General features: G+C 43.6%; 1 protein-coding gene across 1 annotated transcript; it reads left to right on the forward strand.

The window, feature by feature from the left end:
• The first annotated feature begins 9,501 nt into the window (after window positions 1-9,501).
• On the forward strand, window positions 9,502-32,193 carry Lpl (lipoprotein lipase). Its single transcript, XM_021628040.2, has 10 exons — window positions 9,502-9,764; window positions 16,157-16,317; window positions 19,771-19,950; window positions 21,503-21,614; window positions 22,721-22,954; window positions 23,644-23,886; window positions 25,201-25,321; window positions 26,637-26,819; window positions 28,011-28,112; window positions 30,194-32,193. Coding segments are annotated over exons 1-10 (1,413 nt in total). The 5' UTR covers window positions 9,502-9,688; the 3' UTR covers window positions 30,195-32,193.
• Window positions 32,194-72,089: the final 39,896 nt, after the last annotated feature.

Genomic DNA, 72,089 nt, shown 5'->3' on the forward strand with positions numbered 1-72,089 from the left:
GTCCCTTAACTTATAAACGAGTCGATAAAAATGTAGCTTTTTTCTTATAATAATGGGATGTCATAAGAATAGACTACCATAGGTGTTGTAGGTGTTATTAATATTTACTATTGGTTTATCTCCTAGTAAAGCTTGCTGTTAATCTTAAACAGCTGTATAACCAAATCACCACACAGAGACTGGGTTTGAAAGGGTTAGACTAACTTTGTAACCTGTATGTCTTCTAAAGCGTATAGTTTTGAGTTTTAGGTTCAGGTTAAGCTAAAGCCTCTTAGTACCTTTCCAGAGAATGAAAAAATTGTGACCCTATCTGTGAGGAAAGATAGAAAAAAAAATGCGAGCAAGCAATGACCTTCACTCAGCAAAAAGAAGGACCAGACCCTTGTCTTTGAGATAGTGTTTCTTAGCAATGAACCCAGACTTCTTCTGAGTAGCTTTTGACCTCCAGCCATGAGCCCGCAGCCCTAAGCTTCAAGGATGAGCTAACCACCCCCACCTTTAATCGCAGCTACATCCACACTTGGCAGGACTGGCCAAGCTTGAGCACCTAAGACTAACCAATTATCTTACTTTATAGCTTCCTCATCCAATCCTAAGTTGCCAAAACTGCAACTTCAAATTTCCCGCAATTTTTCTTTTAAAAACCTAAAGGCCTTTGTCTCTCAGTGCCACTCTTTGCTGACCAGCAGGGGTGACCATATTGTGCAATGGTTAATAAACCTCTTGCTTTTGCAACGAGTCTTGGTCTGGGGGAGTTTCTGGGAAGGGCGCGATCTTGAACTCCTGAGCTGTGAGACCCCAGGTCTTACAGGTTTTTAGTTAACCTAGAATACAATGCTGGGCAATATTTACTCCCTCCTAAACCTCCAAGCCCTCAGTTTCCTAACATGTAGATTTCCCACATTTTACTTGCTTTTTGTGAAATCTTAGGTCTAGTTCATGCTCCACATCCTCCAAGATCTCTCCTCCAGCTCTGCTCTCCTCGCTCTCTTCTCACACCTTCTCCTCCCCCTCATCTCCTGCCTTCTGGCTCCTCCCCTCCTCCCTGCTCAACATTGTGTCTAATTGCTTTATTTTGTCCTCTTTACACAAGAGTTGAGACAGGATGCTTAGAATGAGTATCACAGTACAATATCTGGATTGAAACCAGAGAGTTGGGGGGGGGGGATCAGTATTTGAATGAACAAGGGTAAGGTATATACATTAAAAAAAAAAAAAACCATTATACCAACACATAGGAATGAAGGACTGATGTAGGTGTCAGTGTGGGTGAATCTTGGAAATATTTGGCTAAGTAAAAAAAGTCAGTTAAAAAACCCTCATATATATGATCCCATGTTCATGAGATGTCTAGCACAGGCAAACCTATAGGCAGAATTGGCAGAGGCTTCTGGTTGGAAGAAGAGTGGTTGGCTAATAGCTATTGGGTATGGAGTTTCTTTTGAGGTGACTAAATTATCCATTGTAAGGCTGAGGACAATTGTATGTTGTCTTAGTTACGGTTAATATTGCTGTGGTGAAACACCATGATCAAAAGACAGTCGGGGAGGAAATGGTTTATTCGGCTTCCACACTGCTGTTCATCACCAAAGGAAGTCAAGACAGGAACTCAAAAGAAGCCAGGAACCTGGAGGCAAGAGCGGACTTAGAAGCAATGGAGGGGGGCTGCTTCCTGGCTAGCTTCCCACAGTGTGCTCACCCTGCCAGGGATGGACCCACCCACAGTGGACTGGGCCCTCCCACTTCAGCCATCAGCTGACCTACAGGCCTGCTTATTGCTCAATCTTATTGAGGTGCTTTCTCAGCTGAAGCTCCTCCTGACCAGGGTTTCTAGCTCATGTTGAGTTGATATAAAACTAGCCAGCACACACACATCCCTCTGAATATACTAAAAGCCATTTAATCATCAATTTATTATTATTATTATTATTTATTTTGAAACAGTGTTGCTAAGTTTCCCAGGCTGATCATGAAACCCTGAGTGTCCCCCAGTACTCCACTCCACAGTTGTATAGTTTAATGTCTGTTTCCATGTGTATGTGAGGGGGAAGCTGTATGTGGGTGCTCTCTATGTGCCTGCTTCCTGGAGGCCCAAGGTTGACACTGGGAATCTCCTTTGATCAGTCTCGATCTGTTCATTGGTTGAACCCAGACTTCATAAATACAGGGACTCTAGTTAGCCACGTTGCTCCAAGGAGCCCTGTCTCCACCTCCCAGCCCTGGAATTAGAGGCAGCCATCAGGCTCACCTGAATGTATATGTATGTTTCCTGGTCCACACACCTGCAGGATAAGCACTCTATCTGCTAAGCCATTTCCACAGCCACATAATTATATACTTTAGCCAGCTGACCTGTGTGTGAGAACAATCTTAATGTATAAAGCCGCTGTGTCTCATCAGTTATTTCCTACACATAAGCTTTCAGAACAATGTCTAGCCCACAATAACTGCTGCACAATGGTTGGCTTGCTGTTATTGATGTCAGAAACTTGAGAGCATTTCTCACTTGCTACATTAGAAAACATTAAATACTTCAGTGGCACACGGTAATGGCGAGGATAGCTGCTCTCAGATTCTCCTACTCTGTAGGTGGGATGTGAATTTGTGTTGTCTAATGGCTTTCCTTATCAAATGATAAATATTCATATTTTGATTCAATAATTTAAGAGAGTTTCTTACTGCTCCTTCTGTCAGGGTTTAAATTACAAAAGACCCGAAGAACCATTAATATGTGTCTGGTTAAATAAATGATGGTACAGTCATACGAGGCAACCTTTTGAGAGCATAAAAAGAAAAAACAGGGATCTCGTGCAATGAGTTTCTTTCTAAGATATATTATTAAATAAGAAAAATTGCCAGGCTTACAGTGTGCCGACGTTAGTGTAGAGAGTAATTTATGTGTGTGATGCTAGATGCTTATGCACACACATTTACATACATACATATTTATGCTTGTGCTTACATGGACTTTGTGGAAGGAAACAAAAGGAAATTAGTAGGAAATTAGCATGCTTTGTATTGCTTGGAATTTTGTTTTTAATTTTAAAAAATACTACCTTTTCTTTAGTTGAAGCAAATTATCATGCGGACTAGGCTGGTCTCAAACTCACCACCTGACCTTGAACTCCTGATCTTCCTGTATCTGCCTCCTGAGTGCTGGCATGATAGGCGTATGTCATCATACTCAGTTTCTGTGGTGCTGGAGATGAAAGCCATGACTTCCTACTTGCTGGGTAAGTGCTCTACCAACTGAGCTATCTCCACAGCGCCAATAAGCTGTTACTTTTAAAATTAAAAAAAAATAAAGTAGAAGAAAGAAAAAAAGAGAATTGGGGTTAGCAAAACTTCAAACCAAATGAGTTGGCCCTGGTCACTCTACTCAGTGGCACAGACTCAAACATTGACGAGAAGTTTCTAATGTTCCGAATGCCCTTACGTGGTACGAGAAGGGCCTTGCCAGACATCTTTCTCTTATTACTAAGAACTAACAAAAGGAACGGGAAGGCCTAATTAACAATATTAGAGCTTAACGTCCAGGAGCTGTGGGCTGTGGCGGACTGTGATGGTGGTGACCTGCATGGTGACTTGACATGAGGACACTGCAGAACCCGGAAGATCTTAAGGCTTTTGAGAGAGGACCTCCAGAGCACTCTCACGCTTGAAGCATGCCACTAGGCACTGGAAGATGCTTTTTACAGTGGGATCTGAATAGTTATTTGTGCCTGAAACTAGTTAATAGATCCCGAGACACAGAAGGTCCCTTCCGTCACATGGCTGCGGATTTATCCATTATTCACTCTGGGGATATAGTTGGCAAGTTTACTGTTTGCTGAAATACACAAGAGAATGCTGCACCATCATTTATAGCCTCTTGATGTTGACCATCATTAGCAGAATTCGATGGCAATCTGCGTTCATTGTTGCGGGACCTAACACAGTCTTTCTCCAAAGGCAAAGCTGTCAAGGATTCCCTTCGTCGTTGGATATACGAAGATGCTGTAACAGCTGCGGGAAGTGTGCGGCAGCTGCAGTTACCCAAATTGTCTTCATGATGATGTCGAGTTATCTGTGCCTTGACTTCATCCAGGTCTGCAGACGTGTTTTTGCAAATAACAAATGAATGTCTATATTCAGCAAAGACGAAAATGATTGGGGGAATTGATTACCCTACACTAGTATTTCAGAAAGATCTTGTCATCCCCACAGCTGTTTAAAACGCCCAGTGACGTGTGGCTTTCATTCCTAACTCCTCCTTCAGTTGTGTAGTAAGAACCCTAGATTCTGCGCGTCCTGTGGGAAACGTCACCAACACGCTGTAAGAAGTTATGGATGTGGAGAGGAACACGTTTTGTTAAACCAAATACGGAATTATTATGGCCATACATTTCAGTGTATGACTTCCTCAACACTAAATATTATATACAAATTAAGGTTGTGCACGTGTGTGTGCGCGCGCACACACTCATGTATGTGTGCAGACGCACTTGCACTTGCCCGGGCCTGTGGAGCAAAGAGTACCTGCAGGTCAAACTTTTACCTTCCTCTTTTGCTCTCCACCTCACTATTTTTTGAGACAGCGTCTTTCGTTGAGTCTAGGATTCAGTTTTGTCTAGAATGGCTGGCCAGCACACCCCCAGGTCGCCGTGTCTCTCACCGCTCTCTGCAGTGATGGCGTTACAGCTGTGCGCCGCCTCACCTGGCTTTTTACGCGGCCACTAGAGATCCAGACTCAGGCCCTCGGGCCCGCGCGGCATCTCACACACTAAGCCACCGCCCCCCAGCCATATTTTAAGAATTTTAAGAGCGACCTCAGGTCTTCTCAACGCACAAGTTTGATAAGCTATCACCCACCTGGAAAGTTGACACTCACTGCTTTTAGACAGCTGGAGTTCGCCCTGCAGTAGCCACGCCCCGCAGTAGGCTCCAGTCCCGTCAGCAGAGCGGGATGCCTCAGCAGAGCGGGATGCAGCCAGGAAGCGTTCTCAGTCCTCACCGTTACAGGGTGCTGCTGGAGCAGGACCATAGCCGCATGCCTGTAGGAGGCCCTGGAACTAAACTCTGGGATGGCCGTGTTTTACGGTACTGGGGCTGGCTTCTCCCTGTCTAACTACAAGAGCTGGGTCAGAGGCATAGGTCACTTCAGACAGTTGCGTTTGTGATATGGTAATGATAAAATCTCAATCATAGGGCAAAACCTCTTAAAAAAAAAAAAAAAAAACAAGGTTGCCATTTAAATGTGTTCCCCTTGCCCTTCATATGCATAAGATTTTACACTCTGAGCTGTGGCAATGAAAATCCTGTTCCTAAAGAGTCTTTAGTGGGCATTCTGCATCTGTGCCTTGCCTTATTTTCTGTAAAACTTTCAAGTAAATGTCATAGATATTAGAATCCCAGCCATAAATAACAAGCCCATGAAATTTGTAGGAAAACAGACAGAACTTGGAATCACAAAATAAGCCAGGCTCAGAAAGACAAACGCCATGTTTTATTTCATATGTGAAACCTAGCTTTAAATATACTCGTGTGCGAGTCTCTCTCTGTCTCTGTCATTTTCTCTCTCCCTCCCTCCCTCCCTCTCTCTCTCTCTCTTGTGTATGTATCATTAGTGTAGAAAGGAGATCATCAGAGGGGAGGAGGAGACTTTTAGGAAGAGGGAATGGAGGAAACGAGAGGGTAATAGACTATATGAGACATGAAAGCAGAAGGGGACACCATTTGAGGGGAGAAGAGACAGAAGAGACCAATATGAGGCAGAAAAGATGGAGGAGAACAACGGGATGGAGAAAATTTAGAGCGAATTCTAATGTCACATTGTACTAAAACTCTATAATGAAATCCTTTAATTTGTATGCTAAAGTAAACATCTAGAATAATCACATTAAAGAAGAGCTCGTTTTTGAGATGTGGTGGTATAAGCATGAAGCCAGCAGGGGGCGCCACAAGCAACTCCTTTGCTGTGTGAGGACAACCTTGGGTTTTGTGGTGGAGTCTATTATCTCTGAGCATTCATTACTTCGTGTATTCATGTTAAAACCTGGCCTTCTGTATAGACTTAAATTTCTATTTTTGTTTCATTCTTAGAAAAGGGAAGGAATCTGCTTATAAATGAACATGGCCTAGAGACAGTGTCTCTGGTGGGACATCCTTTTCAGTTCTTTTTTTTTTTGAGATGGGGTTTCTGTGCGTAGCCTTGGCTGTCCTGGACTCGTTTTGTAGACTGGCCTCGAACGCACAGTGATCTGCCTGCCTTTGCCTCCTGAGGGCTGGGATCAGAGCGTGCGCCGCCACTCCGGCTTTCTTCTGAGCTGTCTCAGAGGAAAGGCTGCAGCCTCTCCGAGCATCTGGAGTGTTCTGCCCTCCTTTCCCTCCACACAACCTTGTTAACAGTACCATTGCAACACTACGGATTGGGGTGGGGGGAGCTTCTCTTTTTAAAACTTGGCTTTTACTCTCCTTTATTCAGACAAAGCTGTGTACTGATATCCTTCCTCACATATGAGTTTGTTTCTATATATTTGCTATTATTGTTGGCTGTTCGTGCTTTAGGAAGTGGGCATTGTGTGATTATGCCCAACTCAAGAGAAAAAATCCTTCGCTGTGTCCAGATCATCTTACACCACAACTTCACAGTCTGAAGCAATCCCACGCTTTACCTCACGCAGCAAGCCCCAAGCAAACACTGTGGGGTGGGGGTGGGGGCGCTGCTGGGCTTGTGGGAAACTGGCTAAATACACTCTTTATTTGTACCTCTGACATTTTTTTAGCCACAACACTAGCTTTGCCAGAGAGACGCTCTTCTGTCTGAGCTACATTATCTGGGATTCTTCAACACAGCGCCCTGCAGGGACTAGTCAAGAGGGGATCTGCAGGCCAAAACCTCAGCCTATTGGCTGCCCAGGAAAGAGCTCCATTCTCATTCTCACTAAAGATTCCGAGCTGCTGCTTGTCTCTTTCTCACCACTTTATGGCTCACCATCGCTGCTCAGATCAATTTGAACCCCCAACCCTGCTGTCTGCAATTTTACCCTGGGTGATGGCAGGAAAGCCCTTATGAAAATTTGAGAAAACATCTTGATTTTTTTTCTTATTTAGATTTATTTAAAATGGACCTAAAACTTTTTATTTTGTTAACATGTATGAGTGTATGTTTTGCCTTCACGTATGTAAGTGTACTTTCTGGGTTCCTTGGAGGCTAGAAGCGGTCATCAGATGCCTGGCCTCTGGTTTCAGATGGTTGTGGGCCCCTACGTGGGTTTGGGGAAGAGCAACCAGTGCTTTTAACCACTAAGTCATCTCTTCAGCCTTAAAATATTTTCACATTTATGAGTTTGCATTTTTACATCTTATTTATGTTAGCCACGTTGTTCTCACATTCGATGCATTTTCTAGCTATTATCCTAGCACTGATGCTCTTTCAACCCCATCTAGACAGTCCATCATATTTCAGTTTTGGCAAGGAAAACACAGAATAAAATCTGACAAAAAAAAAAAAAAAGTCTGCTTCCCTTTCTGGCTTGCAATTAAAGTATTAAAATTGAGCACAGCAAATACATTACCTTTCTCTCCTTGGACAACCAAATTAGAGGAGGTACACCCTGTGGTTTCAGGATGTTGCTGTTTAATCTCTGGGGAGTTTCAAATTCTCCTGTCTGTAGTATGGGAATATTATTCAGCTCTGTAATGGCTAGAATCATTAAATACCCGAGGAGATAAAAATTGCCCAACGTGCAAATAGCAAGCAGTCAATCAAAACCAGGACAGGAAGACAGATGGACAGACAGCATTTCCCTACACCTAATACTTCAATATTTTGTAAGCTACACAGATTTAGGGTTTTTACTTAGAATAATTTTAACTATAGTAGATGCCAAGTGTCCTACCCTAAGAGTATTCTTTTTGTTAACATTTAAAAATGCCCAGCTTCTTTTAACTTGGCACCTTTCTTGCTCCATTACAAAGGAAAAGTCAAGTTTTGAAAAAGCCAAGCCTCAGGCTATGCACAGCCAAATAACCTTGTGGAGGTTTGGGCACCAGACTTGTCAAGAGCACCCAGAAGCCTGACCTGGAGCTCATGTGAGCGTCTGCCTGGAGAACTGGGGCACCTGACCAAGGCCGGCAGAACCAATCACGAGAGAGTGTGGCTGCCACACCCACCTGCCCACCACTTGTGCCCTGGAGAACAGCCAGTTTGTCTCCTCTTTCTACCAGGCTGAATTCCGTGTTAGCTCTTCCTGGAAATCTCTGCACCTTACTGCTCATGCAAAGCCTGTGTTAAACTGTGTAGTTTTTTTTATCTCTTTAACCTACAAGCGTGTGTGTGTGTGTGTGTGTGTGTGTGTGTGTTGTGTTGTGTTATGGAGAAAGGACCATATTAAAAATATTGAGACCAGTAAAGAGAGCCAGTTGGGGATTCTGATTTTTCTTTTTTGAGTTTAATTTTATTGTCTTCTCTAGCCAATCAGCACTTTTTTCGTTTAAAAAAAGATACTTGCAAACCGGCACACTAAAGGATGTGATTTCCTCTTTCTTCTTATTCTACAAACATGTGCTAATCCATTTTGAAAAAACTCAGTTTTCACCCGTGCAAGTGTAATTCAATATTAATGAACCTACAGCGTTGTACAATGATAATCAAGATAATGGAATTCAAAATATTTTATCACCCCTCCTCCAGCAACCCCCCTCCCCCCCACGCGCTCCATCTCCCCTCACCCTGGGCCATCACTAATCTATTTTCTGTCATCGTAGGCTTGGAGTGGTGCAAGACTGTCTTTTGGAATGGCTTCTTCCACTGAGAATCCAGATTCTCTTACAGTATCTGACCATGACCTTCTGCCTCTGGAGATAGACGTTATTCTTGAGTTTCTTGCAAAATTAGAGGATCGAGCACAATTTACATAAGACAAAAACTGGAAACTAGTTGAAGCAAGTGGGCCTTTTCCTCTACACAGAAGGAAATCTATATTGCCAACGATAAAGAGCAGACTTGCAGGCACCAGACGCTCAACAATATGCACCCTAAGGTCCCTTTGGCGCGTGGGGCGGGGTGGGGTGGGGCGCCCAGTAGGTGGAAAGAAACTCACAAATTTAACAAAGATTTTTTTTAAAAAGGGAGGGATCAGAGTGCTGGGCAGATGTCATTTAAGAGCAAAACTTCCCCTCGGGAAACTGACACTTAACATAAATAAAAATCATTATTAAGTATTCATAAAACCGGATAGTTAACGTAAATTAGTGTAAAACCCTCCTCCCTGCCTCTGTACGGGTCCCTCGGGAGCGGGTTCCTCAGGGTAGGCAACCGGAGCCTGACTGACAAGCCAGCTTTCCCTCTTGCCCTTTCCCCTTCTTCTCGCTGGCACCGTTGAGCCTCGTCACAGTTTGCTCAAATATTTGGAAGTGAATTTAGAGTCCTCCCCCCAACTTATGATTTTAGAACCAATAGGTGATGAGGCTTATTTGCATATTTCCAGTCACTTAAGCAGCTGTGCAGCGGGAACAGTGTCACACTCGTTCCTCCTCCTCCGCCCGGGAATTCTGCCCCCTCTAGCTGTCCTGCCCTCCCCTTTAGAGGTTGACTTGCCTGGCGGCGCTCTACCCGGCTGCAGCCCTCCGGCGCCTCCAGCTCGCCCGCCTCCCGCCCGCCCTCCCGCGCCGCGCAGTTCAGCAGAGCAGCAGGACGCCCCGGGAGATGGAGAGCAAAGCCTTGCTCCTGGTGGCCCTGGGAGTGTGGCTCCAGAGTCTGACCGGCGCGGCCGCGGCGGACGGTACGTTTTCGCGCCAACTCCCCTCCACCTGCAGAACGGCCCGGCCGCTGCCTCTCCATCCGAGCATGGGAGGGAGAAAGTTGGAAGGGACGCGCGCTGCGACTCCCGAGCGCAGCGGGGAAGGGCGTCCCGGGAAGGCGGCCGGGGCAGAATCCAGGAGGAGCCAGGAGGGACCTAGCCTCTGACCACGCTGCGGGGACTGCGTCCGGTTCCCGCTCCTCTCTCTCCTTCCCTCCCTCCCTCCCTCTCTCCCGGGTTCTCTCCCACCGCCGGCCATCGCAGGGAAGGGCTGGGGGTGTGATGCGTGGGACTGGAGAGACTCGGAGATCGGACGAAGCATTGGTGACCTGCCGTAACCTCTCCTTAGGGACCTGTGGTGCCGAGTGTAAGGCTCGTGGGCCAAGGTGACCCTAACTTGGCTGCGATCAGGGGTCAGACCCCCCTGGAGGCAGGAAGGGTTAAGCGAAGGCGGCCCCATCAGGGGTAGGGGTGGGAGGACGGCTCGTCTGCCTTCCGACCGCACGGGGCACAGTCGCTCCCAGCGCAGGGCCGCGAACTCCCGTGGGAGCGCCGGGTGGTGCCGGGGACTGCGTGGCGCGAAGTCCTGGGAGCCAGGGTCACGCAAGCGTTCCTGCGCAGGGACGCGCTTCGGGGCTCGGCACGGCTCAGCACCGGAGAAAACCCGGAAAGGGTGGCCCAGCCCCCAGCCGCCTGCAGCCTCCGGCCTGGGGTGGCCAGGTCAGACCGTGTGCTTGCCGTGCTCCCAGGGGAGGCTCGCCCGAGAGCACGTGGGGTTTGCTAGCGCCACAGGGAGGTCGCGGCCGCCACTGTGGTCACAAAGGCAGTCACCTCCAGGGCGCTGCCTCTGTCTCTGCCTGGAGGAGGCGACTAGGGTCAGTTGCGAATTTCTTTATGGCCTTGAAGTCTAGACCTGCCCACAGTTGAGAAGCCTGGCAACTTGAACCTTGCTTGAGCTAACAGAGCGGAGACTCAAAAAGTGACCAACCCAGCCATAAAAAGAGGCTGCAGTTTCCCTGTGCTGCTGCTGGTGGAATCGCCATGAGGGTGGTGTCCCCTAGAGGAGCTCTAAGGTGGCACGTCCGCAGCCTGATCCCAGTCTTGTGGAGTCCTTGACTGCGGTTAAAAGCTCGCTTTATTTCTGCATGTACTTGTCTTTGCAAAGTTATCAAAGGAGAGAGACTCTCACAGACGCCGCGGCACTGCGTGGCAGACGAGCATCTCGGGTGTTTGAGGGTACTGGATTCTGCCTCTCCAGAGGCAGGGTGTCTTCCGCACGCACGCTTTGCAACTCTGGTTTAAAAAATAGGAGCAAACTTTCCATTCCCATTTCAGAAAGCACACCGCAGCATAACATGGCTTTTACTGTAAACTCCCACAGAAAAGGTCCTCCACGTCTTGGCTGTCGGTTCCTTCAGACGCTCTGGACCCAGCTTCTCAGCTGCTCAGTGTCACTCTTCTGGATTTAGCTGTATGAGCTCTAACGTTAGGAAAGTTGGCAAGACTAAAAGCGCCCCGGGGTTCCATTTGACTTAAATGGACACCTAAGTAATTGCATAGTGATTTTGGATTTCGGCCAGCATCTGATTTTCCTATCAATAAAATGTATTAGGAGATATTATTCCTAAGCAGCTATGAAATTCTTCATCTTCTCTTTCCGTTCTCCCTACCCTCCTTTCCTAGCGTGCTTCTTCTACCGAAGGTGAGAAAGGTGCAGCTTGGCGAAATCTCAGCTCCCCTTTGGGCTCTCCATTTCCTTGTTCACTCTTGATTCCCTTTCACCCCATGAACAGTGTATGAGTATGAGAGCCGTTGCCCCGGGGCGCCTTTTTCCAGGAGCCTCTCCTGGCCCCAGCCAGGAAAGCAGAGCTAAGGGAGGGAGCATAGAGGGCCCACGCTGTCTTTTTCCTTCAGCCACCACGCTTACCTGCAGGTTAACAGCAGAGTTAAATAAGTGGGCGATGGCAGCGGAGAAGCCAACGACACTGGAAGGGAGCTTGACAAGGGAGTGACTAATTAATGGCTGCCTTGGAAGGTGTGGGGAGACAAGTGGGGGAGGAGTCGCATGGAAAGATGTTCAGTTTCTTACGGAGTGTATTTTTAGCATGACTTCCCTGCTGGTATAGAGAACACCCTTATACTCAGTTGACTGTTGCTGTTCTGCCACTGTCCAGCCGAGGAGATACCACATTCCGGGTTGTCTTGTTCCTTTTTTCTCTGACCACAGCCTGTGTCCGCGTTACCATCACCAATGCTGCGCCGCGATAAGTACGTGTGGCTTCTCAGAAAACCGCTGAGTTCTCAACCAGCTGCTGCCTCTTCATCCGATAGCGTTCCTCTGTCTTCCGCATCTGTTGTCTTCCTCTGTTGCTTCGCTAGACGCTCAGTGCTGCTCCTTTTCCGACCGGTTCAGTCCCCTCCATCTAACCTTACCCTTCTCCATGGTTCTTTAACTCAGCCTAATTTCATCTCTGGGACTGTTATCCATATCAAGACAAATGTCTTTTCTTTGCTGTATACTACATTTGAGCTGCCTTTTTGGAAACTTGGAAATGAAGGTTACATAGTAAAGGAAACACAGACCCTTATGATTTGCCAACACAAACACTTCACTCTGGTGCTCAGTAAGGACATGTCTGGGTGGTTCTGATTGTCAGGGTAGCATTAACGTGCTGGCCAAATTCAGGATGGAGAGACTTTGAAAGAACATACCTCCGCTCTCCTGCATTCTTTCTTATCCTCCTCTCTTCCTCAGTCCCTCCTCCTCTTCCTTCTTTTCTCCCTCTTGTCCTCTCCCCTTCTGTTTCCTAGCGTGGGCTTAGTTTTCCAAGGAACCTAGCTAAAGACAGCCTAGTTGATGAATGCAGAGTCGCTGATACATTTCCTAGTCTCCTTAGCAACAGTCACCTCAGATTAGCTCAAGCTCACCTGCCATTTCTGTAGTCACCCAGGGTGCACCTTGATGATGAAGTCTACTTACGGAACCATGTCTGGGTCCATCTTCTTACCTGTCTCTTCATGTTCTTCTCAGTTGCTGCTTCGGGAACCACAGAGTTTGGGAAAACACTGATGTTTAGGATTCTGAGCCATTCTTAAAGGACAGAAAATGCCAGCAATATGAAAAATTCCTCCTGCACAGACTAAGTAGCAGAAAGACTTGTGACTTCATATCTAACATAAAATTGAAACGATTGCCTAGCTCATTAAGCAGCACAATTTTCATGTGCTTCACACGCACACACACACACACAAAAACGCACACACACACCTTCTCATTAAAACTAAAATGAAAGTTTTCATTGTGCAAATCTGTGTGATGGTGGATAAATTACTGTTGTTTGGGGTTTTTTTGTTTGTTTGTTTGTTTGTTTTTCAACCAGCATTGGCTCCAGTAGGTGTACTGGTTACACAGAATCCAACTGGGCCTTATGGATCTCCTTGTTAAACAGATTTGGGTTTTTGTTTTTCATGGAAACACACAAAGTCAGCCTTAATAATTTCACAGAATACCCATGGCCATTTCAAAGCCAACAGAAGTACCAGGGCCACGCCATTGCCTAATTCTAGGATAAAGGAGATCACAAGAGAGTGGCATTTCTGGAGTTGTCCAAGGTACTCTTCTGATGCAGCAGTGCAAAAGCAGACAGTAGGGGAGAGTGTCTGCTGGGCTGTTCAGCTGCCTCTGCTTGAGAAAGACTGATCAGCAAGCTGGCAAGATGGCTCAGCAGATGAAGGCTCTACCCCAAGCCTGACCGCCTGAGTTTGATCCCCAGATTCCACAAGGTAGATGGAGAGAGCGGACTCTCACCTCCGCACATGTGTGGTTGGCAAGTGTGTGTGTATGCACACATGCTGGATAAATACACTAACGTAATAAAGCTAAAATCAAAGACTTGTAATCAAACACAAAATCAGACTGTTAGAGAGGAGGATGAACTGTTAGAGGCAGAGACAGGTGGAACCTAGTGAGGCCAATGTACTTTCATATTTTCTAAAATAGTTTCTAAAAATAAAATAACTTATTTAGCAGAATCAGATTAATAAGATTAAATGTGCATAATGTTCTTTTTCACCAGCTAGAAAGGTTAACAGTGTTTCTGGAAGGAAGAAGAAAGCCTGTATCATCAAATATGATGTGAGGTTGCACAGATTCTTGGTGGCAGGATGGGCCCAGTGAGTTACTGAGAGCTTTGAAGAGGAGGAGTTTAGCACAGTCACTTAGCTGGATAAATGCTTTTAGAGCACTTAGCAACTACTGTGAAACTCATCCTTTCTAGCAAAGATAATCACTTCAGAAATGAGTTAGAAAAATCTCCTGTGTTTTAGGTAGTGGAGATTGCTTGTATGTGTGCACATGCATGACTGAGTTACTGCTTATATTGAATCAGTCAGCAACGAACCACAGCATTTAAAAATAATCCTTAAAAAGGGAAATGATGGCCAGTCCTCAGCTGACCACACGACAAGCCCAATCTCAACATCTGTACTTTTGCTTTAGTACACCTGTCCTATCTTCTGGGCATGACAGCAGAGGTTTCAAACCTTTAGTTATATATAATATATATATTATATATAGATTGAGACATGGGTAGTATCTTAATTATCTTAATTGTTCATTTCCTGAAAACTTTAAAGAGAACCATTCAAATATATATATATATATATATATATATATATATATATATATATTTTATAGTAACTAGGTGGGCTGTGTCTATAACTTGACCAAGAAATAAGTAGTTTTCTCTAAGTCCTCTGTGGTCTATTTCCTGAAAAGGTCCTGATTGTATCAGCAACTTAACAATTTTTTACTTTCTACAGATAATCGTTAAGAGTTATCAGCAAGAGGGCTGGAGAGATGGCTCAGAGGATAAGAGCATTGTCTGTCTGCTCTTATCCAGAGTTCAGTTCCCAGCAATCACACGGTGGCTCACAACCATTTATAATATGATCTGATGCCCTCTTCTGGCATGCAGGTGTGCATGAAGATAGAGCACTCATATACATAAAATAAATAAATTAAAAAAAAAAGAGTTATCAGCATTTAGATATATGTCAATAGTTTTAAAATCTAGGTTCACCTTTCCTTACCCAGTTTAAGACTTAGAACAAAAGCAAGCTCCTTCTACAGCCAGGTTTAATGTTATTTATTTACTTATTTGTTTGTTTTGGTTTTTTGAGACAAGGTTTCTCTTGGCTGTCCTGGAACTCAATGTGTAGACCAGGCTGGCCTTGAACTCACAGAGATCCACCTGCCTCTGCCTCAAAAGTGCTGGGATTATGGCGTGCACCACCACCACCTAGCTAAGATTTTCTGTAGTTTTAAAGCTCTAACTATGTGTGAAACATTCTGAGGACGAAAGGAGGAGGAGAGCTCCCTGGGGAATGTATTGACATGGCTCACCCATGCCATGATGTCTGTGGATTCTTCGCTCTCAAGAATGGCTTGAAACAGCATGTGTAGCCATTAGAATAGCAAGGGTGTCCTCAGCTTCCCGACTTTCCTTCTTTTAAATTCTGATAATGGGGGAGAGTCCTTTCTTGAAATGAGTCTGATTGAGTTGTGGTGGGAAAACTTCAGATGAATATAATCATACATTTTTAAAAAGTGGAGTAACTTGAAACATAAGAGCAACCACTCCACACAAGGTCTATGGGTAGTGTCCTCCAGGAGCATAAACTTTGAACTTGAACAAGTAGTCATGAGTGCCAGTCACCTTCTCTTTCCCATCTTTGCCAAGTCACTTGAGAAACGATGAAATTAAGAAATTTCCACATAGTAGTTCACTTGCTTGAATTAATATATACCCCCATACTCCCTAACTGGAAAGGGGCTGAAAGAAAGGCCGGCAGTCAGATTGCTTAACACACAGTGAAGATCATCTCTGTCCATGCTGTCACCACTGGGACATCAGTCATTCTCTTCCAATCCACATCTTTTTCTTTTAAAAATACGTTTATGTGCATGTGTGTGGTAGGGTATGACGTTTGCATATGTGTAGACATACATGTGTACATGTGAACATGGAGGCCTGAGGTTGATGAAGAGTGTCTTTCTTAATCACTCTTTCACCTTATCCTTTGAGGCAGGGTCTTACAATCAAACCCAAGCCCACCAATATGGCTGTTCCTGCAACTTGCTCTGAAGAGCCCACCTCTGTCTTGTGAGGCTGGAATTACAGGCAGGTCACCACTCCTACCTGGCATTTATGTGGGTTCTGGATTCAGGTCCTCATGCTTGCACATGCCCCTATTCATTTCTGAAAACCTGCATTAGAAAAATCAAGAGTGTTGTTGGCACTGACTGCTTGTGAGTCTAAAACCTGTCAATCCCAAGTAAAACCAAATAATCCTTCCAATCTCCTTTTTTGTAGGGGGAAGAGATTTCGCAGACATTGAAAGTAAATTTGCTCTAAGGACGCCTGAAGACACAGCTGAGGATACATGCCATCTTATTCCTGGAGTAGCAGAAACTGTGTCTAACTGCCATTTCAACCACAGCAGCAAGACCTTTGTGGTGATCCATGGCTGGACGGTAAGAGTGGTTTTGGAAGAAAGAATAGGTTAGGGTCAACCAGATCCCTGCTTTTGGAAACCCATAATCAGTATTTTCTGCTCTCTGACAGTCTCATTCTAAGCTTGAGTAGAGGCCATCGTGGTCCATGGTAAACCCTATAGTCCCAGGTTTATGAACTCTTCCCTTGGCTGGTCCTTACCTTTATTTCAACACAGTCCTGGCTGCTACCCTTGAAGTGTCTGTGGATGTGGGAAAAGGATGTTCCTCTCAACACTGGATAAGGGCATGTGACTGTTTCAGGAGCCAGTGGAAGCCTGGCATGATTTTGATACCCACAGAATAAGCTCACCCAGAATGAAGAAATTTTTTTTTCATTGACCCATTCATTCATCAGAGACCCTTTCCTGAAGGTCACCTGTGAGAGTAAGAGAAAGCCAGAGCAGAAGAGCAGCTGTTCAGGTGCCTCTTGGCTGTTCTCCAGCTCTGTGATGTGATCAAATCATCTGTCATGTCTCGGCCTCAGCTTACTAACATACTGTAAAACAAACACCTTGGACTAGACTTCTTTAAGGCCCCTCTTCCAATTTGCCCCAATTATAAACTTAAGGGAAATTATCAAGGAACTGTCTGAAGAAGACTGGAAAAATGCTTACAGAGATAGTTTGGTCTATAAAGTGTTTGCCTGTTAAGCACAGGACCTGAGTCCTATTCCACCACTTAACAAACAAAGAGCCAGGCACAGAGGCATGCTCTCATAGGCAGACACAGAGAGATCTGTGGGACTGCCTGGCAAGACAGACTAGCTGATTGGTGGATTCCAGATTGAGAATTCCCATCTCAGAAAGCAAGGTGGACAGCTCCCGAGGAACAGCACCTCAGGCTGTCCCCCACACACCCACACACAAGATACATGCACACACATAAAAAGGATAGGAAGAAAAGTACAAGCTGTGGTTAAGGCTACTTATTTAAAATAATCATAAATAGCCCCTCCCAAATATGCCAAATAGTTGCTTACATGATGCTGTTTCTATGTAAATACTTCAATTTGCTTTTACAATTTTTAATTTCTAGTGAGCAGGTTACATTACATAGTAAAAATAATTTATATGAAATAGATGGTTAAAGATGGGTCATCTTCCTGTTAGATGCAACTTTTGAATGCTATAGCTAGACACTGAATTCCGACGAGAAGAATTAGGTAAAAGTGATGTACATCCAGTACAGACATTTCTTCCAACATATGGAAGTGATTTTGTTATTGTACTCATTATGATTACAGATGTTATAATTTCTAAGGATATATCAGCAACCAGATCCATACAGATTTTTTTTAAAGACTTCCATTTACTGGAGTGAACCTAGTATGGTACATAGCATATGGTGAAAGTCTAAGTCCCTAACGTAAACTGTAAGTAGGGCAAAGATCTTTGAGGTGGTTAGAGACTATTTGGATGTGCAATTATAGCACTGAACTAGTATAGCCCTTAATACTTCCCAAAAAGTTTAAGCTAAATAAGCACATTCCTGCACGAGAAGCAACTATATATCTCTACTCTCATGCATCTCATTCTGACTGCTGAAAGAATATGGTGCTTTAGGAAGTATCAGCTAGGCCGGGAGACTTTCCTTCTCTGGCTAAGATGAAACGACTAAAGCAGTGCCCAGACACAGTGCCAGATGCTGCCATTGGTCGCACTGCCTCAGGAAACCTACTCTTCATGTCATGTGTGTTGGTGTTTTGGGTACAAGGCTCAGGCCAGGTTGCTGGCCAGACAGGCCGTGTTTCCCTATCACCTGGGGCTTGTCTCATCTGGAACCGTAATAAGGCCAGCTGGGCCTGGCTTATCTGAGCAAACACAGGCTGGCTTCAGTCAAACCATGCTCTGGTTCAGAGGCTTGTCTGACAAAGGCTCGTAAGAAGAGAAATCTAGAAAACAAGACCTTTTCTGGGTACAGAAAGGTGCTCAGCTTCTTCAACCCCCTTTTGTTTCTTCTTTTATATTTTATGTTGAACCATAAAATCAGATTAGTTGCTACTGAGTTAATACAAGTACCCAACAGTAGGTAGGTTGGTCACTTGCCCTTTCCCAGACTGCCTAACTTGGAAACACTGATATAGAAAAAGGTACAACAGAACCTAGAGCAAACAGTTTATTGGAGATAAGCTACCAGGCCACTCAAGGGCACAGACTTGGGGAAGCCAGGACCCTCTGCTGTCGCATCAGGAGAGCCACTGACCCCCACGGGGGCCTTGTACTTGCTGGGTGTCACTGTGGGGTGGGAAGGAGTCACTGCAGTTAACATTACTGAAGAAATGACACCATCTTCTCCTGATCTGGCATGGGAGCTGCAAAAGACAGTCAGTGTAGCAGCCAGGAAGAGAGTGCTTAGGACCAGCATTCCAGAGTTGCACCGTCTGCACGTGTCCGCTTTCTTCCTTCCGAGACACACTCTGAACCCAGACTGAGACACGTTCAAAGAGGCTTAACGGGGTTTTTAGTGGACTGACATCACCTTTGTACCTTTTCTTCTTTGCTTTCTCTCCATGCTTAAAATAGTTGTGGAGATCAGGAACCACACTGGTCACAAATGGAAACGTATGAGAGAGCTTTGAGCTATTCTGTGCCAGCCTTCTGCTGCAGGTGTCCAGGAAAGCTGAAGTTAGTTTACAGAACTGATTAATAGAAGGGGTAGAACTACAGTCCATATCTCTCAGGCTGGCCTTGCCCCAACACAGGACACAGAAACTAGGTGAAAAGTTGTGCAGTCTGTCTGGTGCAAGGAGTGAAACAAGGCTCAGGTCTGGGTATTTCAGTCTAGTAAACACAAAACAACAAAGTAGGAGTCTGAAAGAACTCGTCACGTAAGTGTAAAACTCCAAGTGGACCCAGTGGGTTTGGGTCTCCGAGGTTCCCATTTCTCGGCTGGTTTTTGTAGGTCTCGGTGAAAAGCTGCCTTTAAGCACACTTGTCACAATACTGTAAGTTCAACAGAGAATTAGTAGGCTTTACTTTGGCTGCAGTGGGACCGACCCTAGCATGCTTAGCAAATGGTTTGCACACCAAACCATTCTTTATAAGAAAAGCAGTGTGTTTGCGTCCCTTTAAAAGTCTCTCCCTTTCTCTTGTTATTTGGCTTTGAATGTTGAGCTTTGGGCTCAGCACACGCAAGCTGAACACTTCATCACTGTGCCACAGCCTGGCCCTCTTCCTGCTTTTGTTTTTGAGACAGACACACTGAGTTCCCCAAGGCTGACCTTGATATTGGTCTGTAACTGAGGCAGGTCATGAACTTATCTCCTGCTTTATTGTCCAGAGATGCTAGAATTACAGACATGTCTGATAGGCCTGGCCTTTCAACTCTCCTGGGAAATATTTCCTAGCTTAATTGAATTTCTCATTTCATGTAGATTGTTATCATATTTATAATGAATTATAGTTAGAAAAAATCCTGTATTATCCTTTCCAGGTGACAGGAATGTATGAGAGTTGGGTGCCCAAACTTGTGGCCGCCCTGTACAAAAGAGAACCTGACTCCAACGTCATTGTGGTGGACTGGTTGTATCGGGCTCAGCAGCATTATCCGGTGTCTGCTGGTTACACCAAGCTGGTGGGAAATGATGTGGCCAGGTTCATCAACTGGATGGAGGTAAGACAAGGAGAAGCTATCCTCTGTGCTCAGGATAAAACTCTTGACTAGAACTAGACAGATGGCTGGGTTTTATTTCATTTTCTTGCCTTTTCTCTGAGGTCTAAGGTGTTTTCTGAAGCACTTCAGATTTTCACAGGGCATTTTTATGTTATGGTAAGAATCACTAGATTGTACATCCAGTAAATCATCCTGCCCTCCCTGTCCTTTGATGTTTCAATGAAAAGATCTGCTGGGGCTCAGAACCAAGTGGGCAGGATGAAGAAAAGCCTGCTTTCTAGGACAGAGAGAAGAGAGCATGCTCACCTACCTCCTTTTCTACTGTCGGGCCTTCATGGGTGTGGTATCCTGGTGTTGACTCTCGTTAGAATACCGACCTCTAACAAAACAGTGCTTGGCTCTTAGAGTAGATGAAGGATCCTGGTGATTGTGTTGAGACCCATAGAGTCAACTTCCTGGTTTGGGGCAGAGATGAACTGAGGCAGGGGGACCGTTGGAGGGACATAGAAAGCATGAGGTAGCTGAGGGTCCAGAGGTTTTATCCACTTCCTTCTCTTTGGGGCCTCACTCTGGGAGTTAACTTTTGAATATTATTTTGGAGCTAAAGAGAAGCTAGGACTCTGACAAGGCCAAGTTATTTCACCCAGAGAATTCAATGCAAAAACAACAACAACAACAACAAACGCTGTGTTTATTGGATTTACCATAACAAATGCTCTTTTCTTGTCTGTTTTGCTAGTCACAAAAATGAACTTGGAAGAATCAGATCACTCCTTGGGCTCCAAGCTTCTTAGCTACTTTTTTTTTTTTTTTTTTAATGATAAAACACCATGGCCAAGGCAACATAGAAAACAAAGCATTTAATTTGGGGCTCAGGGTTTCCGAGGGTTAGAATCCTTGACCATCATGGCAGGGAGCGTGACAGCAAGCAGGCCGGCATGGTACTCACAGGCAGTTAGAGACACTGGGAATGGTGTGTAGGCTTTTGAAACCTCAAAACCTACCCTCAGTGACAAGGCCACACCTCCTAACCCTTCCCAAACAGTTCCACAAGCTGGAGACCAAGCATTCAGATACATGTGCTGATGGAGGTCACACATTCAAACCACCACATCTGTTGATGCAGAAAGCTGAGCCGTGTGTCTGGGATCTCCTCCCATTTCCTTCTGTCTGATCTAGTCATGGCCTGGCTAACTTCAAGGAATGACAGGGTGCCGGATATTTGGAAAAGCAGTTAATGTGTAAAAGTTTATATATACACTTATAAAGTATAAATGCATTTACTATGTGTACATATTTATACATTTATATATATGTAAATAATACAGTTTTAGATGTCTGGAAAAAATTCTAGTTTTAAGCTGTTGTTAAAGAAAAAAAAATCTCAATATGACAGAATATTTGTCTCTTAGCTATAACACTAAATCAGTATAAAATTAACTTATAGTAGTGCTAATATTTTAAAACCAATATTCACTTTCATTTTTATCACTTTTGGCGTTGATGTTTGACCAAGAACTACACTAAGACTTTTTCATTTATTCTTCTGCAGGAGGAATTTAACTACCCCCTGGACAATGTCCACCTCTTGGGATACAGCCTTGGAGCCCATGCTGCTGGTGTGGCAGGAAGTCTGACCAACAAGAAGGTTAACAGAATCACTGGTAAGAGGCATTTTCTTATTCATTCATCACAAGATCCAATTGCACCACCATTCTGAAAGAGAGCCAGAGCCCTTTCAATAGGTACCCACGTCCACGGTGTTGGGGCTTGTGTCCTATGTTCATCGCCTTTTGTCTGACCTCTAGCTTTCCATTTACTGGCTGTGGCGTAGGAGAGGCTCACACGTTCCTCTGAGAAAGAGTTCTCACTTTCCTCTGCTCCAGTTGAGCTAGCAGACCACATGTATGTCATTCTCTCTCACAGAGAGAGAGAGAATCAGTCCTTGTCAGTCTCAGCACCAGGGAGACTGACAAGGACTGATTCTAGAGAGCATTTGGAATAAGACAGTCATCTAGGAAGTGGCTATAAATGGTTTGATGTGGATAGAAGGAAAAAGAACTGATCAGGGATTAAAGTTCTTCTCGGATTCAGAAATAACCTGCAAGAAGACATCAGGCCGCTAGATGTGAAAAATCACTGGCCTGATGCTGCTTGCCTGTAATACTAACACTTGAAATATGGAGGCAGCAAGTTCAAAGCCATCGGCAGCTATAGTGTGTGTTTAAAGCGATTCTGGAGAAGCCGGGTACGGTGGCTCATGTCTATAATCCCAACACTTGGGGAGGCAGAGGCAGGTGGATCTCTGTGAGTTCAAGGCCATCCTGGTCTACAAATCAAGTCCAGGATAGCCAGGGCTACACAGAGAAACCCTGTCTTAAAAAACAAAAAACAAACAAAAAAGGAAACATCCCGGAGAAAGGTGGAAAGTAGGGGAACTAAAATGTGCAGGCTACAGTGGCATACTTCTGAATATAACATTATGGAACATTAGGCATGAGGATCAAGAGTTTGAGGCTAGCCTGGGGGGATGAGGGAGAATAGAGTGAGAGAGCAAGGGAGTGAGTGAGAGAGTGAGAGAGATTCCATTTTAGAAGGGCAGTGCCTACTTATTTTGACTCTTAGTCACTGAAAGGTCCAACTGCTAAGGCAAGCCGCTGATACGAATGAAAGAGGCTTTGAGTTACACTCAGAAGAGCAGGATGCTGACCTGAGGCCTGAACTACTGCAGACTTTAAAACCTATGGGGGCCCTTTTCTTTGCCACCAAGGCTTGGATCCAGCTGGGCCTAACTTTGAGTACGCAGAAGCCCCCAGTCGCCTTTCCCCTGATGACGCGGATTTCGTGGACGTCTTACATACATTCACCAGGGGGTCACCTGGCCGAAGTATCGGGATCCAGAAACCAGTAGGGCACGTGGACATTTACCCCAACGGAGGCACTTTCCAGCCAGGATGCAACATCGGAGAAGCCATTCGTGTGATTGCAGAGAGGGGCCTTGGAGGTGAGTGAGACACAAGACACTTAGGTGTGAGTTTTGAGGCTTCGGACTCAATGACCTTGTATCCTGTTCACTGTCCCCATGGTGTATGGTTTCGGTATACACACTGTGGGGACAGAGATGGCTCAGTGGGTAAAGCACTTGCCACACATGTGTGAGGGCCTGAATTTAGACCACAGAACCCATGTAAAAGCCAGATGCACCAGTGTCTCTCTGTAATCCTGGAAGTCCCGCAGTGAGGTGGAGGTAGAAAGGAGAATGCCGGAAGCTCGCAGGCCAGGCAGCCTGGGCACACAATGGCAAACAAGAGACCTTGTCTCGAACAAGGTGGATGGCGAGGACCAGGTCTGTCCACTGACCTCTCTACTACCAGTTGAACAGTTATGCCCTTTATGGTGCAGTTTAGAGAACCGTGCTTTTAGGAGCACATATGCTCAGTAGACATTTTCAATAAAGGGAAGCTTGTGTTAAGCTGGAGGGAATCAAATTCACCTCCGATGTTGTCTAGTATGGCTTTATAAACCTACAGAAATATAAGATGGCAAGAGTCAAAAGTGCTTGGCAACTTTTGCCAGTCAACTTGACAGTTATGGAGGGAGGTGAGCAGCTGCCACCAAGAACACATCCTAACGGAGAGTCTGACTAGGGCAAGGCGATTTCTGAAGAACTGTATCTGCCATGTCTCTGTCCAGATGTGGACCAGCTGGTGAAGTGCTCCCACGAGCGCTCCATTCATCTCTTCATTGACTCTCTTCTCAATGAGGAAAACCCCAGCAAGGCCTACAGGTGCAACTCCAAGGAAGCCTTTGAGAAAGGGCTTTGCCTGAGCTGCAGGAAGAATCGCTGCAACAATGTGGGCTACGAGATCAACAAGGTCAGAGCCAAAAGAAGCAGCAAGATGTACCTGAAGACCCGCTCTCAGATGCCCTACAAAGGTTCGTTGGAAGCTGTGGGGAGGAGGGAGAATTGATTAACGCCATCTCTGTTATCACGGGCTCGGTCTATCTGTTGGAATAAAGTTAATGAAGGGATGTTGCTAAGTCCTGAACCCTCCCTTGTGCCTCTGTTAATGCAGAGGGATTTCCACTAGACCCACTCCATCTAGCTCTTCACTCCGACACCAGCAAGAGCCCGGTGCTCAGCTGTGAATTTGCAGGCTGTTTTGTTTTTCTGTTTTTATTTAACTAGCTACTGATTTTCCTTATAAAATGAGCTATGAGGTTGGCACAGGTGTGCATACCTGTAATCCTAGCCCTTGAGAGGTAGAGGCAGGAAGAGCAGGAGTTCAAGGCCATCTTCAACTACACAGTGAGTTTGAGGCCAGCTGGGCTCCACAAGATCCTGTCTTAAAACACACACATACACATACACACTTAAAACAAATAGCTAAATAAAGGTTATCAGAACAAAATGCACTGAAATGTTTTTCAGGAAAATAAACATCCAAAGTGACATCAAAACCCAATTTTGCCACTCTTTTTGCCATTAGAGTTTAAAATGTTGGGTCTCAGCATAAGAGAAATCACATTCAATAGACAGCAGTATAATAAAAACTATGCATAGGAGTCTTGGCTTATAAAAGACCAGTATCTGAGTGACACCATCATAGTCACAGCAGGTGTGTTTCAGACTCAGGGATATGTGGGGAAAAACAGGGAAGAGATACGGAAGTTCAAGTTCCTGCTTCCTGGTGTGCTTCCTACTTCAGGACAGCTTGGGACCTAGCTTTATAAGACAAACTCAGGACTTTTCTGGTGGTTTAAAGGAACTCACTGTACTGTTGGTGCCACACACCAGCCTGTGCAGGTGGGAGAGAAATAGAATGAGATGTGATGAGGGTGGGGGGAGGTCGAGTACCCAGGAAATGGGAAGAAACAAGGTGGAGCAATGCAATAACAGAAAGCAAATGCTGAAAATGCTTGGTACCGATGTAGAAATATACGGTGGCTGAGGTAAGTGGAGAACACAGAGAGCTTTCTGGGTGTGGCTGGCTATTAATTTGACTCCATCCAGGTTGGCAATTCAGATACAAGGTGGGTCTCTTTTATGCACTATGGCCACACTGAAGAAACCTTCCAACAGAAAGTGTTTCCAAGCCACGTCAGATGGCGCAATGTGTGTACTTCCTGTTTGGGTGCTCAGAAGACACCTGTGGGTGTCTTCTATGGGTCAGACTTGCTTGACTGTTTGGGAACTATAATGTCTCCATGAAGACTGACATGCCTTTGTTCCAATGTCTTTCCCTACAGTCTTCCATTACCAAGTCAAGATTCACTTTTCTGGGACTGAGAGTGACAGGCAGCTCAACCAGGCCTTCGAGATTTCTCTGTATGGCACAGTGGCCGAGAGTGAGAACATTCCCTTCACCCTGTGAGTATCTCTGGGCACACCTGCAGCCTGTGGCTAGGTGTCAGCCTTGCTCCTTGGCAAAGCCCTTGGTCTGAGAAACAGAGGTGCACAGTACCGCATGAATAGAACTATAGTTAAAAAAATTACAATTTAGCTGGGTATGGTGCCTTGAAAGCCCCGCACTTGGGAGGCAGAGGTAGGTGGAGCTCGGTGAGTTCAAGGCCAACCTGGTCTACACAGTGAGTTCTAGGATAAACAGAGCCATGTAGAGAGACCCTGTTTCAAAATACCAAAAGATGAAAAAGAAATAAGAAATAACAGAGATCTTGTGCCATTTTGTGTGAGAAAATACTGTTTTCTAATCTCTGTTTTATTTTTTGTTCATTCTCTGCTTTGTGTTTTCTTTCAATATCTCAAGTCTTTGTTTCTTTTATTTAAAAAAAAAAGGAGAAGAAGAAACAATGATAAAGTGGTTAAGTCCTCCGCCCCTCCCCCCCCAAAAAAAAGAGTTAACATTATGGAGCATGGATGTGGCGGGGAGGTGGAGCACTTATCTAACATTTGGATATGGTCCCAGCATCCAAACATACAGATAGGTAGGCAGATAGGTAGATCGATCGATAGATAGATAGATAGATAGATAGATAGATAGATAGATAGATAGATTGCTAGAGAAAATGTCGTCAGTAAAATGCCGTGACTGTGAAGTGACTGAGCAGGACACACATCGTTGGTTATACTGTTGGCTGTGAGAACCTTCAATGCAAGGAAGGCAATGAGGAAATAATTTTCCATAGCTAAGGTTACAAGAAAGAGGCTGGTTTCTTTTATAGTGTATCCTGAACAAATACTCAATAGATTGTTTTTAAAAATTTAAGTGTGGCATGTTTATTATCATAGAATACATAATAGCCCAAACTGGGTATTAGTTAGCATTGCATCAAAGGTCATATGGTTCATAATATCAGTAAAATCAATATTCCTCTAGAAATTAGAATTATTGCAGAGTACGTAAAACATGATGAAAACAGAGTGGAGTAGAGGACTGGTTATGTTCTTTGTAACTAAGTGAACATATACTCACAAATGTGTAAATTAAAAGGTATACATGGAAATGAAAATTGGCTAATGGCCTTTTTTCCTTAAGAACTGTACTAGTTTACAGTGTTAGGAGGAAAAGGAGTGTGGGACCTTAAGATACGCCAAAGCTGCTGACATTCATCTTGGACATGTTTTGCATTTTTAAAATATCATCCAAACAATAAAGCTATTTACATCTCAGAAGGAGAAAAGGCTGACTTCCAGAAGTAACCAAATTTATGAAATTTTCACTCAGGCCTGAGGTCTCCACAAACAAAACCTACTCCTTCTTGATTTATACGGAGGTGGACATCGGAGAATTGCTGATGATGAAGCTTAAGTGGAAGAGCGACTCCTACTTCAGCTGGTCGGACTGGTGGAGCAGCCCCGGCTTCGTCATCGAGAGGATCCGGGTGAAAGCGGGGGAGACTCAGAAAAAGTAATTGACCTGAATGTTCTCCACCTCGTTTGCACAGCCTTCTGTCCGTACCTGGGGCAAAACCTTTCAGGAGCCTTTGACATACAGGTGGAACTATCTGTGGGACCTACTTAATTATTCCAGAATATTCTTTGATGGCCACACAGAGGAAATAGTTGACTACCTATTCCTTTGGGGAAGACTAGAAGTGTTCACACTTAGGATTTTTGTTTTGCTTTGCTTTGCTTTGCTTTGCTTTGCTTTGCTTTGCTTTTGTTTGTTTTTTTTTCAGATCTTGGGATAGTTGCACATATATAATGAGATATCTAGGAATTATGACCAACTAGTATTCCACGTTCCTCTGATACAAAACAGTCTGAAAGTCATTTGCACTTTTTTGGTGGCTGCACTTTGACTACAGTGAATCACCCGAGGCCAGGTGTGGAATTTCCCACTCGGGGCATCATTTTAGTATTCAAAATGTATTAGATTGTGGAACATTTGGGAATTTAGATTTTTGGGTTGGGAATGCTCCGCCTGTAATATTTCTGTGTTTCAATTTAGAATTGTATAAGCCCTGAACTGGTCACAGTTATTTGGAATAGGAGCTGGGACCAGAAGCAGGCAATCTCGGGATTCGTGTAGCACTATTTCTTGCAAACACAAAATAGTTTAAAAACGTGGGCCAGATCTTGGAGATGCTGACATCTAAGGGCTAAAAGAAACTCTCCAAGTAGTAGGAGATTCTCAGCCCCACCCCACACATATCTATAAAATAATTTGCGTAAAGAGCCCCACAGAATTAAAATATTCACACACACCTGTCTAGAAATTTTGCAACGATACCATTGATAGAAACAACTCTTTAAAATAAAATTGAGGACTCTTTTTTTTTTTTTTTTTTTGTCATTTACTTTTATACAAAGCCTTAAGAAATGCTATGGATAGAAAAATTCTGCAGAGCCTTTGTTCCTAAAGTAGTTGAAGGCCGAGTCCCTAATCCTCTGACATACTAGAAGTGGTTCTGTAATGCCTCTACTGCTCGGACCTTCTGAGGGAGACATGACCTGAGTGGCACATTAGGGTCTGTCGGAAAGTTCACCGCAGTGAACTGTGATCATGTAAGATCTAATTGGTCTTGACAGAACCCCCATTTTGAACAGCTGTTCTTCTTGTCCTGTGTGACATGCTCACATCTACTTTCTTCCCCAGGGTCATCTTCTGTGCTAGGGAGAAAGTATCTCATCTGAAGAAGGGAAAGGACTCCGCAGTGTTTGTGAAGTGCCATGACAAGTCTCTGAAGAAGTCTGGCTGGTGAGCATCTTGAACTGCAGCTCTCTGAGCATCCTGAGGAGACCTGCCTCGCGCTCACCCTGCGTGCAGCTCTTGTGCTCTGTCTTTAGGGCATCTCTCTTAGTCCTAATTTCTTATCTTATGCTCACTTGCTTCTGTTTTTTTAACCACTTAACACTTCTTTTCCTTTCGAACCATGCTGACCTTCATCCCAGATACACAAACTTTACTTCTTGAACCACTCACAAGTCCACTTCTCCATTTCCTACTCCCTCACGTCTGTCTGCTGTGTAGATGCTAAATGAGGAGCAGGGACCACCCTGGCTGTGGGCTCAGCTCCTCCTGGGATATATCCAAAGATGAAAGCGTTTCCTATCAGCCGGAGCCACACAGTCACATTCTTTCTCCAACTGCCAAAGACTCTGGGGCATAGAACCAGGGGAAGACACTAAACCAGGCCAAAACCCCAAAGCTGGGGAGAAAATGCAATGAGTACAGGAAACTGTTCTATCTCAAAGCAGCTGGTCTTGTCCTATATGACCCCTAGGGCTAATACACATGGTAGCTGGCAACAGAATCTTTCCAGCACGTCAGTGCTAAGTGGAGACCAAGCATGTGACCTTCCGTCTCCTCTCCCAAGCTCTCAGGATATGCTGTTTTCATACCTCCTCGCTCCCCTGCCAGACTCCAAATGCTAATGGGTTACACATATTAAAGGAAGAATATTAGATAGTGCCACAAAGGCAGTGACACAGAAACAACGACAAAGGATGATCACAGAATCACTGGGAGATAAAAAAGGCATTTGCTATGTGGAAGACCTCTTTTTAAATGTCTTCTTAAATATTATTTATATATGCTCACTCTGGCTAGATGACGAAAACCAGACAAGAACAAAGAGGAACCAAACAGGCCTTATCAGTAACATTTGATATGTGATTAACAACTTGATTCATAAACTTTCTCACTATACATACATTTGTATATTTTCCCATCACAAACATACAATTATGGCACTGAATAAAAAGAAGCAGCCACATGAGCCCCAAACATTACTGTGAATGCCCAAGAGGAACCTCGTATGGAGAATAGTTACTGGTATTAAGCTGGCAACATGGCTCTTAACTAAGGGGAGAAATTTCTACTAAGCCATGAGTGCTTTGCCTCTTATGAATCCTGGATCTTAGGCAACTTCTTACTTACCTGCACAGCTGGGCACAGTGACACACACCTGTAATCCCAGTACTCTGGGAGGCAGATCTCCATGAGTTTGAGGCCAGCCTGGTCTACAAAGCCAGTCCAGGACAGCCAAGGCTACACAGAGAAACCTTGTCTCGAAAAACTAAGCAAACAAACAAAACAAGGGACTCCAGTATAACAACTTAGATGTGCACATGAGGACACTTACACACACCTACCTCCCCCCAGGCTTCTGCAGCTTTGAGCAGATATGAGTGTATAGAAACAAAAACACTTTTATAACTATAAAGCCAAAATCTGAGGAAATGCCCTCAATTGTTTATGAAGCATTCGGTCAACACTCTAAGAAATTATCTGTGAAGGCCTAATGTGTCTATAACCTGCTCATAGGATTTATAAACAACAGATACAGAGGCAGCTGTTTCTTGAAATATGCTTTATATTTAGGAGGTCGTTGTGAATCAGACTAGCGATACTGTGCAGGGGTTTCAACTCAGCAGGCTGTCGGTCTGGCGCCCCTGTTAACTCCTCAGAAGGCTCACACTCCAAGAACGAGGCAGGCTTTTCGTTATGTTTAGAGCACAGGAAAGCTTCGTGACTTTTACCACGGCGTGACCTAGCCTTTGAAGATGATGCTCAAATGGGGGCCCATCTGTATGTACATCAGGCATGTCTACTGCCCCAGGAGGCTACTAACATGCATCAGGTGTGTCTACTAACACACAGCAAGTGTGTCTACTGTCCCAGGAGACTGCTACTTTTCCAGATCTATCATCCACATCTCACAAGCTCTGTTCTGAATGTCACTTGGACACTACTTCATCACAGCAGTGGTGGGGAGAGAAAGGATCTGTAAAAGACAAAGCAGATGATTAAATAGCCTTTCTTCTGTGTTTCCTCAGACACTGGACAAACCCACAAGAGAAGAAAGCACATGAGTTCTTTGAAGACCGAAGTAAATGAAGTAAATTTTATTAAAAAAAAAAAATACCCTTGGTTGGGTGTTTGAAAGTGGGTTTTCCTGAGTATTAATCCCAGCTCTATCTTGTTAGTTGACTAGAAGGCAGTCTAAAATACTGAAAGGTGGCTAATACAGGGTGAGGTCGAGTGGCCATGGCATGTGTTCCAGCATCAGGGGACAGCAGCCAGGAGAAGCATGGCGTCCTGTATCCCTTAAGAAGGAATCACTTGTTCCCAATAATATAAGACCCCTTTGTGTGACCTGTTTGGTCATGGCCTAGAACTAGTAAGGGCCTCTTATTTTGATTAGAATTCTGAGGTTTTAAAATTGAGACCTTTTGAAAGTTTTCTCCAAGTCTGATATAGACCATGTTTTTGGTGGCATGAGTCAGATCCGTTTCTTTAGCAGTTGAGCAGTTGAAACACCTAGCCTTCTAAAATAGTTCTTTTAACATTGGAATGTAGCTAAAAAAAGAAAAGAAGCAGGGACAGTGGAGGACAGGGCTCAAGTCGTCCTGAGCCATGGTCTCACCATGACAAAGTACAAGTCAACAGAGATACTAAACCTAGATTGGGTAATTCTGAATAGACTTGGATTTTTAAGGCTTAATCCCTCCACCTCTTAAAAATTTGTGTTATACTTCAACATTGTTCTCTGGGTGGATGTTGAAAATGAGCTCATCTTCAGGTGACACATAAAATGAGCTGAACGAAAATATTGGCTAGTTTGATTTTAGGGGGGTTTTTTGTTTTCCTTTTTCTTTGTTGAGAAAAAGTCTCCCCTGTCACACTCTGGAGCCAAGCCTGACCTAGAAATCTGTAGCTCAGGCCTGCCTTAAATGCTCAACAATCCCCCTGTCTCAGCTTCCTGCATGCTGGAAGCTTGACACCATAATCTTATCATCAGACTTTTCCTGTTTGTTTTCATCAACTTGAACACTTTCAATCGCCAATAGCTACTATTTCATTGGAGAATCATCTCGGCCCCACCTCTCTCATACTCCTAACACATCATGTTAATTTCACATTTAGATGTGATCAGGTTCAAGTTTTTCACCATGCAATGTACAAATTTTAGATCAGGACCATCTTTATCATGTAAAAGCTGAAATTACGAGGAAATGTGCATATCAATGCTTGCAAACTTGTGTGCCAAGAAGGGAGTCCTCAGTTGCAGCAGCCACAGGAAGCACCAAGCAGTTGGCCACTGTTCCCTTTTACTTATATAAAAAGAAAAAAAAAACTAATCAAGAGTGAGTGAACAATTACTTATGAACTAGATCTCATATTTTCAGGATGCTTTTACTGCATATTAATATAAAGGGTTGAAGAAGTTCTGTCTCAGAAGCTATTGCTGGGAACACAAACTGTGAAATGTGTGGGTATCTGAACACCTCCCCACATGCCAAGCCCCACGAGCGAAGTTGTCACTCAGTGTCATTTGGAAAGGAAAGAGTCAAGGGATGTACTGAACATGCCAGAGAAGTGGTTCCAGATATGCTGGAATGTTAGCCCCTGCTGGGAGAAAGGCAGTTGTACCTATGTAATATAGGACAAAAATGACTGATTTCATCAGACTTGGAGTCATTTCTAACAATAAAATGATGTACAATTTGTCACTGGCATCCCCATTATTGCTAATTCATTGCAATATATACGTACATATCTCAGTGATACTTTGGCTTTAAATTTTATTTATTGGCTGTAAATATATGTGCGGGTGTTTAAGAGAGCTTGTGAACACTGGAAAGGCTGTTGCGGCTACCTGCTGCGTAGATTTGTGGTGCTAACTTTGTGTCTGTCTTCCTCAGTGATCATCTGTCTCACTGAGCCAACTTACTCTGACGAAATAGTGCATTGAAATAGGCTTTCGAAAGAAGAGATTCGCCTGTGTGATGAAATGAAATCTGCTTTTAATAAAATTGACAACATTTTATCATGATACTAAGTCATCATTTTGTATCATTTTAGCCCTTCTAGATTCTAGGGAAATCAGATTTAATTCTTAGGCCAGATTCAGTCAGCAAATTTTGACTGAGTAACCACTGTACTTGCCCAGTCATAGAAGTAATGTAAGTCATAGAAGACAGTTACAGACGTGACGTAAGCTGTAATGGGGGCCTGCTCACCTACGAGGATCACATGAACCCCAGCAATCTCAGGGCTCCCCTGACAGTGCACACGCCCAGACTTCCCAGGGAGCCAGTGTTGCCCTGAGGGCACCGGCAGGGTCATCGCATCTCGCAGCTTTCTTTCTTTCCCACACTGCTCTAGATGGGACTCCCCGTCTGTAGACTAACCCAGATACACAGAATAGTGGGACGGTGACGGATCGGTTTCCAGAGTTGCTCCAGTGACGGCTGATTCTTCGCACTAACACCCAGGTGTGCAGTCTCTCCCTCACAAGCCCGTGTGAGTAAGAAAGTGCTAAAAAAAGAAATCAGCTTATTAAGAACTGCAGCCTCCATTGGGGACCTCTTTCCTGTTGGCTTGTCTTGGAGCACTCAGGGAAACTAACATGAGTAAAACTCCAAGGGGGACCATGGGGCACCAACTGGAGCTCAGAACTGCAGCTCTGGGCATGGGAGCAATCCCTCACAGCTGAGGGAGAAATGGGCAGAAGCTGGTGACCAATGCCTTACCTATGACCTCAGGTGAGACCTAATCCATCCCAACCTCCCTGATTCTTAGCACAGAGAGACTGTGAATAAATATTTCCACCTGTCACATCTTTCACCGATAAATGAAAGATAAATAGTTTGCTTTCTCTGGTTAAATTATTCCTTGTAAATCAAACATTTACAAGTCCATATTTAAAAAAAAAATAGGGAAGGTTATGCTTTGAAGGTTACCCTTATTTCTATACCTCTCACTTAGCCTCCTGGTGGAGGGGGAGGTAAAAAAAAAATGAATTGTCAACACCACAGGTTTAATTTCATCACTTTCTTTTACTTTCCTTTCTTGTTAATATGGGGCATATAGTTTATTACAAAGTAAAGTGGGGTACTCTCCAGGGGTGAGAGCAGGCGATAGCCAGAGATACCAGGTTGTGTCATATACTGCTGTTGGGGAGAGAGGGACAAACGTATACTCACTCCAGATAGGAACTGACAACAGACCAAAGTAGTGTTACCACAAATCCAACTTAAAGCAATGAGTTTAATGTGGTTACTCCTGGAGTTTGGGTGAGGGCTTATAGTAGCTTTGTCACTGAAAAACCACTCCAATATAGCTGTAAACCTGGCACTCTCATAATGATTTGCAGGCAGCTCATCAGGTTGGGGAGTCTCTTTCCTCATCAGTCTTCATGACTTCGGTTAGCCTTGGGGAGGAAGGAGCCCTGCAGCTCTGCTAAGTTTCAGGGCATTCCTGAGAGCTGTAAGATTGTACTTCCTGAATTGTACTCACCTTTCTTTAGAACTTCCTGAATCATATCAAGCTGTCCTCCAGGATTCAATGAGCCATTTCAAAGGGAATTGTTACACAACAGAACGCTACCATAATGTTGTAGTTGTTACTTATCAATACTACACTTTTCCACAGGATAGAATTGTTTACGAAGACATTCTTAAACCAAATGAGATCTGGTGCGAAGAACAGCCGACTGAGTTTCAAACCAAATTCATTTCCCTTTTCCCCATATCACTGACACCCAGAAAAATGGTTCCACACAAACTCTCATGAAATTCGTGTAGTTTGGAAAATCCCTGACCTTTAGTTGGCACACTTCCCCCTGCCCTTGCAGAACTGCAACTTGTTGGCTGGTCTTTTTTTTTTCTAGCATTGAGGACCTGTAGTCAAGTGTCCTGCCACCCAGGGGCTAAAGAGGTAAGGTGGAGTCTTTCTGGAGATACAAAGGTCTAGCTGAAGAGGCAGAAAAGCCAGCTGGCGTTATGTTCCCTATGCTAACCAAGCTTACTGAATGCCTCCCCATAGTCCACTCATCACACTGTGTGATAAATAAGCTGTCCCTCTCAGCCTAGATGACTCCGCAATAGGGATACTCTAGAGATAGACAGTTGAACTCTCTCCTTAGAAACCTGGAGGATGTGGCACAGGAAAGGAAGCGATGAAGAGAGATGACCTTCACACTCACTGCACTGCAGATGAGTTTTCTCTGAGATGCACAAGTTTGCGTGTAACTCCGCAGGATGGCCACTGTGCTTCCAGACAACAAAGCTTGTGGCCCTGTGCCAAGCCTGACCGAGAAGCCTGTGTTCTGCAACAATTCTAGTCCAGTCGTCCATCTTCCCGGATGCAGAAGCCTTTACTGTTTAATAGCATACCTACACCCTCCCACACACCTTAAGAGTGTTGATGGCTCTGTGTTATTTTTCTTCCTACCTTTGTATTTTCCTCCTTGGTGTTGCTGATCAAGCTCAAGGTCTTACACGTGCTACAAAACATCTGCCACTGCCACAATGCTCTTTTTTATTTTAATTTTCTATTTTTGTTTTGGGGCAGACCGGGCTGTCTGTACTCAAACTCGTGTTCCTCCTATCTCTGTGTCCTTTGAATTGAGATCGCAAGTGTGTACCACCATGTACAGACTTTCCCCGAGGTCCTGCACATGTTAAGTGCACACTTCACCACAGAGCTTCACCCCAAGTCCTGTTGGATATTTTGCTTCCTTCTTGTCTTAACCTAATAGAGCATGGTCTTATAAAACCTCTACTAAACTCTTAAGGCATTTAGAGACAATTAGGTCACTAACATAATAGACAAGGCATTTATTTTGTTCATTAGGTTTTAGAGACTCATAGTTCAAACCAGTAAATTACTCCTGCCTCATGCTTCAGGAGGGCCTGAGGCTGCCTATCTTTCTCATCAGCACTAAATCTGCCCACTGGGTGTAAGAAATGCACTGGCTGTGTCTGGCTGTCCTCATTGGCACTCTATAAACTTCATGCGACTTCATTAGGGTAATAATTCATTCTGGCCAGGCATCGTAAATGCTTTCCCACAGCAGAGTTCCAGTGGGGGCGGCGGATCCTCCACTAGATTTCCTTGGTCTTTTTATCAGAGATTCTGTTACAATAGGCTGAGTGGAAAGCCCCACAGACATAGACACATGGACAGTCTTAGCAAAGGCTCTACACCCAAGCTTGAAAAGCAACACCTCCCAGCTGTGTTACTTTTGCTTTTTGGAACAAGTGAAAACAAGCAAAGAGATGGGCAGGGAAGCGGAGGTGTGGCCAGAAGAGCTTTACATACCCAAGCTGGTTTTAGTACACAGACATGCAAATAAATGATATGATGACTGGCAGCTTAAAGGCTGCTGGAAACGTTATCTCTAAGGGTCTGGGGTGATGGTTCAATGAAGTGCCTCTGGTGTATGCGTAGGGACCTATTTGGGTGGCCAATGCCAGCATTCACAGCGAGGAGGGTACTGAAAGCTGGAGAACAGCTAAAAGCCCTCAGGCCAGCTAACTTGAAGGGTGAAGGGGAGAAATGACACTCAGTTTATCCTCTGACCTCCAAATGCATACAGCAACAGGAGCATACCTAACTCACAGGCAGCAACACACAGTCCACACCACACACACACACACAGACACACACACACACACACAGTTGATACTGGCTCTGTGGTTCTAGATGGCTATGTTCAGTGCTGCAATAGCAGAATGGCAATAGATGTGGAGGAAGCCCTCATTAAATGCAGTCTCAGTATAAGGGACAATTTAGAGTTTGAGCATTCGCTGATGCATTATTTACTGTTCCCAAGATGCCTAGTAACACTGACTGTGACCTTCAGAAAACAGTTATAAAAGCTCAAGCAAAATGCAAGAAATCAGGTCCACTTGTAGGTGTGGACTTGTACGCACACAAGCCAAGGGCAGTCGATGAAGTAGGCATGCGAATTAATCACTGTGCAAAGAAACAACATCATTTTTCCTGTACTGTCATGGTGGCAAACTCCACCCTGGCTAATGGGATTATGAAGTTGGAATGTCTTCTCTCAAAGCTGCATCAAGGTTTTCCTGGAGTCATTTGAATCACAAAGTTTCTATAGTGTGGTCTGCTGGGCACAGCTATAGAAAGTTTGTTTAAACTGCAAATGATTTTCAAACATTTCCACCTCTTCAAATTCCGAGTTTGAAATATTAACTATCCTATTTTCACAACTGCACGGAAGTATGTTCATACAACAAAGCCACTTTTACTTAATAGGCTGGCATTTGGCTAGCCACAGCATTAAAAGTTATGTTTAAATATCATAACTATTTCTCTCATTATTAAATATTTAATTACAATTCAAATTTAAATGGTTTAAATTTCTCACACTTGAAATCGTTTTGCTAAAATGCTTTTCAAAAAAGAAAAAAGGCGACGTTTCAGTCTGTAGAAAGCCAAGGTCATTGAAAAGAACCACAAGTGCAAAGTGAAGAAAACAAACAAAAGAAGGCTGAAGTGAAAAGATGACTCATGGCCTGAAAACTGGGTGGTGAATCCTGGAACCTCTGCTTAAAAGAAGATGGTCATGTTCTTCTGACCCAAATCACTCTTTTCTGCTACATGTTTCTCACTGATGGTTTTTACACAGTTGCTCATTTCTCACACACACTAGTCCTTGAAAATAAGGTTGTGAGTTACTAAGTTTTATACTTTAAAGACTAACCAGGTATTCTGCAGCAAATGGTAGCAGGAAGAGGGCAGTGGGAAGAGGAGAGAGGAAGAAGAAGGACAAGGAAGAGAAGAGGAGGAGGAGCACTGAAAGCTATTCTCAGGCACCCTGAGCTACCTAGAAGTTGTCTACAAGAGTTTCAGATGAGCCTAGCCGCTTCAAAGAAACAGAGGATCAGCCAAGATGCTTGGAAAAGGTAGAGAGTTTTCTGGAAGAGGCTCCGATCAACTGAGCTATCCAAAAAGAACAGTATCCAATTTGTTGAGCTGCCCGCAGAAAGATAAACTGTACAAGTTAGAGATGCGGTTGGCTATGCATCAGTTGGTGTGTGTCAGTTCAATAACATACCAAAAACAAAACCAAGAGAAAGAAGGTTATACAATATTTATGCCCAGAGGTAATAGAGATTAATTTATTTCTTGTGGTGACCCTTCTGGAGCCCAAGTCTCCAAAACGGAAGAGGTATCTCGGTCTTTGTTCCAGAGAAAATACGTTGCCTAACACTTGCTGCTCTCAGAGATCACCATACTCCAATCCCACGGTGCTTGTCAGAGAGGCTGCATGCCCACACAACTGAGAAATTGCCTCCGTCAGAATATCTGTGGGCAAGTCTGCAGGGATATTTTCTGCACTAGTGATTGGTGTGGGAAGGCCCAGCTCATTGTGTGCTGTGCTTACCCCCAAGAAGGTGGGGGTAAGAACGCCAGCTGAGCAAGCCACAGGGAATAAGTCAGAAGCAGCATTACTCCATGGCCTCTCCTCAGTTTCTACCTGCAGGGTCCTGCCCTGACCTCCCTCCATGATGTGTTGGAACTGGCATATGTAAGCTCGGTAAACCCTTTCTTCTCCATGTTGCTCTTAGTCATGGCTGTTTGTTACAGCAGCAGGAGGCAAACTAACACGACATGCTCACAGCCTCCTGTTTTTCCTTGCTAAAGGTTTTGACAGATTTCTGTTTTCTCTCTAATACCATTTTAGCAACTTGCCCACTCTCTCTCCAACTCTGGTCCTGTCATAATCCCTACTGGTTTAAACATCAATGCTTTGGAGGGCTAAAGAAATGGCTCAGTAGTTTAGACTGCTTCCTGTCCTTCCAGAGGACTCAAGTTTGGTTCCCAGCCTCAACACTGAGTATCTCACAAGAGCCTGTAACCCCAGCTCCAGGAGATCTGACATCCCATTCTCTATGGGATCCTATACTCATGTATCATGTGCTCACACACATACCACATGAAGAAGAAAAAAAAAAGAAAGAAAGAAAATCTTTAATTACCCATGCTGTGACAGATTTTCTTTCCCAGAGATGGCCTCTGCAGTATCTTCCATTTCTGATATGCTTGTAGTATTTTCTTGCCAACACCATTGGATTCTGTCTTCCCACTCCTCCAGCTCTATGTCGGCACTGGTGGTGTTTCCACTAGTAGAACATGTCATAAATGACTTGCCAGCTTGGGGTCCAGTCCTTCACTAGCTCTCTAGCTTCTTCATTCTGCATCTTATAATATCATTCTTGGGGAAATTCCCTCTGGAACCCAGCTCTCAGGATGTAGATAGTCCAAATTACATGGACTGAGGGGATGTTGGCAATCTTGGCCAAAGCCTCATTGAGCTACAAAGCCGTCATCTGTTAGGCTACAGTTCCAGCTGGTATCTGGATGTCACTACAGGAGGGACACCAAATGATAACTGCCTCGCCAAGTCCAGAGAACCTACAGTACTTGCAGAGATAACAAATGCTCTCACCTGGCTGAGGATGTCGCTCTGTTGGTAGAGTTCTTGCCTAACATGTCTGTGATCTCGCTTAGCATGGATTTGATCCCTAGTGCTCCATAACCAGGCACACATCCTAGCACCTGGGACGTAAAGGAAGGATGACAAGAAGTTCAGGGTTACCCTCAGTTACATGGCCAGTCTGAGGATATGTACTTGAGACCCTGTCTTTCTTTTTTTTTTTTTTAACTCCACTTTGAGAGGATGCATTGCACAACAGAGAGTTGGAATATATGCTAACAAATTTTTTTCTTCTAGGAAAAACGATCCAGAGCACACAGAAGTATATCTGTTTCCAGTATGGTCACGCAGCCCAACCTCTAGAGAAGCATTATGAGGCTTGGACATAGCAAACTATGACAACTAGAGGGTGACTTGGTAGCCATGGTACAGGGCCCAGTGGCCCAGGATTTTTCCAGCAAGGTTGTTACAGTTTGGATCTTAACTCTTCCCCAAAGCTCAGATATTGAACGTTTGGTTCACAGTATGGCAAGGCTCAGAGTTGATGGCTTTGAGATGTGCTCTGGCCTTGTGAATAAATCAATTCCCTTACAGATTTGTGGTTTAATGTGTTTAGGGGAAGAGATCCTGTTATAAACACAGGTTCCTGCTTTGCCGCCCAGATGCCATGAGGTGAGCAGCTCTGTTTCGTTATGGGCTTCCTGCCAGGATACACTCTGCCTCGCTTCGGGCCTGCAAACAGCACAGTCATGAGTACGGACTGAAACCTCTCGAGTTATGACCCTAAGCAAAGCTTTTCCCCTTGAAACTGGTTTTCTAGAGTATCTTGTCACACTGACAGAAAGATTGTTAACAGAAATTTGTATGAACATGCATATGAATGTGTAATGCATATTTGCTTGTGAGAGTGAATGTGTGTGTACGTATGTAGACCCAAAATTGACAAGTATCTTCCCTAACAGTTCTCTATTTATTGAGACAGCGATGCTTGCTTCCACCATATCTGGCTGGCTTTTACATGAGTGCCAAGGAATTCAAACTGTGGTCCTCATAGCTGGATGACAAGGTCTTTATCCATCAAGCTATCTCACCTCTAACTAGCATTTGAAGGACCAGTCAGTATAATCCTTCTGAAACACGGGCAACCATCGGTGGTACGTGAAGGAAGTTAAGTGCAGGATCAATTCAAGTTGACAGGTATTTACCAGGTGCCCTCTATGTCAGGGAAGGAGCTAGGGCCGTGGTGCGTCACGCAGCTTTGCACAGACACGGGGATGTAGACAGGAAAGCTGGCCCAGCACAAATTTTCACGTGCTTCATATATGCTCAGAAAGAAATTTCTTTTGGCAATTTATCTGCCCAGAGTGATGTCTTTGGTTAATTCATACAAAAATGCTATACACACTGAAAGTAGACTTAATTAGTGCCCTGGGCTTCATGTAAATTACTAATGAGAGACTTAAAACTGTTGAAGGTTCCCAGAAAGCTAGAAGAATGTAGCTGTGCTGCAGTTTCAGCCTGGCATCTCCCAGAGATGGATGATTGCCTCTGTGTCACCTTCTCAGATGAGCAGCAAGTCCCTTTGATGGCAGTGGCTGTCACCCATCTGCTTCTTCTTTAAAAGGAGACTCGAGCCAGCAAGATGGCTGAGGGGGTAAAGGCACTTTCTGTCAATCCTGACAAGCTGAGCTCCATCCTAGGACCCTCATGGTAGCAGGACACAAATGACTCCCACAAGCTTCCCCTGACCTCCGCAAGCGAACCATGGTGTGCACAAGTGCGCGCATACACACACTCATATAAATAAATAAAGCCCTTTAAGAGTTCAAAATAAATGTGTTTACATTTTCACTACTATCTGTCCAATGAGCAAATAAGTAAAAGTACTCATCATGATAAGTACTTTTTTGAACCCTGACTAATATACAGAAATGAAATGTTCATTTCACTATGTTCTACACATAGTTGGAGCAATTGAAACTGACCTGTTTTTCCTGGGAACAAGGCATGTAAGCTGTTCTAAAAATATATTGCTTGATTCATTAGAGTAAATTTCTCAAGAATGGAACAACCATGGATATTATTAGCATTGGGAAGTATTTTCTCCCATGTGTGCCAGAAAGGAAGGAAAAAATGGGAACTGAGATATGGTGCCTTCCCTCAGAAAGAAAATTTAGAAAAGGTGGGTGGGTGGAACCACAGAGCCTTCAACCCACAGTTTGTTCTGACTTCGGGTCGTTCTGGGACTGGAGCCTAGCAGAATCATCATCAAAGAGACCACAGAGACTTCATCCAGCAACTGATGGGAGCAGATACAGAGTGCCATAGCCAAACATTAGGTGGTGCCCAGGGAGTCTTGTGGAGGAGGGGAGGGGGAAGCTGAGGAACCGGAGGGGTCAGGGACACACCAAAAGAACAGGGTCACACAATCAGCTGACTGGGTCTCATGGGAACTTAAGAGAGAGGGGAGCCTGTAGGAGTCTGACATTGGTCCTCTGAATATATATTATGGCTGAGTAGCTTGGTGTTCTCGTGGGAATCCTAAGAGTGGGAGTGGGGGCTGTCCCCGACTCTTTTGCCTACCCATGAGACCCTTTCCCCCTACTGGGTTGCCTTGTCCAGCTTTGATGTGATGGTGTGTGCCTGCTCTTATTGTAGCTTGTTATGCTTTGTTTGGTTGATATCTCTGGGAAGCCTGCTCTTTTCTGAGGAGGGGTGGATCTGGAGAAGTAGGATGGGGAAAGAAGTTGGAGAAAGGGAAGGGGAGAAAGGCTGGAGGAAGGGGAGGAAGGGGAAGCTGCAGTCGGGGTGTAATGTATGACAGGAATAAAAAAACGAAAAAAGAAGAAGGAAGATATTTATGTTGTATTGTTTTAATAGCTTAACCTTTATTTAAAAAACATTCTTGCAACCTCTTATGCATGTCAGCATCATGTGAGACAGTGTCATACACTGAGGAATGGATCCTACAGGTCAAATGAAGGCCCTTTGCAGTGTTTACATGACATTGTAGATTTGGTACTTTGATATCTAAACAAGAGCTAGGGAATTAGAAATTGAGCTCTCAGTTGTATTCAAGATGACTAACACACCCATGATAAATATTCCTTCAGACACGTAGATCATTTTATCTGAGATGTGGGGGCAATTATCACCAAGTGATTACAAGTCTAAGGGTGCATTCTAACCCTGTACAGAACAGATGGGAACACTGGTCTCTTTTGGCTCCATCCACACTGGAAAATACGATGTGAGAGTTTGTATGGAATATTTTATCACAGCCACGACAGAAGAAACATTCCTGTTAAATGGTACTTTTTGTGAAGAGGATTATCATGAACTGGCACTGTTTATCTATCAAATTCAACACCTGAACATATCCTTCCATAAGCAGATGTGTCAAAGAAATTGATAAAACCGAAACCATAGCGTTTCTTCAAGTTTTTTGTAAGTCACATTCTTTAAAATCCTATCAAAAATATCAATGAAAAAACGTGATCATTAATCATAAGCGTTTACTCCCCCAACAGAGGAATGGATACAGACATTGTGGTACATTTACACATTGGAATACTACTCAGCTATTAAAAACAAGGAAATCATGAAATTTGCAGGCAAATGGTGGGAACAAGAAAAGATCAACCTGAGTGAGGTAACCCAGAAGCAGAAAGACACACATGGTATTAGACAAATGATATAGGATAAATATACTAAAATCTGTACAGCTAAAGAAGCTAAACAACAAGGAAAACCCTAGGGAAGATGCTCAATCCTCATTCAGAAGGGCAAACGTGATAGACATCTGAAGCAGGAGAAAACAGGGAACAGGACAGGAGCCTTCCACAGAGGACCTCTGAAAGAATCTACTGATAGAGGTATCAAAACAAAGGTTAAGACTTATAGCCAAACTTTGGGAAGAATGCATGGATTTTATGAAAGAAGGGGGAGATAGAAAGACCTGGAAAGGACAGGAGTTCCAAAGGGAGACCAAAAGAACAAACAAACAAAAACCTTGAGCCCTGGGGACCATGAAGATAATGATACCCCAACCAAGGACAATGCATGGAGAGGACCTAAAACCCAGGCTCAGATGTAGTCCATAGACTCAGTCTCCAAGTGGATTTCCTAGTAAGGGATATAGGGGCTGTCTCTAACATGAACTCAGTGGAAGGTTTTCTGATCACCTCCCCATGGGGGGGGGTTACATATTTGCCAGGCCACAGAGGAAGACAATGTAGCCAGTCCTGATGAGACCTGATAAGCTAAGGTCGGATAGAAGGGGAAGAGGACTTCCCCTATCAGTGGACTAGGGGAGGGACATAGGGGGAAAAGAGGAAGGAAGGGTGGGGTTGGGAGGAGAGGCGGGAGGGGGCCACAGCTGGGATATAAATTGAATTAAATTGTAAGAAATGATAATAATAAGAAAAAAAAAGAAAAGAAATTTTAAAGAAAAAAATATAAGCATTTACACACATCAAAAATAATAAAGAAACAATGGAACTCCAAAACTAAAAATTAACTTAAAAATTAACTTCCTAAAAAATAAGAAAATCTCTCTCTCTCTCACACACACACACACACACACACACACACAAAGCAAAAATTGAAACAGAACAGCAAATATAAAATAACCCTTATTATATAGATCATCATCACACATAGTAAGGGGTAGGATTTACCATACTAAAATGTCACTTTTTATTAATTCAGATTAGAAGGATCTCAAAAATTTTAAAATACTAACACTCTACAAAGAAACAATAATGCCTTTTAATTTTGGTGGGAATGTATATTGTTACAACCACTATGATGGTTTCTTAATAATAAATGTCAAAATACACTGCACATTTTTCTTGCTCCTTGGGATTTATCTTGGATAAATGCATCTTCAAGAGGATAGTAGTATACCCTTGCCATTGCCATTTTGTTTGTAACAGCAAGCCTGTCAAAAGAATATGTGCTCTTCACTTAAGATTACTTTTTAGCCATAAACAAATTAAGAGTTCAACTAAATATCCATCCATGCTAAAACTTTTCAAAGAATTAGGAACAGAAGGGGCATGTCCTCCACTCTAGATGTTTCGCCCTTCAAGTCAAGAAGAAGACAAAGATGTCTGCTTTCATCACTTCTATTTGATATTTACTTAAAGGTTCCAGTTATGGAAGCTGGGCTAAAAGATGATATAAAAAGGATTTGCAATAAAGGGAGAATCAGTTCTAAGCATACTTTTTAAAAATTATTTTTATTCTTATTAATTACAGTTTATTCACTTTGTATCCCCCCTGTACCTCCCTCCTTCCTCCCCTTCCAATCCCACCCTCCCTCTTCCCCACCTGTGTCCCTCTTCTCGTCCACTGATAAGGGAGATCCTCCTCCCCTTCCCTCTGATCCTAGTCTATCAGGCCTCATCAGGACTGCCTGCCTTGTCTTCTTCTGTGGCCTGGTAAGGCTGCTCCCCCTCAGGGGGAGGTGATCAAAGAGCAGGCCAATCAATTCATGCATACTTACAACTGACAGAGACTGCTAATGAATCCACTAAAAATCTGTCAACTAAGTAAATAGTCTTTTCATCTTGTGGAGATAGAGCAAGTAGGCAGCCATAAGCAAGAGAAGGAATCTGAATCCTTACTTTATAGCACATGCAAAGCCCGAAGCACTAAATTGCAGAACATTGCAGTAAATCTTCATAACAATTTTAATGGACTCTAAAAATAAGTCCAACAAGGTTATAATCTTCAAAATCAAATTATAAAATCAATGTAATGTCTATACACTAGTAATAACCTAGAAATAACATCTACAAACATGTCACTTAAGATCAGAACATCCCGATAAAAATTCTTAGGTATAAACTTAAACAAAAGAAATCAAATGATATAGCTTTTGTTACATTTTGAGTGTGAAGCAGGTCCCACAGGCTCACGTGTGTGGACACTGCATCCATGGCTGAGGTGCTGTTTTGAGAGGCGATGGAACCTTGGAGGGCTGGGGACCAGCTAGAAGTCAGTCGCTGGGGTCAGGGTCTACAGCTTGCCCTGCCATCTCTGCTTCCTGACCCACCCAGATGTGAGCAAGCAGCCTGATGCTCCTGCCACCACAGCAGAGAAAGGTCCCCGCCTCCATGCCTTCCCTGTTACAAAGGACTCACACCCCTTAAACCGTGAGAAGAATATACTCTCTCCCCTTACGTTGCTTTCTTGTCAGGTATCTGATCACAGCCTTATCTTATCTGAGAAAAGCAATGATTATATATTGCTTTTCTAGAGAACACTGTCAAAAAGAAAATTTAGAGGACTTAATACATAATGAAAAAGTTCAGGTTTATAGGTTAGAAAACGTAACAGGTGTTAAAATGGAAATATTTATTACGGGCAGATGTGATGAAATTCCTCTCAGGGTCCCAGCTATCCGGGATATTCACAAGTGGATTCTAAAATTCATATGAAATTTTAAAAGTCCTAAAATGCCAAAATAATCTCAAAAAAAGGAACAAACTAAGCAATCTCACATTTCCTGATGTTAGAATTTACTAGGAGACAATGATAATCTAGTAATCAGTGTTGATGGCAGGGTGCAAATATATATCAGTTCAATGGAGTTAAGAGCCCATGATAGACCCACATATATATGGGCAGTAAGAATTACAAAACCATCCAGGGGAAGGAGGAATAGTCTTTTGTAGCATAATGAAATGGGCTCACCCAGTGGTGAGAACAAAATCGACATATAAACGTAAGCACGAAGAAAGGCTTAGACGAAGCGAGTAGAGATAGAACCAGAGATAATTCCCAAAGCAGCATCTCCCTGGACATTGAGAGCACAAGGCTTTTGGGGGGGGCAACTCTTCAGCTTGTGTGGACTCAGGCACAGTCCTGAACACTCTCAGTTTGAGGTCACATCTCTTTATATATCACATGTTAATAAAACACATGGGACCCCTCAGGATCAAGAGCTTAGAGCAATGAAGGGCAAAGTTCACTTTAGGTCACCTTCTATGGGAAGGGCAGGATGACTTGGCAGTTTTATCAGTTTCTTGTAGGTTTATCCTCTCTGAAACAAAAGCCACTCTGAAGAAAGAGTCATTTAAAGGTTCAACAGCTCCTCTGCTCCATCAGTAAACAGCTTACAGTCCTGAGGTTGAGGCAACTGGGTAGCCACAAGCAAAAGAATAAAGACTAAAGGTCATTAGGGCTAGAGTGATGGCTTAGCGGATACAGAACATATTACATTTGCAGAGGACCTGGGTTCTCCCGGCACCCACACCAAGAGGCTCAGGAGCAACCGTAACCCCGGCTCCTCAGTATCTCATGCCTCTACATTTTGTAGGCACTCACACTCAAGTGCACATATTGAGACACAGACACACACACACACACACACACACAGAGTCATAGCTCACATACACACACAGACATAGCACACAGAGACATAGCACACAGACCTGGTGTAACCTCAGTTCTTTTCAGAGTTTACTCAGGAAAAGGTGGGTTTCTTCATCCCAGAAAAGAATGTCAGACTGAGTTGATAAGAAGCAGAGTTGGCACGGAGATGAAGGGTAGTGAGGAACGGCCTGATGTGAGTAGCCAGCAATGCCACCTAAGGCCATGGCAATGTCCTGGCCTGCACTGCCTCCCAGGGTTTGTGGCCCTGCAGCAATGGAGGTCTGATTCCACCAAAGGCCAAGTTGGACATCCCTGGCTTGGGCTGCAGACGGGGCCATGCTGAAGTCTGAGAGCTATGCAGAGCTGGCCCCACACCTCACCGAGGAAGCACAGCAGAGCCGGTCCTGGTTGTAAGAGTCCAGGGTGAGCCGGTCCCTGAAGGCAGGAGCATGGGAAAGCTGTCCCTGCCACTTGTTTGCCATGTGGTGGCGTGAGCAAGGGAGAGCCGCTTCACCCCCCTTCATTGTGCACACATCCTTCTGCTTCTCCTTCTCTTCCTTCTTTCCACCACTGACTTGCTCCTCTTAGTGGCGCCCAGTGCCCATGACTCATATTTGGAACATTTCTATATAAAGGAATATTGTGTCTAGGTAGGCAATCTTCAAAGCAAATGTTAATTGCAGGAATTATTGGTTCTAATCTGTGAGAAACTTCTACCAGACTTTATGGTAAGAACTGCCTCTTAGACCATGCCCTAGATGACCCCTGTCCAGCCGCATGTGGCCTGGGTGGGTAGCACAAGCCCGAGTTGACCACCAATCTGGCATCACACTTCCAGTCTGGCAGACCATGCCTGAGATGACCCCTGCCTTGCCTCAAGTGGCTCAGGTGTTGGGTAAAGCAAGCCTGAGACAACCCCCAAAAGCCTGTGCCACCAAGCTTGGGCAGGCAGACATGGCATGAGTGGGTCATAACACTCCTGAGATCACTCCTGAGATGACCCCAGACACTCAGAGCCACTGGGCACCACTAAGAGGAGCAAGTCAGTGGTGGAAAGAAGGAAGAGAAGGAGAAGCAGAAGGATGTGTGCACAATGAAGAGGGGGAGAGGGGAAGGCGGCTCTCCCCTGCTCACATCACCACATGGCAAACAGCTTTCCCATGCTCCTGCTTTCAGGGACCAGCTCACCCTAGACTCTTACAACCAAGATTGGCTCTGCTGTGCTTCCTGGGTGAGGTGTGGGGCCAGCTCTGTATAGACCTCAGACTTCAGTATGGCCCCAGTCTGCAGCCCAGGCCAGGGATGTCCAACTTGGCCTTTGGTAGAATCAGACCTCCATTGCTGTAGGGCCACAAACCCTGGGAGGCAGTGCAGGCCAGGACATTGCCAAGGCCTTAGGTGGCATTGCTGGCTACTCACATCAGGCCGTTCCTCACTACCCTTCAGTCTCAGTCTCTGCTCCTTATCAGCTCAGTCTGACATTTTTTTCTGGGATGCAGAAACCCACCCCTGGCCTGGACTGCCACCTGTGGTGTGGGTAAGCTGGCCCTATGGGCATGAGAGTAGGAAAGCTGGCCCTACCCCTTGCCAGCTGAGGTAAGGTAGCCAGGCAGTGCTGGACAGCTCACTGTGGTGGTGTGGGTACAGGAGAGCTGACTGGCTGACAGGCTCAGCCACCACCTAGGCCCAAATCAGGGCTTTGAGTTGACCCACCCCAACATCGTCCCATCTATGAATTGCTATAGCACGCTGAGCAGCTGTTCCTACTGAGCCAAAACTGAAAGATCTCCATGGCACATGCAGCAACAGGATAGCCAAGAGGACTCCCAGTGAGGATCCAGTATTGATGGTTCAGCAGGAGCCAGAGGCCTTGACCCAGACCAATGACTCATTGCAAGGAATATTTGCAAGTAAAGAAGTGTGAACAGAAGGGTACACTGTGGGGCACACTCACACAACAGCTTCCACAACAAGACTGGGGTGCAGGGAGGTTGCAAGGGGGAGGGAGGGTATGAAGGGACTGGGAGATGAGTGGGATTAGGGTACATGCTGTGAAATTCACAAAGAATCGATAAAAAGTTAAATAAAAACAAAAGAATTGCTTTTCCCTTCCCATTTCCTCTAAATTTTCCCTGTCTTTCTAGCCAGTCTTATCTGCCAAATAACAAGGACTTTGTAAACATTTGCTAAGTGAATGAAATTAAAGCCAAAGCCCTGATAAGAAGTTTGGACTTTATTTGGTAGACACTGGGGAAACTTCAAAAATTAGACTTGTATTTGGTAGATAGTAAGGAAACTTTTAAAATTTTTTATTATTACCATTTATTACAATTTATCCAAGTTGTATCCCGGCTGTGGCCCCTCCCTCCTCCCCTCCCAATCTCACCCTCTGTCCCTCCCCTTGTCCACTGATAGGTGAGGTCTTCCTCCCTTTCTATTTGACCCTAGGTGTCATCAGGACTGACTGCATTGTCTTCTTCTGTGGCTTGGCAAGGCTGTGCCCCCTCAGGGGGAGGTGAACAGAAAGCCTGCCACTGAGTTCATGTCAGAGACAGCCCCTGTTCTCCTTACTAGGAGGTCCACTTGGAGACTGAGTCTATGGGCTACATCTGAGCCAGGGTTTTAGGTCCTCTTCATGCATGGTCCTTAATTGGGGTATCAGTCTCTGCAGGGACCCTAGAACTCAGTTTTTGTTTTGTTTTGTTTGGCTCTGTTGGTCTCCTTTTGGGGTTCCTGTCCCCTCCAGATCTCTCTATCTCCCCCTTCATAAGGAAACTTTTTAAAATTTAGATTTAAAAGCTGGGTGTGGTATGTTTACAAAGCAGAGGAGGAAGCTGAAGAAGGTTACTGAGATCCTGTCTCAAAACCAACCAATCAAACAAATGACAAAAGCCGACTAGAGAAACTCAGTAGAGAGAAGATGTGAAAATACAAGGGGGAACTGTTGGGAAAAGAGGCTCAGCAAGAGTGGGGGTGAGTAAGAGAGTGTAGTGGGCAAGTATCACAAGCACATACTACATCCTTGTACAAGACTGTCAAAGAATAAGTGAAAAATTAAAGTTATGCTTAGGAATGTATAGCAGCAGTCTTGATGAAGACAGGATTAGGACTGAGAGAGCAGTGATTCTACAGTAATGCAGGAAGGAAACACGTGATGGAGGGAGATAAATCAACAGTAAGTCATGAAGAGATAATGAATGATTGAGCAAGGTCAGGAACAAAGGTAAGGGGCAAAGCAGAAGGAAACATTGACAAATGGGTTTCAAGTTGACTAACAGGAACCCCCCCCACAAAGAAAACTAACTAAAAGGTACTGGAGGAAACTCAGTTTCGTACATGATGGTGGACTTAGACTCAACAAACAGAACATGAGGGGGTGGAAGGACATCTGCACAGATGAGCACGGGGGTTCAGCACAGAGGTCAGCAGCCTCTTCATTAAATAAGATAACAGATGGACAACAACGAGAGAAAGACAGAGCAAAATGGAGACCTCTGTGGATTACTTAATTTAGGAACGAGGCAGTAACAAGGGAGCCTGAAAGAGCCTTAACAAAGTTAAGAAGAAGGAAGTTACTTGTCAAATGGATAGATTGTTCTGAAAAGCATATAGTTAAATAGTGAAGGCAGAAGCAGCTCTGGTATCTAAGGGGAACAAACAAAAATGACAAGACAGAAACAAGAGCTGGGGAGGTGGCTCAGGGGCTAAGGCTAAGGTGTATGGTCTAGACAAGGAGCCACATGAAGCTGGATGTGTGACAGGCATCTGCAATCCCGCGTTTCTGCAGGGACATGGAGATGGAAATCGGAGACTCCCCAAAGCTTGAGAGTCAGGTATGCGTGTGGACACAGTGATGGGAAGAACAGACCCAGGAGGCCCTGGCTCAGGCGAAGTGGAAGGCAGGGGCCAACACTGGGTGCCGCCCTCTGATTTCCAAGTGCACATGGCATGTGTATACCTGCATTCATGCACACACACACACACACACACACAACACACAGAGAGATTAAAATAAGTAAGTTTGAGGGGAAATAAATGAATAAATTTTCAAAAATGGGGTCACCCAGAGAACAAAATGTGAGAGTTTACTGAGCACACTATACCAATGAACCTGCGTCACAGAAAGGAAAGGATGCCTAATAATGCAATGGTGACGGGCCCACCCCACTGGCCTGCCATCTGACTGGTGTGTGTACGTTCAGAGAATCTGATTGTCCCTGGACCTTATCTCATGTCTTGCTATTGATACAGCATAATTGTCCGTCTGTCTGTGCGTCTATCTGACTGTTTGTCTGGACTGGATCCCATACCTCTGCTGGGTGCCTTTCAAGGTCCTGCCCCTTGCTTCTGAAGTTCCATCCAATGCCACAGCATAGCTTAAGGCTGCAACCTGGTGGCTTGGTTTCAGCAGTTCTCTAGTTAGGTTCCTTGCCTGACCCCAGCAGAGACTACATCTGAAACAGCCTCTGTTTCTAGTAAAACCTCTTTAAATTTCCTGAACTTTGTGGAGGCCTCTTTAACTCTTTGTAGCCACACTATAAGCCACATATAGACAAATGATAGACAGACAGACAGACAGACAGACAGACAGATAGATAGACAGATAGATGTTTATGTAGATACACATAGATGTAGATGTGATATGGATATGAAGTGCTATGTGGTGGATCATGTATGATCTGAGAATATTACTAATTAAGATTGAAATAAAGAACTTTTGGTTGCCAGTGCCAGCTAACAAGAGAATCAAGACTACCTGGCAAGTTACAGTCAATAAAACCAACATAGCTTTTAGTGCACTGTCATCCAATAAATTCTGTGAAAGACTCAAACATGTCTGTCTGTGATTCTGGTGTAGTGTACTCACGACACCTACCCAGCCCCTGTGGCTGGAAGGCAAGGAGATTTCCTGCTGCTGAGAGCTTCCCCTCCTTCATAGTGCCTCAGGGTGTCAATTCCTTACAAACACACATTTGTGAATTGGCAAAGCAAAAAGGAGCTTGCTTTTGGATTATTCTTGTTTATGAGGAGTATTCTAGCTGTTTCTGTGATCTGGAAAGTTTCTGATGAACTCTCATGGTCCAAATCTCAACTTGCTGTGTGCCAATTTGTAAAGAGAAATGCAAATTGTCTGTTGCTTTGAAATGAGCCAGTTGCTGAATTGTTTGGTTACATAACAGGGAAATTCAGATCCTGAAGAAGAGGTCCATTCCAAATGGCCTTTAAGGTTACTAATATCTAACTAGCTACCTTTCAGGGATAACATGGAAAAGTTTGAGGCAGAAAGTCATCTTGGGGTTGAATGAAGGTCAAAGTGAAAGCCAGCATTTCCAAAGCAAAATATGGAAAGGATAAAGACACAGGAGCAGTCTGGAGTTCAGGCTAGAGATAAGCCCTTCGGGAAAGCATGTTCCATTTGGACTTAATCCAAGATTCTCTGGAGGCTACTAAACTGTATTTGAATGCCCAACAGCAAGCAATCTTTCTCTCAATCCTATCTTGAAGGGTGGGTGTGGCCACAAATGCCTAGCACCCCAGCACTAGGGAGTCTGAGGAGTTCCAGGCCAGACCTATATAGCAAGACCCTGGTTTAAAAAAAAATAAAAAGAGAGGAAAAGAAACTAAGCAGGAACAAATGGAGGGAGGGAAGGAAGATACTGAGAGTAGAGGAAAACAAAGGCAGGAAGTGAAAAAGTTCCAACAAACCAGTTTGGGATGATGTTCTTCTTAGAAAGTTCTCTGTTAGGGCTGGGAGAGCTAGTCTTATCTCCTTGCAAGCATAAAGACTTGGGTTCAATTCCCAGAACCCACATAAAAAGCTGAGGGTGGTGGCTTGTGCCAGCACTGAGCAGGTGGAGACAGGCAGATTCCTGCCTGTGAGCTTCAGATCCTGGAGACTCTGTCACAACATAAGGTAGAAAACGATTGAGAAAGATGTCCAGGGTTGACTTCCAGAGTCTCCGGCCTCCACATGCATGTGTGCACATGTGCACATGCAAAAAGGAAATTCCACCTTATATTCAGTCCGAATTAGCATATTCATCTCAACATCCCTGAAGACAAATATATGGTCACTCCAAATGTGTCTGGTTCTTCATGTCTGACTTTCTCTGGCAAGGTGATCCTGACATACTTAGAACTGGGCTTGGTTTTCTTGGAAGCAGTCAGCTCTGCTTACGTCTCTACACTTGGAAAGCAGCCCATCTGGCCTGGCAAAAGCTATCCTAAAGAGAAGGGAAAGAAAGAGATTAAAGCACCTCCTCCCCTGAAAATTGGAATCTGTTGAGTTATGCACAAAGGGGTAATAATCTTTCCTCTCTACTAGTGGTCTAGCCTGTAGCTTAGGTAAAGTTGATGGAGGTGTTTGTTTGCAGGCTCTGCTGTCTGCAGAGGGGATTAGAAAGAACTTGGATGTGAGCCGCTAAATGTAATGACATTCTCCACTGGATAGAGAGCTATGTTTGTGAGGATACAGCTAATAAACTGATTCAGCATCTTGGACAACGTCCCCCATCCGCCCTCCTTCCTCACCGTCTTTCCGTCTCTCTCCCCCTGTTCCTCCTCCTCCTTGCTCCCTCTGTGTATTGTGCACTTTGTGCAAACAATAGCTCATCCAGTAACTTGGACAACTTAAACCTTGTTCGCAAATGTGAAATCCCCTTTCGATCCCAGATTCTCTTCTTTCACCTTAAACGCCCTGGTTTCTTGGCTTTTCCAGTGATCCAGGCTCTTTCTAAGCTTGGAAGGAGCTGCCCCGCCTATCCCTCAGTCTTCAGGCCTCACAGATTCTTGCTTTTCCTAAATACAGACACATGTCATGTTTTCACTATCCACCACCCTGAATTATTTCAGAGGCATTTGCTTGTCCACCTTGCTTGCTCAAACACGGAAGCCCGAGAGAACTGATCCTTTCTGAGAATATCCCTGATAACGGATTACAGATGCTCAGTAAATACCAGCTGTTTAATTCTTCTGCTAAAGAACGTTTTGTCTGTTCTTTATTCTGTACATTTCTATATAATTTTTAAAATAAAATTTCTACTCCCTAAAAAATAAAAGAAAAGTCCTGTGAAGGTTTGATTGGGATTGCCTTGAGCATATGCATCCTTGTAGAGAGAATCAGCATCTAGGCAGTACTGAGTCTGATGGTCTGTGAGCGTGAAACATACAGTGCTCATCTGTTATAGGTCATTAAATTCTGGTGTCATTTTGTAGGTCTTAGGATACACATTTTTTGTTTTTGTCAGATTTACCCAAATAGGATCATAAACCTATAAAAACCCTATGTTGTAAGAAACAGAACAACAAAAATAAGAGCTCTGAAAACTCAACAATGAAAAAAATAGTAAATTTTTCAAAATTGAAAAATGATTTAGACAATATCTCCAAGAAGAAATATAAATGGAAAATGAAACCATTAAAAAAAATGAACTGTTCTTCCACTGGACCTGAATTCAGTTCCCAGCACGCATGCCGGGTAGCTTACAGCCATCTGTAATTCCAGCTCTCTCTGCACTTGTACACACACACACACAGAGAGAGAGAGAGAGAAAGAGAGAGAGAGAGAGAGAGAGAGAGAGAGAGAGTTTAAAATAAATGTTTAAAATTGTAAATCTTTTTTATTCTCTCATTTATTACATCCCAACCACAGTGCCCCTTCCCGTCACTCCTCCTAGTCTCTCCCTCCACACTGCCTCTCCCTCAGATTCATTCCTCCTCTATTTACTTTAAAATAAAAATAAAAAAGCAGGCTTTCCAGCGATATCAACTGAACCCAGTACAGAAACATGCAGTAAAACTAGGCACAAATCTTCATATCAAGGCTGAATGAGGCAACCCAGTAGACAGAAAGGGTCCACAGCACAGACAAAAGGGGCAGAGACATCCCAACTCCCACTGTTAGGAATCCTATAAGAACACCAAGCTACACACCATAACATGTATGCAGAGGACCTAGCTCAGACCCATGCAGGCTCCATGTTTGTTGCATCAGGCTTCATTATGAAAAAATCTCTCCTAATGCCAAAAGCAATAATTATAAGACGATGTATAGAAATAAATGCTATGGCATATTTTTGATGCTACTGTAAATTATCTTATTTTACTCCTCAAGATCCAGCCATACCACTCCTAGGCATATATCTAAAGGAGGCTCAAGTACACAATAAGGACATTTGCTCAACCATGTTTGTAGCAGCTTTATTTGCAATAGCCAGAAGCTGGAAACAGCCCAGATGACCCTCAACTGAAGAATGGATGCAGAAATTGTGGTACATCTACACAATGGAGTATTACTCAGCAATGAAAATAAGGAAATCATGAAATTTGCAGGTAAATGGTGGGACCTGGAAAGGCTCATCCTGAGTGAGTTGTCCCAGAAGCAAAAAGACACACACGGTATATACTCACTCATATAGACATGTAATATAGGATAAACCTACTAAAATCTGTACACCTAAAGAAACTAATCAAGAGAGAGGACCCTTACTAAAATGCTCAATCCCCATCCTGAAAGGCAAAGAGGAAGGACATCAGAAGAAGAAGAAAACAGGAAACCACCTAGAAACACAGAGGGCCTCTGAAAGGCTCTGCCCTGCAGACTATCAAAGCAGACGCTGAGACTTCTGGCCAACTGTTGGGCAGTGTGCATGGAATCTTATGTAAGAAGTGGGAAATACTAAGATCTGGAGTGGACAGGAACTCCACAAGGAGAGCAACAGAACCAGAAATTTGAACACAGGGGTCTTCCCAGAGACTCATGCTCCAACCAAGTAACATGCATGGAGATAACCTAGAACCCCTGCACAGATGTAGCCCATGGCAGTTCAGTGTCCAAGTAGGTTACATAGTAATGGGAAGAGGGCCTGCCTCTGACATAATCTGATTGGCCTGCTCTGATCACCTCCCCCTGAGTGGGGAGCAGTCTTACCAGGCCACAGAAGACAACAATGCAGCCACTTGTGATGAGATCTGATAGACTAAGATCAGAGGGAAGGAGAGGAGGACCTCCCCTATCAGTGGACTTGGGGAGGGGCATGCTTGAAGAAGGGGGAGGGGGGGAGGAAGGGGCTTATGGGGGGATACAAAGTGAATAAAGTGTAATTAATAAAAATAAAAAAAATTATCTTTGCTCACTAAAAGTATGTGAACATACAGCTGACTTCCGGGTATTGTGTTTAAATACTCCAGTTCATTCTGGAAGCTATCTGCACATTCTACAGAGGAGCATTTTGGGGTTCTACACTGATCACATTAAGAATAAATAGAGATAACACTCCTTCTTTACAGTTGGATGCTTTAGGGACTTACCGACATAACCACGATTAAGGGCCGCAGCAAAACCAACAGACTGCCACTGCTGGCCGGGAGAGAGGACTCGTACAATGTTAGAACGAAGAGACTTTATCCAAGCCAGAGTGTACCTGCTTTACCTGAAGCTCGCATCAGAGACCTCAGACACACTCATGGCATAGATTACAGGATCTACTCATGAGGTCCCACACATCACTCAAATGCTTTTGTTTATTTGGTACTATGCTAGAAGACTGGGCCAAATTTACCAGGGCTACTCAGAGACAACCATCATAGCTACAACTCAAGATGCCGACAATCAGATCAAGAGAAATCTCTATATTCTGGTAGTACTTAACTATTTCCCTTGAGTCTTATATTTAGGTGAGTTGGTAAGTGGATCTAGAGGTTTTCCCAAATTAAAGTTATATATTTCAAGTAATACCACTGTATTGGTGCCGTCATGGTGCTACCATGCTCAGATCCCTCCGTGTTTTAAATCTGATATTTCCAACTTTAAATAAATATTATGCCTATTCGGCAGTGTGTGTGTGGGGGGGGGTGCTTTGTGGGTCCCATAAGAACCAGCAAGCGTTAGCAGGGAATATTAGCACACGGGACTCCCAGCTCTGTGAGCTTAGCTTCCATGAGAGACAGACTTTGCCAAGCATATTTGGGAATGTGCTTCTGTGGCATAAAGATTGTTTTGAGCTGATTAATCTGAGAAATCAAAGATACAGGAGGAGCTCTGAAAATAGAAATCACTCTTTTGTATTGGAGGCACAAACAAGTAACCAGAAGCTTCTATCAATAGAAAAAATGGTGATTTAAATCTAGTTCTGTAACCAAAATTTTCTCCCTGTTTAGGACACTTTTCTGGGCCTTTCCCATAGCTGGCCTTCACTGAACTCATCTTTCTCTATTTCTTCCTCCTTCTCTTTTCCTCAATCAGTTGACAATCATCCTTAAGCCTGAAGTCTGCACCACTTCTTGGGGCTTCCCTCATTTTTCCTGGAAAAATACTCCATAGGGAAGAATTGGGATTCAAATCCGAGTATTGACTGGCTGATCTACATTTGTGTTTCCATGGTTGAGGTCAGAAGTTCTGGAGTAATCAAGTGACCATGAAGATGTGGAGTGGTGGTCTACTGTCAGCACGTGAACTCTGCAGGCACTGATGTTAACCAGGGAAACTGAGGCATCCTTTTGATTGTTAGCCACACCAATAAAAGAATTTACAAATAGACTCAGAAGAAAGCTGTGGATGTTTGTATTAAAGTTTGAGAGAAAAACCAGTAAGACAGGAAAGCTGAAAATCTCAGTAGCTTCAAGGAGAAGGGGATATGAAGAAAAAGCCATGCCTTTTAAGGTAAGTATGGAGGTCAGAGAAACAGTGTCAGGGAGTGCTGTGGAACACTGAGCTGTAGATCCAAGTTCCCAGGGAACAAGATTCCAGGCACTTGTGTTCAAGAGCGAAAGATTGTACCAGGGACACACGACTAAAAATAGAAATAGAGACAGCTTATTAAGAAACGAAAAGCACCAGATCTCACCTAGGTGACGGGCATAGAGTGAGAAGAGGAAGGGAGGGTGGGACTGGGAGGAGATGAGGGAGGGGCTACAGCTGGGAAACAAAGTGAATAAATTGTAATAAATATTTTTTAAAAAAGAAAGAAAAAATATTCTCAAGAATGGGAGCAGAGTACTGAGTTAGTGAGCTAAGGAAAGAGCCCAAAAGCTCTGCCCACATGGCACCTATGCCTTTATAGGACATTTATATAGCCTGGACCTCTCTCTGAAGTTTGTATAGTGGGGCTTTTGAGAGTGTACCCTGCTCGTTAGAAGAAACTCGGGTAAGGAAGGGCTTGCAATCTTCCTCCGCTCATGTGTGAATATTTACCTTTCTCTAGCTCCTTCTCTCCTGCCACACAAAGATCTTCCCATATCACAGACTACCCAGAGTCAGGAGAAGAACTTGGATCTCTCCTGAGGAGACTGCTTTAAGAGAAAGTTTCTCAGGCTCAGACTTTGCCGAATCAAGGCCAGCAGAACCTTTCTATGTCTTCTCGAAGAGGCTGACATAGAAGAGGATGCAGATTTGGTACCAATGATATATTGAATGATTACAATATTCAGTATAACAAAATTTTTCTCTGTCTGTTTGGGTCAGTGTGTTCGTTACCTAGCTTGTTAACAGAAATCAGCAGCTGGACTGGGCATTTTGGACTGGAGGGGAATTTATAATCCCTGAGAACCTTAAGACTGTGAAATCTGATTAGCATCCCACACCCTGCTTCTGGCTTTCCAGGATTCTCAGGACAGACCCTAGCTAGGCACCTCTTTTTTCTCTCTTTCATCTTTATTGCAAAGGATAAGACTGTCCCAAAGCACCGCTAACACCACTACATTTTATTGTTTTGAGGAAAAGTACAAGTTATCATGATCCAAAGAGCCAGCGGTGCTTTGCTCTAAGTAATAGACATTAAATTAAAAAGGACTGTCTTAAACTCTGGTAATGATTGTGGGGAAACATTGTCATGCTGCCTTAACTCTTGATTTGGAAGTCTTTCTAGAAAATTCTGACAAAGTCATTTACTGTAGACTGGGCATAGAGAATAGTGTTTAAAAAATTCCAGCGGACAGAAGGTTACTCTGGGCCAAATTCCTAACTCCTGACCGTGATTTGCACATGACTCCAGCAGTCCATGCAGCAGCATGTAGGGGTGGTATTGAGGAATTATTTAGAATTATCCAGTTTACTATTAGTTGTTTGTGCCCCCTGCCCCTCCCCCACCATGCAAAAATTCTAAAGAAACAGACAAAAGGCCCACCAAAGTCAATAATTACTGTCAGCTGGAACCTGATACGCTCCAGTAAGACAGTATTCTCAATTTTTCTCATATTAGAATTCCCCAGGAGATTTGAGGAATGTCATGTCAGGCCACAACCCATATGACCTAAGTCATCATCCATAAGGGAGGACCTGGCTAGAATAGGGAGGACCCGGCTAGATGAATCTGTATTTTCCAGTTTCCCCTAGGACCAAGAGCCTAGTTGACTCCCATGCATAGCTATGATGTAGTCTTAAGAGAGACCAACAGAAATGGTGATACAAAAAAGTTATAATGTGAACTTCTAATAGAATGATAGCATATGGAAAACTTCACACTCCAGAGAGAAAGCAGAGAGCAGGAGAGGGATGGGACTGCCAAGACTGAGTACAGCTACCTCTGTATTTTGGGGCACAGGCATTTGACAGAGCTATATAGACATGTTGTCCCCACCTTAACCTACAGGGATAATTAGGAAGGTCAAAGCTCTCCAGTTCCCTGAGCATCCCCAGGCCTTTCCACCAATCAAAAGTTATTTATTCTTACTCGAGCAGCGTTACAGCCGTGGGATGACAAGGGGTTTTGTTTTTCTGAGTGCCGAGATAAGCAATGTTCATCGTATTCCTTCTTGAGTTGATACTCGATTAGACGGTTTGACATAAAGTGCAGTGGTCCAACTGACCCCACAGGTAAACACTTAAAGTGACCTAAGAGTCAGGCAGTCAAGACCAATGGCATCGAGGAGCAGTGATTTAGTCTCACTTATCTTTCTAGACGTATCTTTTCGTCACTTCCCATATCCTGTCTCAAAACACTGTTCTCTAACTATATTGAAGTTGTCCTGCTAGGCTGTTCACTACTGCCCACAAGGTTCTTCTTCTGTCATTTCTTGAGCATATTAGTCAGGGTTCTCTAGGGAGAACAACAACAACAACAAAAACAAAAGAAAAAAACCCTATTCTACTGGTTTGCATGATACACAGCTCTTTACACACTGGAGAGTCTGAGAACTCGGGAGCTGCTCAATCCATGACACTAGGCGTCTCAACAGTGCTAAGTAGAAAGCCCCGGAGGATACTGGAGAGTCATTGGTCTCCAGTCCACATCTGAAGGCCAAAGCAGCGGGATTCCAGCAGCCACGGTGGCAGCAGCAGCAAGGAAGTAAGGACAAAGGCAGACAGAAAACAACAGCTTTTCCCTTGGGCCTCCTTACAGCTGGGCCACCTCCGAAAGGTGCCACCCCCTCCCCCACTCAGCACAGATAATCCTCCCAAGAAATATCCTTGCACATCTGCCCAAAAGTTTTTCTCAGTTGATGCCAAATCCAATCAAGTTGAGACTCAAGAGTGTCCGTGACAGCACTTCCTCCTGGTTCTCTGCCAAAGTATCAAAGTCAAAAGAGGCCTGTGTAGGCCATGTACTGTCCTTTGTTGCATGTGTCTTTTTTTTTTTTTCATGCCTGCTCTGAATGTGACAGCAACTTCACATTTGGAGCTGTAGATGTAGGTATCACATGGATATAGTTGAGATGATCTCCTGAATATAGATACAAAACTATTTATTTGGATATACCTCACCCTTCTTAATAGACCGCAATCCCCTCTGAGAATGAGGAATTTGTGTCTTACTGTACCCCGGCCACCAGGCTCTGAAATGATTTTCCTAGTTGCTGTGATAAAATATGCAACATAAGCAACTTAAAGAGGGAAGGGTTTATTTTGTATCATAGTTGAAGGTCATAGTTCATTGTGGTGCGAATTGAGGCGTTTGCCCACATTGTATCCGTTTCCTGGAGGATCCCAGCCTAAGGAATGGTGCCATTTGCAGTGGGCAGGTTGTCCCCCTTCAACTAACTTATTCAAGATATCCCCCACTGGCATGCCTAGAGGCCACTCTCCCACGTGATTTTGGATTTCAAGCTGACTATTGAAAATAGCCATCACACTACGCCTCCATAGTATGGATGTTTCTTAAGTCTTGTCTCTTTATCTACTGAACTGTAAGCATCTTTTTTTTTCTTTTTTTATTTTTTATTAATTACTCTTTATTCATTTTGTATCCCTCCATAAGCTCCTCCTTCCTCCCCTCCTGATCCCACCCCCCCTCCCCTTTCTGCATGCATAACCTTCCCCAAGTCCACTGATAGGGGAGGTTCTCCTTTCTGATCTTAGTCTATCAGATCTCATCAGGAGTGGCTGCATTGTCATCTTCTGTGGCCTGGTAAGGCTGCTCCCCCATCACGGGGAGGTGATCAAAGACCAGGCCAATCAGTTCATGTCAGAGGCAGTCCCTCTTCACATCACTATGTAACCCACGTGGACACTGAACTGCCATGGGCTACATCTGTGCAGGGGTTCTAGGTTATCTCCGTGCATGATACTTGGTTGGAGTATGAGTCTCTGGGAAGTTCCCTGTGTTCAAATTTTCTTGTTCTATTGCTCTCCTTGTGCAGTTCCTGTCCTCTCCAGCTCTTACTATTTCCCACTTCTTACATAAAATTCCATTCACTCTGCCCGACACTTGCTCAGCATCTGCTTTGATAGTCTGCAGGACAGAGGCTTTCAGAGGCCCTCTGTGGCAGGTTCCTAGGTTATTTCCTGTTTTCTTCTTCTTCTGATGTCCATCCTCTTTGCCTTTCAGGATGGGGATTGAGCGTTTTAGTTAGGGTCCTCTCTCTTGCTTAGTTTCTTTATATGCACAGATTTTAGTGGGTTTGTCTATGTTGTATGTCTATATGAGTGAGTATATACCGTGTATGTCTTTTTGCTTCTGGGACAACTCACTCAGGATGATCCTTCCAGGTCCCACCATTTACCTGCAAATTTCATGATTTCCTTATTTTTCATTGCTTAGTAATACTCCATTGTATAGATGTACCACAATTTCTGCATCCATTCTTCAGTTGAGGGTCATCTGTGCTGTTTCCAGCTTCTGGCTATTACAAATAAGGCTGCTACAAACATGGTTGAGCAAATGTCCTTATTGTGTACGTGAGCCTCTTTTGGATATATGCCTAGGACTGGTATGGCTGGATCTTGAGGAAGCGCTATTCCTAGTTGTCTGAGAAAGCACCAGATTGCTTTCCAGAGTGGTTGTACAAGTTTACATTCCCACCAGCAGTGGAGGAGGGTTCCCCTTTCTCCACAACCTCTCCAGCATGTGTTGTCACTTGAGTGTTTGATCTTGGCCATTCTGATGGGTGTAAGGTGAAATCTCAGGGTTGTTTTGATTTGCATTTCCCTAATGGCTAATGAGGTTGAGCATTTCTTTAAGTGCTTCTCTGCCATTCGATATTCCTCTATTGAGAATTCTCTGTTTAACTGTGTTCCCCATTTTTTAATTGGATTGCTTGTTTTGCTGCTTTTCAGCTTCTTTAGTTCTTTATATATACTGGATATGAGTCCTCTGTCAGATTACTGGATATGTATGAGTCCTCTATCAGATAAAGGTTTGGTGAAGATTCTTTCCCAATCTGTAGGCAGTCACTTTGTTTTGATGATGGTGTCCTTTGCTTTACAGAAGCTTTTCAGTTTCATGAGGTCCCATTTATTGATTGTTACTCTTAGAGCCTGTGCTGTTGCTGTTCTGTTCAGGAAGTTTTCTCCTATACCAATGAGTTCTAGGGTATTCCCCACTTTTTTTTCAAGCCGATTTAATGTGTCTGGTTTTATGTTGAGGTCTTTGATCCACTTGGACTTCAGTTTTGTGCAGGGTGATAAGTATGGATCTATTTTCATTTTTCTACATGTACACATCCAGTTGGACCAGCACCATTTGTTGAAGATGCTATCTTTTTTCCATTGTATGGTTTTGGCGTCTTTGTCAAAGATCAGGTATCCATAAGTGTGTGGGTTTATTTCTGGGTCCTCTGTTGGGTTCCATTGATCCACCATTCTGTTTCTATGCCAGTACCATGCAGTTTTTAAAACTGTTGCTCTATAGTACAACTTAAGATCAGGGATGGAGATACCTCCAGAAGATCTTTTATTGTAGAGGATTGTTTTAGCAATTCTGGGTTTCTTGTTATTCCATATGAAGTTGAGAATTTTTCTTTCCAGGTCTGTAAAGAATTGTGTTGGTAATTTGATGGGAATTGCATTGAATCTGTAGATTACTTTTGGTAAGATGGCCATTTTTACTATGTTAATCCTGCCAAGCCATGAGCATGGGAGATCTTTCCATCTTCTGATATCTTCTTCTAATTCTTTCTTCAGAGACTTGAAATTTTTTTCATATAAGTTTTTGACTTCCTTGGTTAGGGTTACTCTGAGGTACCTTATGTCATTTGTGGCTATTGTGAAGGGTGTTGTTTCCGTAATTTCTTTCTCAGCCCTTTAGTCTTTTGTATACAGGAGGGTTACTGATTTTTTTGAGTTAATTTTTTATCTGGCCACTTTGCGGAAGGTGTTTATCAGCTGTAGGAGTTCCCTGGTAGAGTTTTTGGGGTCACTCACATACACTATCATATCATCTGCAAATAGTGATAATTTGACTTCTTCCTTTCCAATTTGGATCCCTTCATCTCCTTCAACTGTCTTATTGCTCTAGCAAGGACTTCCAGAACTATGTTGAAAAGATATGGAGAGAGTGGGCAGCCTTGTCTTGTCCTGATTTCAGTGGGATTGCTTTAAGTTTCTCTCCGTTCAGTTTGATGTTGGCTATAGGTTTGCTGTATTTCACCTTTACTATGTTTAGATATGTGCCTTGTATCCCTGATCTCTCCAAGACCTTAAATATGAATGGATGTTAGATTTTGTCAAATGCTTTTTCAGCATCTAGGGAGATTATCATGTGATTTTTTTCTTTCAGTTTGTTAATATGGTGGATCACATTGATGGATTTCCGTATATTGAACCACCCCTGCATACCTGGGATGAAGCCTACTTGGTCATAGTGGATAATATATTTGATGTGTTCTTGGATTCAGTTTGCAAGTATTTTGTTAAGTATTTTTGCATCAGTGTTCATAAGGGAGATTGGCCTGAAATTCTCTTTCTTTGTTGAGTCTTTGTGAGGTTTAGGTACCAAGGTGACTGTGGCTTCATAGAATGAGTTTGGTAATGTTCCTTCTGTTTCTATTTTGTGGAATAGTTTGAAGAGAACTGAAGTTAGCTCTTTTTTGAATGTCTGGTAAAATTCTGCACTGAAACCATCAGGTCCTGGGCTTTTTTTGGATGGGAGACTTTTGATAACTGCTTCTATTTCCTTGGGGGATATAGGACTATTTAATGATTTACCTGGTCCTGATTTAGCTTTAGTAAGTGGAATCGATCAAGAAAATTGTCCATTTCATTTAGATTTTCAAATTTTGTTGCATATAGACTTTTGAAGTAAGTCCTAATGATTGTTTGGATTTCCTCAGTGTCTGTAGTTATATCCCCCTTTTTATTTCTGATTTTGTTTATTTGGATGGTGTCTCTCTGCCTTTTAGTTAGCTTAGCTAAGGGTTTGTCTATCTTGTTGATCTTCTCAAAGAACCAGCTCTTGGTTTCATTGATTTTTTCAATTGTTTTATTTGTTTCTAATTGATTGATTTCAGCCCTGAGTTTGATTATTTCCAGCCGTCTACTCCTTTTTGGTGTGTCTGCTTCTTCTTTTTCTAGGGTTTTTAAGTGAGCCATTAAGTTGTTTGAATGCACTGTCTCAAATTTCTTCTTGAAGGCACTTAGTGCTATGAACTTTGCTCTTAGCACTGCTTTCATTGTGTCCCACAAGTTTGGGTATGTTGTGTCTTCATTTTCATTGAGTTCTAAGAAGACTTTAATTTCTTTCTTTATTTCTTCCCTGATCCAGCTGTCATTTAATAGCAAGTTGTTCAGTTTCCATGTATGGGTAGGCTTTTTGCTATTTCTGTTGTTATTGAGGTCCAGCTTTATTCCATGGTGATCAGACAGGATACAAGGGATTATTTCAATCTTATTGTATCTGTTGAGGATTGCTTTGTGACCAACTATGTGGTCTATTTTGGAGAAGGTTCCATGAGGTGCTGAGAAGAAGGTAAATTCTTTTGTGTTTGGGTGTAAGGTTCTGTAAATGTCTGTTAGGTCCATTTGATTCATGACCTCTGTTAGAGATATTGTTTCTTTGTTTAATTTCTGTTTTGTTGACCTGTCCTTTGTTGAGAGTGGGGTGTTGAAGTCTCCCACTATTAGTGTGTGGGGATCTATGTGTGGTTTAAGTTTTATCAATGTTTCTTTCACAAATGTGGGTGCCCTTGTATTTGGGGCATAGATGTTCAGGATTGTGATGTCTTCTTGGTGGAATTTTCCCTTGATGAGTATGAAGTGTCCTTCCCCATCTCTTTTGATTAATTTTGGTTGAAAGTCTATTTTATCAGATATTAGAATGGCTACTCCTGCTTGCTTCTTGCATCCATTTGCTTGGAAAGCCGTCTTCCATCCCTTTACCCTCAGGTAATGTCTATCTTTGTGACTTAGGTGTGTTTCTTGTATACAGCAGATTGCTGGGTTTTGTTTAAGCATCCATTCTGTTACTCTGTGTCTTTTTATTGGAGAATTAGTCCATTGATGTTGAGAGAGATAAATGACCAGTGGCTGTCAGATCCTTTGAATTTGATGTTGGCTGTGGTCATACGGTTGTGTGCTTGGTTGCTTTTTGTTTTACTGTAGTGAGGTTATTTATTTCCTGTGTTTTCTTGAATGTAGCTAGTTTTCTTGGGTTGTATTTTTCCTTCTAGTGTCTTCTGTAATGCTGGATTTGTGTGTAGGTATTGTTGAAATTTGTTTTTGTCATTGAACATCTTGTTTTCTCCGTCTATGAGGACTGAGAGTTTTGCTGGGTATAGTAGCTTGGGCTGACATCTGTGTTCTCTTAGGGTCTGCATGATATCCGTCCAGGCCCTTCTGGCTTTCATAGTCTCTGTTGAAAAGTCAGGTGTGATTCTAATGGGTTTGCCATTATATGTTACTTGACCTTTTTCCCTTGAAGCTTTTAGTATTTTTTTCTTTGTTCTGTATACTTACAGTTTTGATTATTATGTGGCGGGAGGATTTTCTTTTCTGGTCTAATTTATTGGGTGTTCTGTAAGCCTCTTGTATTCTTATTGGCCTCTCCTTTAAGTTGGGGAAATTTTCTTCAATGATTTTGTTGAAAATATTTTCTGGGCCTTGGTGCAGGGAATCTTCTGTTTCCTCTATTCCTATTATTCTTAAGTTGTCTTTTTATGTTGTCTTGAATTTCTTGGATGGTCTGTGTCAGGAGTTTTTTAGATTTAACATTTTCTTTGACAGATACATCTATTTCTTCCATTGTATCTTCCACACCTGAGATTCTTTCTTCCATTTCTTGTAGCCTATTGGTGATGCTAACCTCTGTAGTTCCTGCTTTCTTCCCTAAGTTATTTCTCTCCACAATTTCTTCCATTTGTGTTTTTTTTATTATTATTATTTTTCCAATTCTATCTTCAGGTCTTGAGCCATTTTGTTGGTTTCCTTCACCTGTCTGACTGTATTTTCATATTTTCCCACCAATTCCTTTAGCTGTTTGTTTGAACAATCCTCTGTTTCTTTTATTTCATTCAGTTATTTAAGCATTTCCTCTCTAAAGACCACAAACTGTTTGGCTGCAGCTTCCTCTATTTCTTTTCGTATTTTATTTGTTTCCTCTGTTATCTTCTTCATGAGCATAGATATTAGGTCATCTTCTTGAATTTCAATTATGCTGGGGTGTTTAGGGCTATTTGCCCCTGGATAACTGGGTTCTGGAGATGCCATTTTGCTCTGGCTTTTGTTGGTTGAACTTTTATGCTGTCCTCTACCCATTGGGCTATCTTAGGTGTTTGAAGTTAGTTCCTGGTTGTTCCTGGACTCCTGTGGTGGAGAGAATCCCTTTGGCAGGAAGATGGTTTTTCCTGAAGGAAGCCTTCTCAGCTTTTTGGGTATAATCACTGGATAGCTGGTGTTTTTCAGGAGTTGCTACAGCTTACCTCAGGCATAGAGACCTGAGTGGTAACTCTGGTCCTTGTTAGTCGAGAGGGTTCTCCTCTCACTGGGAGAAGTCCTGGAGACAGCTGCCCTGCTTCTGGGTTTCTTGCTGTAAATTTAGTGATCAGCTACTGTAACCTGTGTGTCCCGTGGTTTGGTCGCTTTTGTTAGGGATAACTGGTTGCCCCTTGGAGCAGTATCTGGGGGTTGATCTCAGGGTTCCCAGTCTTTTGTAGGTCTGAGGTTGGGGCTCTGTGCCCCAGAACCCAAGAGGTAATCTGTGGCAGGTGAGTTCTGCTCTCCTAATAACAGAAGGCTATCTGGGGCACAGCAGTTCCCTGGGTTGGGCCAGTCTGTGGGACCTTTTCCGGGGATATACTGGGTTGCCTAAGTCTGTCCCCTTTGCTTCATTCCTTGTTCCTTGTGAGGGTTTCTCCAGACAGTGACTCCAAGACTCTGGTGTCTTGGGGCACACAGTTCTGTCTGTAAGGAGTAGTGGGTACAAAGCTGGCCTCTGGGCTGGTGGAGCATATGCCTGCCTGCTAGTCTGCGGGAGCTGGGTTCCCACTTGGGCCCAGATCCGTGATTGCTGGGCGTACTCGCCTGTCTGCGATCTATGGTCTGCGAGATTTTCCCCAGGGAAAGCCTAGGTGACCCAAGCAGCACGGTTTCTTCCTTCCCTGTGGGGCCCTCTCTGGGCATGGGTTCCCATTCCCTGTTGCACTGGGGCGCGCAGCTCGTCTGTACCAATGAGCTGGGCGCGCAGCTCTCAGCAGGGCGGGAGCTCAGTTGTGATGGAGGCGGCGGGTACCCGAGGTCCTCGAGACCGTCCAGGGAAAGACTGGGTGACCCGTGATCAGACTCACAACTTTGCTTCCCCGTGGGGTTTTCTTGCAACTGGGACTCTCAGTCTCTGGCACCCTTGTGCCCACCAATCAGCCTGGGAAAGTGATAGGGACACACAGGCTTGCGGCGCCAGCCCGGAGACCCAAAGCCCACATTACCCGGAATTTCTTCTGGGTTCTGCCTGGGCAGCCGAGAGTGGACCCAACCAATTCCCACGCTGTGGGAGCCTCCCCTCACCTGGGAAACACGATCGCTGTAGTTTTAGGGCCCAGAGTTCAGTCTCCTGGTTGCTGCATGGAGAGTGCTGTCCTGCTTCTCAGACAGAGTGCTCTCCCAGCCCCGCCATCTTGGCTCCCTCCCCTGAACTGTAAGCATCTTAAAGGTTAGAATGCATCTCCCTTATGACTAAGGCTGTTGAACATTTCTTTAAGTGTTTCTCTGCCATTTGATATTCCTCTATTGAGAATTCTCTGTTTAGCTCGGTACTCCATTTTTTAATTGGATTACTTGATTTGTTGCTGTTTAGCTTCTTGAGTTCTTTATATATACTGGATATTAGTCCCCTATCAGATATAGGGTTGGTGAAGATCCTTTCCCAATCTGTAGGCTTATACCCATCAGAATGGCTAAGATAAAAAACTCAAGTGACAACACATGCTGGAGAGGTTGTGGAGAAAGGGGAACCCTCCTCCACTGCTGGTGGGAATGTAAACTTGTACAACCACTCTGGAAAGCAATCTGGCGCTTCCCCAGACAACTAAGAATAGCGCTTCCTCAAGATCCAGCTATACCACTCCTAGGCATATACCCAAAAGAGGCTCAAGTACACAATAAGGACATTTGCTCAACCATGTTTGTAGCAGCCTTATTTGTAATAGCCAGAAGCTGGAAACAGCCCAGATGCCCCTCAGTGGAGGAATGGATACAGAAATTGTGGTACATCTACACAATGGAATATTACTCAGCAGTAAAAAAAACAAGGAAATCATGAAATTTGCAGGTAAATGGTGGGATCTGGAAAAGATCATCCTGAGTGAGCTGTCCCAGAAGCAGAAAGACGCACATGGTATATACTCACTCCTATAGCAATATAATATTGGATAAACCTACTAAAATCTGTACACTTAAAGAAACTAATGCTCAATTCCTATCCAGAAAGGCAAAGAGGCTGGACATCAGAAGAAGGAGAAAATAGGGAACAAGTCAGGAGCCTGACACAGAGGACCTCTGAAAGGCTCTGCCCTGCAGACTATCAATGCAGATGCTGAGACTGATGGGCAACCTTTGGGCAGAATGCAGGGAATCTTATGAAAGAAGTAGGAAACAGTAAGATCTGGAGAGGACAGGAACGCCACAAGGAGAGCAACAGAACCAAAAACTCTGAGCACAGGAGTCTTTCCTGAGACTGATACTCCAACCAAGGACTGTGCATGGAGATAACCTAAGACCCCTGCACAGTTGTAGCCCATGGCAGTTCAGTGTCCAAGTGGGTTCCATTGTAATAGGAACAGGGACTGTTTTTGACATGAACTGATTGGCCTGCTGTTTAATTACCTCCCCCGAGGGGGAAGCAGCATTACCAGGCCACAGAGGAAGACAATGCAGCCACTCCTGATGAGACCTAATAGAAGGAAGGAGAGGAAAAGAAGGAAGGAAAAGAAGACCTCTCCTATCAGTGGACTTGGGGAGGGGCATGCACGCAGAGGGTGGAAGAAGGGAGGGATTGGGACGGGAGGAGGGTGGGAACTACAGAGGGGGATACAAAGTGAATAAAGTGCAATTAATAAAGAATTTTAAAAAAAGGTTAGAATGCTCAGTGCAACCCTCCTCAGCTTTTCTCTGTCTAAATTAACATCCTGTGGTTTTGTAGGTAGTCAGTGCTCATGATACACTAATACTCTGTTCCATGATTTTGTAAAACAATTGGGGGGAGGCAGGGGGATGCTGTTTTTTTTTCCCTCCTTCTTATCCAGGCTTTTAAAAACAGATCTTGAACTTTTGTGACTACATCTTGGGAAGAAAGCAATCCTATAAAAAGGCTGAAATTCAAATTACACTTTCAGCGACAAATGTTCGCTCTGACATTTATTAAATGTCAGCAGCACATTGAGTACTTGGCATATTACATTCCCTTCTTTTAAAAACTCTCAGATGATTAGAATACATACTGCTTCTGTTACTCCCAGCAGGGAAAGGGGTGATTCTGAACATGAACTAGTGTATCTTATCTAAATATATCATAAAATTTTTAAATCCTAAGGAAGTTTTTCAAAACATTAAATTAGTTTAAATTAAGGGAACTGTTGTTTATCTGTCACACCTATCACTTCTTTAAATCATTTATTTCAAAATAAACAGATAACACTGAATAAAGGCATCCTTGTTCACTCCCAAATGTTCTCTCCAAGTGGAAATCTCTCCTGTTCAAAGCAGAGGTGTCAATGACGCAGAGACTCGAGAAAGATTGTGGCCTCTGAGCTTTCCAGGAAACAGAACACATTGTTTGAGGGCCCGTCAGGTAGATCTTATCATACATCAACTTTACTGCTGCCCTGACTGTGGACTCTGCAGATTCTGGAGTTGTAAGGAGTACATCTCTGTTTTTGATACAGTACGTGGAATGTTGTAGTAACACTCCAAACACGAACATGCTAATTCTGCTTACAGCCTGTGGCTACACTCCAGTGACATTTCCTGCATTGCAGATGTTCATGCCAGTGTGATCATACACGTAAGGAGAGTGGGGTGTCCATGAGCGTCATAACAGCCTCCATGCCAGCTATGAGGTTCCTCTTGTGTTTGTACATCAGCGTATGTCATCAAAGACTGTGGCAGTTTGATTGTCCCCTTACTCCACTTCTAGCTCCATGTAATTAATACAGTTTCCAGAAGAGCGTTCCTATATCCTCAACCCTGTTTCCGTTGACTTCATTTCAGGTAACCGTTCTCTTCTACTTGATATATAATTACTGTGTCATTACTGGTTCCTTCAGCTTGAGTGTCTACTTTCTGTACCTTAACCAAGGTGGAATATATAACTCATAATTATAACATCATTCTCCTGATTGAAACTGTTTAAATGCTGCGTTTCTATAAAATACCTAACACTAAATCTCTCACCTTTTAGTTAATAGCATTAAGAAGTAAGAGAGGTAATTAAATCATGTGGCTTTGTTCCTTTCCTGGGGAGGAATGGGATCAGCATTCTCATGAAAGGGTAGGAGGGAACGTTTTGTCCCTTTTGCCAGCCTTCCATGTGAGAACGCAACAGCCATCATGTGTGTGGAAGAGAGCAGCTCTTCTCAGAAAACCAGTGTTCCAGCCTTGATGTGGACCTCCCAATCGTCAGAAGCAAGAACAGTAGATTCTCTTATTAATAAATTGCCTAGTCTAACATATTTTGTTGTAGCAGTGAGCAAAGACTAAGACAAACCCTTATCCTATTACCTTAAGGATAAAACCAGAATCTCAGAGTTTAAGAGATAAGTAAAACTCCACTGATAGACTCCCAGGAAATAACAATAATATAAACATCACACGTTAGTACTCATGGAATTCAATGAAAACTATATCCAGAAAAAAAGTCATAGCTCCAAAGACTTAATAAGCAAGAAATGAATAAGACCTCTTCAAGAAATCAGAAAATACAAAGAAAACCTCTAAACCACATAGAATGACAGAAATCACAAGAACAATAAATCAAAAAAATACAACTAATAAATATAAGTTAGATAAATAACTATAAAATATAAATAAATATAAAAATAAATATTAAAGTTATTAAATTATTAAATAATTCGATCATTTATATTATATAATTTGGTAATTTTCATAATCTTTAATAATTTAATAATCTTTTAAAAGATTAAATTATTGTCATAGTTACTTTTCTATTGCTTTGATAGGATACCATGACCAAGGCAAATTATGAAAGAGTTTATTTTAGCTAAATAAACCCTTGAGGGTGAGTCCATGATCATCATGACAGGGAACACGGCAGCAGGCAGGCCCTGGAGCAGTAGCTGAGAGCTCATATCCTCATCCTCAAGCATGAGACAAAGCATGGGAATGGCACAAGTCTTTCGAACTCTCCTTTGAACCTTCTTTCCTGTCTACTGAGGCCTTAGGGGAGAGGACATCCAGAGGCTGTGCAGAGAGTCCAGAGCAGAGTATAGTAAACTAAACCTGGCTGGCATACTGGACCAGGTTGTGAAAGGAAAGGAAGAAGAAGACAGAGAGAATGCAGGCAAAGTAGACCAGGAGCAAAGCAAGAGAGAGGAGGCCAAGACAGCCCACAGCTGAAATTACAAGCTCACAAAGGAAGAAGAGGGTGGGGGAGGGAGGTACATGAGCTGGAGAAGTTTAGGGTAGGGGGCAGGGTGAGAATTGCTGAGAAGAACCGGGGTACTTGAGATTCTGAGGAAGCCTGGTAGCCAGCAAGCACTTTGGTATGCGAATAAACACCAAAGATAGCCATTTGTCCTGAGTTTCTTTTGGCCTGACCCGCTCCTTCCTTCCTTCCTTCCTTCCTTCCTTCCTTCCTTCTTTCCTTCCTTCCTTCCTTCCTTCCTTCCTTCCTTCCTTCCTTCCTTTCTTCCTTCCTTCCTTCCTTCTTTCCATTGTCCACATAAGGCAGTTTGATCCCAGAACTCCAGACGTAACCACTACAACCATATCCATTTCAGGATGGTGGGTGGATGAATTAATACACAAAAAGTCAATAAAATCATATATACAAACGAGTTGGGATATAGAATGGATAAAAATGCTTTATTGGCTGGTGGCTTTTCTGTTGTCATCTTGCATGATGCTGTCTTTGTACTGTATTAAATAAACCTGCTTTCCTTAAAACAAAGAAGAAACTATTAACAATTATAACAAAAGCAACAAAATACTTAGAAACTGATTTAGCAAGAAAAAAAATTTAAATTACCATCTGGAACAGAAAAGATGAAAAACAGCATATTCATCCATAATCTGGATGAGAATTTTAAGAGAGAAAAATATGTACATGTTTGAAAATTAAGTAAGAGTAAGAAGAAAAGTTCTTAAAAAAAGAAAAAGAATAGCGCACAAAGATAAATTGTGCCAAGTATTAAGAAGTAAGATCTTAAGTATTAAGATTACGATCTTCAGATCAAGCAGAGTAATAAAAAGTGTTGTCTGCTGGGTGAAAAGACAGAGC

Source organism: Meriones unguiculatus, chromosome 4 (assembly GCF_030254825.1).
Source record: "Meriones unguiculatus strain TT.TT164.6M chromosome 4, Bangor_MerUng_6.1, whole genome shotgun sequence".
Taxonomy (NCBI): domain Eukaryota; kingdom Metazoa; phylum Chordata; class Mammalia; order Rodentia; family Muridae; genus Meriones; species Meriones unguiculatus.

Coding starts and splice junctions, on each gene's coding strand:
- Lpl (XM_021628040.2), top strand. CDS start 9,689: ATGGAGAGCAAAGCCTTGCTCCTGGTGGCCCTGGGAGTGTGGCTCCAG. Junction 19,951..21,502: donor GGTTCATCAACTGGATGGAG/GTAAGACAAGGA, acceptor ATTCTTCTGCAG/GAGGAATTTAACTACCCCCT. Junction 22,955..23,643: donor TGCAGAGAGGGGCCTTGGAG/GTGAGTGAGACA, acceptor GTCTCTGTCCAG/ATGTGGACCAGCTGGTGAAG.